We start from the raw sequence: 72089 nt of genomic DNA on the forward strand, positions 1-72089 counted from the left end.
GACCCAACAATTATGGACTATGCTCTTGTTGCCTATGGAGTTTTTGAGCATACACCTGCTTGGCAGGAGATGTTTGGAAGTGGGTGTTTCCAGATTCATTTCCCATTTTTCTATCAGTTTGAATGTGGGAATGGCTGGATCTTTTGGGGGTTGGCAGAACATGGCTTCGCTGATGAAGCTCTTACCGTTGTTCATACACACTCGGGCGAGAACAGTCCTTCCCTTCATTTAACTGAACAGGGATGAACAACTGCTCTCCAATTTGCTGAATATCAGCCAGGCTCCGAGCTGATTTCTCATCTTTCTGGACTATAGGAGTGGGAATGTCTGATTGTGGATTGGTAAAGAATTTCAGAGTGTTTTCTTCCAGTGTGGAATGCCACCTTACACTGGAAGGAAGGTTGATTTTCAGAAATAGAGAGGACCCCCCATCAACAGTTTGTTGTCCTACTGCTATTACTGTCACGTCTGGTATCTGGTTGTTCTGGAAGTGAAATTCTACTTGGTCAGATTTTTGTTCAACCATGTGGCAGGTGCCGTTTAAACTAACATGGTTGACACTCTGTTTTAGCTTGATTGGTCTGCTAGTCTGGGTCCAGGGGACCTTGTTTACACAGTCTATTAGGGGTGACAACCTTCGCAGGAGGTCATTCCCCAGTAAAGAAGGGGTGCCCTCTGGAGTATCAACTATGACCGGGTGTTTCACCTTGTGTCACCCAATTTTAATGTCCAAATCCGCAGTCCCCTCAATGGGAATTTCCTTCCCGTCAAAGTTCTGAAGTTGTCCAGGAAGAGGGGTGAGAGGAATGTGATAATTCTCCCCCCTTCCTGAATTCAGTTTATAAAAGGCTCAAAGGCATTTTTGGACAGAAGGGTAGCTTATACCCTGCCCCTGTACTTGAACCGGGGCATGGTATCTTCCCTCCTTCTCCGCAAGGGGGCACAGATAATGCACATGTTTGGACAACTGGTGGGTTCGTTTTCTAGTTTTGGACACTGATAGGGAGGTGATTTGGGCAGAATTCTGTTTGGAGTCTAGGGAATCTGCAAAGAAAAGCTGGCAATTAGATATGGGAGAAGTTTTGGGTTCCCCTGGTTCCGGTTCTGGTCTGCCCCCCCCTTTATTGAGGCAATCACCAGGATGGGTTTGAACCAGGGGATTTTCATGCTGTTGGTTCTGGGGTAGGATGATGGGCGGCGCTAGCTCAGTCCCTACATCTGCCCAGTCTAGATTAGAATCCTTTGGGACCCATTTGTCTTTGGGAGGAGTTTCCCCATCTCTGAAGGAGAAGACATTTTTCCCAGAATCCTCTGAGCACCTCTCTCCTTCTAATTGGAAGATTTGTACCTCCTCCCCAAAATGGGTCTGTTTGGGTTCTTTGTTTCTCCTACCCCCCTCTGCTCCTTGGGTGGCAGAATTTCAGGGGCAGGAGATTTTGGTTCCTGGGTTTCTAGGGGCTTTTTAGAAGTGGGGAAGGAAGCTTCCTCCAAGGCTTTACACCCCCCTTCCCCTTGTGCCTCCTCCCTGGGAACCAGTGGTTTGACGGGGTGCTGCCCCCGTCAGTGTTCTGGAGCACCAGGTCCAGAGTTTGAGGCATTCTGTGCCGGAATGCTCACCTGAGGGTTCTGTTGAGCCCTCAGCATGCAACCCAGATCATGTGCCATGTTTTGGACCTGGCGCTCTAGCTGTGATACCCGCTCAGGCTGATACGGGGTTCTCATTCCTTCCCTGGGCTGATCCTGGGAAGGGTAGCTATCCCTTCTCTGATAATACCCCGGGTTTGGAAGATTTGGGTAACCCTCCACCCTTGGCTTCCCCTCTCCTGGACTAGGTTGTTTGGGCTCAGGAAATTGGGGAAAGAAGGATGGATTGTTTTGGGATTGAAAGTTTTGTGGGTACCTGGGGAAAAAGTTCTGTCCAGGATTGGGGGAATTTCTGCCCTCCTGGGGGAAATGAGGAGAGAAGTTCCCTGGTTTCGGTGCTGTTTGGTTGGATCCCTCCTTGGGCTGGAGGAGTCCACACATAACCCAGGATGGGTCTATTCCCCTTGTAGCGGGGACTTACGTAGTCAGGGGAGTGAGGGATCCCATTTGTGGGACTACCTCCTTGATTCCCTGTCTGTGACTGGCCCAAGGGCCTTCTGGGCTTGGGATTGCTCTGATTTTGTGCAGGTGGGTTTTTAGGGACCCCCATCTCCAAATCTAAAATGGGGGCAACCTTCACCTCTGCCACCTTAGCAGCAGCAGGGGTGTTGGTTGATTTGGGGTTTTTAGGATTATTCTTGTTTTATATGGGCTTTTGTACCTCATAGATTCTGGTGGCCTGTCCAATGACGCAGTCTAGTGATCTTTTCTCATGAAAATATCTCACTATCTGGGTCATGATGTACTTTGGTAGAGCGTGGAAAAAAGTATTGACAAATTATTTGCTGTCCGTGCGCACCCTTCTGGTAGTCTGCGCAAAGGCACCCTTTAATTCATGAACAAATTCTTGAGGGGCCTCATCCTCCCCACACTGCAAGTTGTAGGCTGCTTTGTGAGCCTCTTGGGGATTTCTGTGTACAGAAAAATGCTTCAAGATGACCGCCCTATATGTGGACCATCTTGAATGATTTTGGTCCTGCAGCCCCGCAAAAGAAGCTGGAGTATTCTGGTGAGAAGGTCCATTTCACATACTGAATGCAGCTACTGCTGTCTTTCAAATGGAAATTTTCCATCATCTGCTCAAAGAGCTCTAAGCGCTCCCAAACGGAATACCTAGCGTTCTTATGATAAGGCGTGATGACGCTCCGTATCGCCTTGATTTGTTTTAAGGGGTCCTTATGCAAGGCCCGTTTTGTCTTATTGGCCTTCTTGGTTAAAGTAACCCTGGTCCAATCCTCCTCTGACTCAGAGGCACTGCTCTCAGAGGTGCCCCGTTGGTTCTTCTAGGTTCTCCCGGATTCTGCGAGCCTGGTAATGGCTGGCAGAATGTGGGGACCTAGTCTCCTGTGTCCTGGGGTGTTCTGATTCCTCCTTGCTCCCAGGATTTGCTGAGTACCCCCGCCCCCAAAGTGTCCTAGCTGGGCACAGGTTTTCAGTATGCCCTTAGTGGGCCTACTCTCCTGGAGTTTCCCACTAAATTTCACAGTGCTTGGGTACCCATACCCAGATGCCCGCCCATCCATTCCTGGGAGGTGCTGGGCTATGAGCCCCATACTTCTGATTGGATTGAAATTTGCCATCCCCGTGGCCCTGGGCTCATGTGCGCCAGTGGACATGGGGGTGGCAGAGTCCAAGGACTGAAAGAGATGAAGGCCTCTGGTACTAAGGTTCCTGAGGTTCCTCAATCAAGGCTTTATTAGCCTCTACCAGTCTCTCTTGCATGGCTACCTGCCTCTGGAGCCTGTCATTGTTCTCACAGAGATCCTCATTTTCTCTCTGTGCATCCTGGGTTGTTTTTGAGTACTGGGCCAGTCTTTGCTGCAGGAGGGTTACCTGCTGAGTCCTGTCCATACTGGCCTGGTCCTTTCTTGCCAGAGCATATTCCACCCTCCTGGTGTACAATCTTTCATGTTCTTTTTGGAGGTCACCCAGTCCCTGAAGGGCCAGGTGATTTTCTTCTACTTTCTCTTTTAAGTGAGAGACTTCCTGGCCTAAGGTGTCCCTTTCCTGAGCAAGAGCCTTCCTCTGTGCCGCCAGTTCGAACCTCTATCTTTGAAGCGCACCAGCTTTCTGGCGCTCTTCATCAAACTCTGCCTGGTTGTCCAGGTCTTTCAGAATTAATTTGTTGCTCTATGCCTTCTCTCTTTCTAGGTGGCTTTGCAGGGTGACTACCTGCTCTGCGCATGCCCTGTTAAAGTTTATTTGTTGCTCCAGCTTTTTCTGGCTCTGCAGTAGAGAGTCCAACATTTCTTTGTACTCCTTCTGCAAGGCCAGAATTCTGGTATCCTGTTCTTCCCATTCCTGCTGCAGGATACCCAGATCCTCTTTTATTTTGACTATATACTGCCTGCTTTCATTTTCTGACTCCTGGCTCCTCTGCAGCCTCTGCTCAGAAGAGTCCAGATCAGTTTGGGCCCTTTCTAATGCCTGCAAATGCTTACTTGCCAGATATTGGCCTTCAGCATATTTCTCCTGTATGGCTCCAATAGATAAATATAGATATACTGCTATGTTGGCAATCTTGTTTTGTTCTTCCTTGGCCTTAGGGACAATGTATAGTTCGCTCAGGGCCACATGTAAGGGATCCTGGTCTTTCCATTTATCTAACCCTGTTGCAGTGATCTGTTGTGTGATTGCCTGCAACCACACATTTTGATCCTGCTCTGTCCATTCACCTCTCACAAATAACTTATGCAAAAGGTGTTCTCTAGCCATATTGATGTCTACCAATGTCACCATTCTGGAAATATTGATTTCCTGCCTGACTTACAGAAGTTTATCTATTTTTGCAAAACAGACCGTTTCCTTAGATCGTTCCCTTTTGAGGGCTGCTTTTACAGTGTAACACAGCGTGGTAGCCCAACAGGATTTATGTATCCTATTAGTTAGCACACTGGGTTAAGCTGTCACAAGTGGTATTTCTAATCCAGAAATCCTGGACGAGCCCCCAATCTGTAAGTGGTTTCAACCCAGCACTCCACCTAAGTCAATGCCTAGCATGAGATGCCCAGCTGGAACCCTTATTTATATATTTTTATGTCAAAAGTTATTTTATTTCTGAACGATGTACCCTTATATAACACCCATCTCTTTGAATCCCCCCCGGTCTCACTGAACCAAGAAGTAGGTTGTTTTGCAAAGTTAAAAGATTTAGTTGATGAATTAAACAATATATATATATATGTATATATATATATATATCACACTTTTATGAATATGAACAATATCTAGATATCACACTTACTAATATGTATACACTGATCAGCAATGGGTGATATCACAACAATCAACAATCTCTTAAATCAATAGGAGTATGGGTAAGAAGAATAATGTAGCAGAGAATAACGTTGTGTGGGTTCAATGAAATGCAATGATATGAAATTAATGCAGCACAGAAATGAAACTTGATATGAATTCAATCAAAGACAATGTAATCACTCTTTCCCCCTGTTACTACTCGATCTCCCCCTATTATTCAAGATGAAGGGATAGAATGAGGGCACACAGGTTTCAGGAATAATCAATCAACAATGCAGTTCAATCCCAATTCCCCAGCAAGTTTAGAGAGAACAGGAATGATTTTAAAACTGGTCAAATGCTTTGGAATGTGATTTGAAATTAATGGGAAAAATGCTGAAATGACTTTAATTCCCTAAAAGGGATTCAAAACTAGTGTGAGCTGCTTTGGATAGGTTCAGGTAGACACTAGCAATGATGTTTGAAGGACTAATAGATAGGAAGCTGAATTCAGAGATTGCATGCAAGAAATAGCAATTTTATATGGAATGAAATTGAGCCAAATGCAGAATAGTGGCAAACTTTTCAATGCGCAAGAAATGTGATTACAGAAAAAGTATAGGGAGGTTGAGTGTTTTTGTTTGAAAGCTGAGGATGTTAGCTTCAATTTGGCATTTACATTTCGTTCCTAGCACGTACGGTTCAAAAGTTACAGGGGTTTAAGTAAAGGTTGATTTTTCAGAAAAGAGTCAAGATTTCAAATGAGAGATGCGCTGTTGAAGATTACAAACAAGGATTTCTTAACACTAACGGGCTATGAAGATGCAAGATACCCAATGGTCAGCCACCAGAACAGTGGCGCCACCGCTCTGACTTTTGTCCGCCCAGACACTTGTCCTTCTTCAGCAAATATATTTAGCACAAAGATGATTTATCACCACAATTATCACAGGATTATATGGAGGACAGAAGGAGTCAGGATACACAAAAGAGATTCTACAATGCAGTTCTGGATATGTTGGAATGGGTTGGATAGGATTACTTAAACTAGGAGATGGCTATGGGCACTTCTATGCTAAATACTCCCACTATAGATCTGGAATGGAATAGGCCCGTCAGGATCTGGTCAAGGGTTTGGACTGGAATTTGCTTACCACCGGACATGTCTCAGACGCTTGGTTCTGCTCTTAGCAAGGCACTCTGGTCTGCACGGCCTCTGGTTCTGGATCTGACGGGTTGGTTCTGGGTTACAGCTCTGCTCTACTGGTTTGGATCTCTGGGTTCTAGCAAGGGTTCTTGGTCAGAAGCAGCCTAAACAGCACAGCCAGGCTGTTGGATTTGTGGTGCCCCTCGGAAGTTTGGGGTTAAATCAAGTTGCAAGATTTTAAAGGCCAGCTGGGAAGGGTTCAGCTTTTTGGGTTGGGCCTTCTGCTTCAGGGTTCTGGAGTCTGGATATTTCTGGAGTCTGGATAGTTCTGGATCTGGATTCTCCTTCAGTGCTTTGCCAGTAGATCAGTGATGGGTGAATGTGTGTGTGTCTGTGCCCTCAACAGTCCCTTTTTATGTATTTCTCAAGGGGGTGGGTAGGCTGATTATACTATGCCCAACTCTCTAAGAAGGCGATAGGTCAGAGAATTTCCTCTCCCCTGATTTGAGAAGCAACAGTGTGTCATGATGTGTCATGATGTGTCATGTTTATGGTCCAGGGAGAAAACCATCCCCTTTCTTTCTGTACAGTATTTCTTATTTTTCACCAAAAGCATATTTATAATACCACTAATTTACTAATACTACATATTTACATCCCCAATTAAATAAGGCACACATCCATCAAAGTCCCATCTTCTGGAGAGCTTCGGTTCACAAATGATAGTTTTTCGTGCTTTTGGTCGGTTACTCATTGTTAGTTCTGTCACATACATGCACATACCATCTGGGCATATTCCTGTAAAGTTTAATATTTTTAACATTATCACAACTGCTACAATGTCCACATTTTGATAATTCTGTCTCTGAATATCGCACAAGTTCCAGAGTAGTTTATACTTGTGAGCAACATTTTCATTTTAATAACCTCTAATTTCCATATTTGTACCAGTTCGGCACAATTTTCTATAAGTCTTTTTCTCAAACATATATTTTCTGTGCTTTCTGAATACACACATTTTTTGTCTCCGCCTCCAAGGTCTTGGCTGGGCTAGAGAGCAGTCCCAGGCCTCGCTGACTTTGCCATCTCTTTTCAGCCTACACCCGAATTAGCATTTCCTTTGAGTCAAAGGGATTCTTTTCTCTCCTAGCAGAGCAATATGCCAAAGTGCTCGTCCCTTTTCCTTTCGCACCTCCCTGCCAGTCCTTAGCAGAAAGCAGGGTAAAAGATTCCTTTGTTTGTGAGAAGGTGTGGAATGTCTTTGAAGCTCAGTGTAGCTGGCTTTAACTTTTAACACAATCTTTAAAATAGTCTTGTCCTAAAATACAAATCACATTTTTAAAAAATATATCCACCAATCTCTTAATTCCAGCCTTTTTAAAATATAGTTTTGAATTGTATCCACCTCTACTGCTTCTGCTAGCAAGTCTTTCCTTTTCATACTTTGATCTCAATGTATCAGTTTGAATGACAGGTTAAGTAATTGCCAGCTTCTGACACAGGCGAGTAGCGGTATTGCGCCCATTTTTGACATATTCTTCCAAGCAAGCATCTTTAAATGTGGATTTTCTTCTGATCAAATATGTTTCTGCTGACTTTGTGCTTAGGTGAATTCTTTATATACAGTGATGTTTAGCACCCAACACGGAGGTTGGATCTATTGTGATGTTTGGGAACCATGATTTTTGCACTTTCCACAGTCAAGGAAAAACAGATTTTTAAACAGCTCTGTGTTTCTCTTGTAATGCAGGACTGCTTTTTCAAATAGTTTCATTTTCCTCTGTGGGCAGCCAAATGATGGGTTGTGGCAGTGGTCTCCTGTGTTACCACGGATATAGGCAAACGTGATTGGTGGCCTATTTTTCGGGTTTTCCTGTGCACTTCTGGGTGATTTTAGCACGCGTAATGCTTTCTAGCGGCCATTCTGATGTTTCTGATGCAAGCAGTGCACATTAATGTTGCAGGGCATGGACTAGTGGGTTAAAACATCCCACAGAGTGTAGTCCAGAAAGAAAAACACTTTGGAGGCCTCTGGCACTACAAGCATCTGTCACCTTGCCTTTTGGCGAAGAGCATCTCTGTCTCTGAAACTGTCTATGGTGTGGCACATAGACCCCTTTGAGTTAGCCACACAGGGACTCTATGTGCCCTTTCAACTGTTAAAACATAAGTAGAAATACCCCTCTTGCTTAGCTGCTCAATCAACCATGTCTCCAAATATCATCCCATTGAAATCTTCTCAATTTGCTTAGCGAGCACAGCAATCTTGCTATTCTCATGTACGGAGAGCCTTTTTGCATCCTTTGTCTGATTCTCTACACAGTGAGATGATTTTTGGATCACTACCTCCAACTCCTCCAAAACTTCTACCTCATCTTCCAGAGGAGAGATTCTGCCACCATGCTCTGAGATCCTACGCTTTGTAGATGAGCTTAGAGCAGGGAGAGATAAACTTCAACTGTTCGATTTGTTAGGGAGCAGGGGTGAAAGCCCCAGGCCCCTCAGTGATTTAGGAGACAGCGACTGTAGAAATTGATTTTGTAGGGGCTCTTGGAGATTGGAGGGGGAAGCTGGATCATGAATAGATGCTGGATTATAGTGGAAATATAGTGAATTTGGTATTAGTATCACATGTGTAGTGAAGCTCCATTTTAGAAGTTAGACGTCATCTTGAAATTGAGGTGCCATAGCTATGCCAGTGCGCTCACATCCCATCCTGAGGGTTAAAAGGGTGTGCGTGCGTTTCATGCTCACAGCCCTGACAGCCCTACAGATGGATCATTCCTGACGACAAGCTTCATTGTGCTTCATCATTAGAGCATGCAACCCAGAAGGACTGTGCTCTTCAAGGCTAAGAGACGGTCTGAATAGACCTTTGAAAGGCTATACCACCGGGAGGGGGGTGAGGGCTTTAAGCCTTTGCCAATGCTGATCTTTAAATTATAGTGGCAAAGGACCTCCTGAGCCCAAGACACAAACATTTGAGTGCACTCACCACTTGAAGACCCCCATCCATAAAACTGTAAAGTAGCCAATCAATCAGGAAGATCAGAGAGTAGAGACAGCATGCCTCCACCATCGGTTCATGTGATTTTTGCTGCGATGTGCCAGGAGAGAAGGTAACACATTTAAACGGCAGACGGGAAAGTTGTGGAGGTGCCGGTGTGTCTGGGATTGGAGTGGGGGTTCAGATAGTTCTGAGAAGTTATCACAACCTCGAAAGTAGCCACCTCGCTCATGTCCTTGGTACCAGGTGCACCCTATAGCTATGAAATAATGAATTGTGTTACAAAATTGCCAATTAGAACCTTCGTACTTGATGGTAGAAGAAGAAGATCCCCACGTGGAAGGAGATGGACAGAAGATGTTGGGACCAATCACCTGGCACCCCGTATGGAGCAGGCTATATGTGTATAGGTCGCACCAACCAGCTACCTGGATTTGTAACCTATGTGATGCATTTGCGGCACCGTACTTAGCACCAAGGTCCCTTTGCGGGTTGGTTTTTTAACGCCTGAAAGTGCCACCCGCAAAGGGACCTCGTAATCAGGCGTTAAGGGTTTAACGGCGCCGCCACCTTTAACGGCACCATTAACCCCTTAACGCCTGGGTTGTAATGAGGGCCATAATGTGTAGTGAGGAGGGGGCCAAGGGAGGGCCTGTGGAAATAGTGGTGCAGGTGGGGCATGTAGAGAGAGTGTGTTTGTTTGTGTGTGTGTGTGTGTGTGTGTGTGTGTGTGGAGGGAGTGAAAGAGAAGGGGGTGTTGGTAGGGGGCAACAGGGAAGTGGGATCGGAGGACTGAAAGAGACGCTTTAGCCAACCTATATTTTGTATATGGTGTGACATTTTTGTTTATAAAGTTCTTAACATGGGGGGAGTACATGTGTAGTGCATTGGCATTGTATAAGGATAACATTGAGAAGTACCATAAGCACTGGGTGGCGGAGACACAAGGGGAATGTTCCGCTCATGGCCACAGCAGGGTACAATCAATAGAGGAATACTAGAACACATATACACATTTTTGGCTGCCAAATATAAAGGTAAAAAGCTCCAAAGTAGGAAGTGGTTTTGGAATTATGGAAAATGGTGGAGCACATGTAGGACATTGATGAGTGTAAATCCTAGTGTGACAGCAGCCCAAACACAATTGCAGTTAAAGCAGCAGTATCTGAGGGAAAACAGTCACTTCCACCCCCAGCTGGATGTTTCCCAACACTTCCCACCACAGCATATACAATCGAATGTATGTGTCCCGTCAGCCACAGCACCACTCTATCTGTGTTACCACCCCATACCAAACGAATGCTAACACTGCTGTACCGATCGGCAGGAAACCACAGAAGGAGTCAGAAGAGGCTTTAAAGGCAGCACGAATGGAATAGGTGTGGTTGAGGGCCCTCTGGGAAGAAGGGATCAAATCATGGTGTATACTAGAAGAATTGAGGTCTGGAGATAACTTGTTTAGATTAGATAGTACTGCAATCAAGGATGTCCATTTTGAGAAGGAGAAGGAGAAGTCACAGTACAAGCGGTACCAAGGAGGTCAGCAGCATGGAAGAGGGTGTTTCAAGAAGGATAGGGGGCAAAAGTGGATTTGGAGGAATGGGCCGAGAGGTGGAGCGGGACCAGTCCATTGTTGGGGATGCAGACAAATTGGTCATTTGCGAGGGAGTGCAGAAGCATAATAGGAGCGGGATACAATCCATATACTCCCGCAGCCCCCATACCACAGCAGTAACACTTTCCAGCACCCCAATGCCTACGTCAATACCATATGAGATACACCAAGCGTATACACAGTTGTCAACACAGCCCCATCAGACACAGTTGCCTGCCTCACCCACATCCCAACACACATCCCAACACAAGGTGCCTTGCTAGGCAATCATAAGCGCCCAAATGCCCGGAAACAATGCTGTTCCTAATGGGCCAGTGACACATTATCAATGAGTGTCACGGGAGGCAACCCTTTCGCATTCCCAAGTACAAATCCATATCCTCATTAGGGCAGCCCACAGAAAGCTCTTGCTTGTCCAGTCCTGTACATGACTATCCACCCAGACGAGGAACCCTTGGTGGGCATTGAGATAGGAAACAAGCAATTGATTTTTATGGTAAAATGGAGACCACTAAATCATGCATTAGTGAAGGAAACTTACTGTTATCAGGTGAAACTCTCGACACGCAAGGCTTCTCTTGGGCTGTGGCAATGGTTCCTTTCACAGAAGATGTATCCATCAAAATAGGAGGCAAAGTGTTGCATGCACCATTAATATATTCAGAAACCTCACCAGTAAATCTGTTAGGGCGTGATATCTTGTGCAAACTTAATATGACCATCTCCTTTATAGATTGAGGCATAGTATGTGCTACCCCACAAATGTGTGCTCTGAGAACAATGATGATAATGCATGCCAGAGGAGGGGAGGTGGTGGTTTGTGGCATTCCTGTGCACCCTGATATGTGTGTGTATGGGATAAGAGTTCTATTCAATGCAGTGCCCCAGGTCAGAAAGGTGTGTTGGCGGGTACCATCAGATTTTGTTTTTAGATCTGTTGTGACCCTGTAGCTCGTGTCAGGGACAATACTTTCAATGGCCCTTGAGGGTTTGGTTGTAACAGAAAAGAGAATTGTGGTAGCTGGGACTGATCCAGACAGGTGTGAATGGTGCACAGTATTGCGTATTGAGCCAACAGTACCCTTGAAAGAAGTAACAGATGCAGAATTGTTTGAGGATAGGGTTGATGATGGAGGGATAGTGCTGGCTATTTGCATATCATGGGAGATAATGGTGCACTACCACAAAGTACAGTGTTCTATGATGGCCCTTGTAACAGCACTCCATTTCACTGAAAATGACCTAGCACAGGTTGTTCCTGAGAGGTTATGGAAACCATTGCCCACAATGTAGGCCTCTTAAAGGGAGTGTCACCGATTCAAATCACACTCAAACAAGGTTCAGGTTTACCCCGAGTGAGACAATATCCACTGTCCAAAAAATCAGAGGCGGGGATAGAAGATACCATGTCTGCACTCCTAAATCAAGGGATTATTGTGCCCTCCAGCTCCCGATGCAACATAGCTATATAACCAATAAAAAAAGCAAAAGGGTGAAGTTGGAGAATGATACAAGATTGTCGTCCCTTGAATTAAATTGTACAGGCAGAATTCCCAGCAGTTCCTAATCCTGTGACCATTCTGTGCACCATCATAAAACAGGCAACAGATGTTACTGTTGTAGATCCAAAAAAGCTGCCTTTTCAATACCCCTTCATCCAGAATCTCACCTCATCATGTTTACGCATTGGGAAAGCGGTACAAGCACATATGACTACCACAAGGGTATTGTGAGTCTCCCAGCATCTTCAACAAAATACTGCATGTAGATTTGGAAAATATACAGGTACCCAGCACTATCCTTCAATATGTGGACGACTTGCTAGTAGGCAGTGATAATGAACAGCACTGTTGGCTTGGTCACGCTCTTGCAGCTGTTAGCATATAAAGGGTACTAGGTAGATACCGCCAAGTTATAATACTGCCACTAGGATGTCATGTATTTGGGACAATTGCTATCCATTGATGGAAAGAAAATAATACCAGAGCGTGCTGCATCAGTGTGCAGTGCTCACCAGCTAGAAAACTGTCAAAGAAATGCAGATGTTCCTCAGGTTGTGTAATTACTGCAGAGTGCTGATCCCAGATTACGCTGCATACACGAGGCCCTTGTTGCAAGGCCTTAAAGAAGTACAAAATACAGGCAATAAGATAACATGGAATGAGGACATGCTTCTGAGGTCATTTCCACTGCCCCAGTGTTAGCAACCCGGGACTACACCCAAGAGTTTAACTTTTTCTCAAATTCTGATTGCCAGTACTCACTCAGAAGAGCACTATGGGACACAAGCCATTGGCATATTACAATGGAGTGCTAGACTTAGTAATGCAGGGGCAATTCCTGTGCGAGCAGGTGCTTGCAGCTGCCACATTTGCAATAGTGAAAAGCTCCACAATCACCATGAGGTCTTCCGTAGCATTGTAAGTGGAGCATGCAGTATTTGCCATTATGAAGCAATCTAAATCAACATTAACACACAGCAGGCATTTGTGTATGAGGTAATTTTAATGAGCCCAAACATGCATAAAGTGCGGTGCAAGACAGTAAACCCTGCTACTTTCCTGACAGAACTGTGCACTGAGAAAGATATTGCTAGTCATGACTGTGTGACATTTGAGGGGGCAGAGGAGGACTTACCAAAAGCAAAAGACAGGCCCCCTTCAGGGGGGAGAAACACTTATTTCTGGCAGTTCAGCCACTATTGACCAGGGAACAGGCCTGAGACATAAGGGGTGTAGCAGTTGTCCACCTAGTGGATGGTGATTACAAGGTATTGGTACAAAAATGGCCATGCTCCGCTCAGCCCAGGCAACTGATCTTATAGCACTTATTGAAGCAATTTTAGCCTCCCAGGGCTGCGAGGTGACCATTTTCTCTGATTCAGCATATGTAACAATAACTGCATTCAGGGCTTGTAAGGGGAAAGGAGGGGGTATAGGATGGCTGACGGGCTCCGGTTCAACATGCATCATGACTGGATAAACTGATTGATGCCCTTTCCAAGCCCTCCATGATGGTGGTGGTTAAATGCACCACCCATAGCAATGACACAGAGAAAGTTTCACTTGGCAACACTGCTGAGGATGTGGCAGCCAACCACGTTCCTTGTCTCCAAGTACCTAACATCCCATCTATTAATAGCACGGTGATGAAAGCAGTTGCCAGCACCATACCCTTCACTGCCAATAGCACACATTATTGAATAACAAGGACAAACCCCACAGGAAGAAAGGGAGTTGTGGCAGAAAAGAGGGTGTACACAATCCCCCACAGATTTGTTGTGGTGACAAGAAAGCACAGGTAAAGTGGTCAAACCACACAAACAGTTGCTGGTCGCCTTCAACCAGTTTCATCATCCGTCCAATGTGTCAAAACAACATATTGCTGAGGATATACAGGAGGCCTTGTTTGGCCTCAGTCTACAGGAAGTTCTCATTAAAAAAGTGATAGACTGAAATACACATGCCACACCTATAGTCCTGGCCACACCCTGAGAATGATACAGGGTGCATTGTCTCACTCTACTGGGCCATTTTGCAGCTCCATATAGACTACACTGATATGGGAGAATGCTGCAATTAGTGTAGGTATATGATTGTCGTGGCATGTCCCTTCTCCCAGTGGGTTGAGGCAGGTCCTTGAGCACATCCAAATGCAAAATGCGCTGCCAAATTTCTAGTAAGAAAAGTGTTTCCTCGCTGGGTTGTTTGCCATGTGCTGCAGTTTTACAATGATTATTAACAAACTTTTTTAAAGAGGTTACTGCATTACTGGGCATCGAGCATCAGATGTGCACAATTTAGTGACCCCAGGCCAAAGGGTTGTAGAGAGGATCAATAGATTGCTGAAGGTTCAATTATCTAAGTTGTGTGCCACCCTTAAGCGAAACTGGGTGCATTGTCTCCCTCTTACTTTATTCAGTTTATGCACGCAGTTTATGTAAGGATCATCACTTATCCCCACATGAGATTGTAAAAGGCCAGCAAATGCATACCGCTTTATGTCCTGTGAGGAAGGCCTCTGACGCTCACAGGGCAGCGTCCATTCTGTGTCAGGAAATTAAGGATTATGTGACTGTTTTGACTAGATCAATGACATTTATTTCTCAACAGATAGCACCATGGCTGTCTGAAGAAAAAACTAGCCCTGTGTCTACTGTAACACATCACAACCTCTTCAATTGGTTCAGGATTATCACCTTATTCATTAGGCACTTCGTACGCAGGTGGAGTGAACCAAGATACAACAGACCTTTTACCGTTGTGTATGCCAATCTGTTTGTGGTGAAGGTCTATGAGTTGCCGTATTGGGTACACCTTTGTGTTGTCTGCACCCCCGACAAACGAGCCTGACAGTAATACATGAGTACTGTCTGCTAAGAGTGCGCATACATTTGCAGAACAATTCACTGGATTTACATATGTATATGAATCACATAAATACTTTCCCATATTGTCTATTGATACTGAATGACATTTTGATTTGCATTGTATTTTATGCATTAGTTTTCCCACTGTTTCAGGGGCATTATCTCTTTTCATCCCATTTTTTCTAATAAAGTACTTATCGATGTGCCAATTCCTAATGTAGGATATGAAGCTAAGAAGAGATCTGATAATACTGTGTTTTTTTCTGTGCATATGTGCGTGATGCTGTTCACGCTGAAAATATTTTGCATATTTATGTTTGATTTAGGATTATATTTAGTATGTGATTTTATATGGTTGGAACATATACAAGGGGGCGATATCCAAGGGAGGTGTACCGATCAGAATGGGGGGGAAAAACAATGCTTGGAATTGACATTAAGATACCAATTAATGGGTAGGTGATGACACAAAAACATAATATCGATGTTGTAGGATATTTTGTGTAAATTTGGGGTTTGACTGCATTTTCTTACTGCCAAAAGATGAGCGGTAGTTTGGCAATAACTGATCCTTGCCTTTAGATTGGGTTTGGCCTCATATCATTTTAGTGACCATACCTTGTTATATTATATAGGAGAACCTAGTAATATGTATTACCTACAGTATTTTGTGGTAGTATATGGTTTGCAGTATTTAGTGGTGAGCATAGTTTCCTTTCTTACATAATAACCCCATCATAAACTAAACCTTATTTTCTAATAGAATACCTCCTAGTGATCTATAGAGGGCCTTGGACCTGTACACGCAAGAAAACCCAACACTTTTATATCGAGTGCCACCTGCAGCCTGTGGCCTGTATTTATCACTGGCTTATCTACACCAGTGATCTATGCCCGTAAGCATTACTGGCTCATAGACCTCCAGTGATCAATATGTTATATTAGATTCCCTCCAAACAACATGCAAGGAGGACACACATACACACACACACACACACACACACACACACACACACACACACACACACACACCTATTTTAGCACTGCTTATCCTGTTTGCTATTCTATATGCATGGGCAAATTGACAAATGTATTACTAAAGAGAATGAATCTCCTCTGTGTCCACATATAAAATCCGAAATGCAATAAAAGACTGTAAACAATTTCTTTTTATATACTGGTTATATTGCAGACAAATACAATTCACAATTCACATCTTACCATGTATATTTCACCATTATCTGTAACAAAAGAAGAAGAGAAAAAAAACAAACAGAGCAAACAAGCCTTTTTAAAAATACGACTTACTTTTGAACATTATAAACATGACGAATTAAAATGCATGGGATTCCCTTTGCTAATCTGCCTACATGACATTTTTAGATCGGTCATTCATCCAACAGCACACAGTGACCTCACTTAAAATGTGGCTGCTTACCAGAGGTATTTGTTTGAATCTCTCCCACATGACCTTGTCCTTGCTCCCCTCAGAAAAGCAGTCTCAGCCAACAAACTTGCTCATGTAATCTTGGATGCTTGGAATGCACGGCGAGAACGAGGGGTTCTACAGCCAGCGCTGACTGACCAGGCACTTCTTTCTTCAAAGCCCAGTCAGCACAAACTAAACTTCCCTCTGTAATTTTTCCATTACAAAAACTCAGAGCCAGCCCACATGTGACGTGACATATCTGCAGACACTTTCTTCCAATCATATTAGCAGAAAACGTATTCTGTCACCACCCTCATGTCGCAAACAATCAGAGCTTCAGATTATAATAACTGTATCTTTTTCCGTTTCCTGCTATGCATACTTTCTGCTTTCTGCAAACTGAAAACAGAAGAGAGAGAAAAGAAATGCCAGTGCATGTTTAAAAAACAAAATTCAAAATATGTATTTTCACCTCATTTTGTACATGGGACTACATTTTATAGTTAAAGAGTTGGCATTAGTGATTGTTAATTAAGTCAGTCAGTTATGTAAATAATGTAGTCTTTTATGCATGAGGTGTTCAAAAGAAGAAAGAAAATGGTGCACTTTTACTCTCTGCAGTTTCACATTGAGCTTTTGCTGCATTATGAATCCTGTACCTTGCATGCCACCAGCCACATATTCACATGTTATACTGGCAACATAAAAATGACTATATGTTTGTGACATATTATTCCTGGCAACAAAATGCCATCACATTTAGTGAAGCGCTATATATTCTAAAGAGCTATAAATATTATAAAGCGCTATATATATTACTACAATGTATTACCTGATGCAAAGCTATCTGTGTCATATGCAAGTATATTAAAACATTTTAGAAGACAAACTAAGAAAAATTGATATGCAGACATGAGCTCGGTGGTGAAACAGAGGGTAAATGGGAGTTGCTATCTTTGCTCCTTAATACCACATGTGTCGGGAGCCCCCAATGTGCTAATACCGCAAGAGGTTCTACTTTTGGATGCTTGTCCATCTAGCACTATGTAGGTTGTGAAGCATGTTCCAAGTGAACAGCATACACCTTGTGATGATGGATCCAGATCCATTTATTTTTATTTATTTTTTTAAACTTTTATTTTTGTTGGCAGAGGCAGATGACATACACACACATCGGAGCAGCTATACAAAGACAATCTGGATATTTAACAGAATACAGTGGCACATATGAATAGTGAGAGGTATTAACATGGAGATCGCAGCACTACAAAGCATCAAGTGACAAGGCACGCAGTAGCAATAATTACGGTGAATTATCCATCGAGGCGCCAGCGTCCAGGCCATTCACATAACTATTAAAGGCAGTCTAAATATTTTTAGGCCGGGACCGTGCTGGGAAGGTACTAATGTATTCCTCCTCGCAGTTCCGAGACCAGGTCAATAAGTTCAGCCATTTCCGGCAGGTAGGAGGGGCAGAGCGCTTCCAGTCCTGTAAAATATATTTTTTGGCAATTACACAGCACACATTCAAGAATTTAGCAGCCCCTCTGGCTCCCTCATCCCCCCAAGCCCCAAACAGTACACCCAGTGAGTCAGGCTCGATGACAGTATCACAAATTTCTGATAAAGTTTTCAGGATTTCCTCCCAGAATGGATCAGCCGTGGGCAGTCCCAGAACATGTGAAAGTGGCCCGCGTCCTCCGTGCCACAGCGAGGACATAGCCGTGGGTCGGAGCGGGCGAACTTGGAGAGCCTGCGCGAGGTGTAGTGGAGCCTGTTCAACAGTTTATACTGTATGGTACGGTATCGGAAATTCAGGGAGACCCTATTAGTGTGAGAGCACATTTTCCCCCACGACGGGTCCATGAGTTCTACCTAAAGTTCAGAGGCCCAGTCATCCCGCATCCTAGAGAGTTGCGGTGTAGCAGTTGTGAGAAGGAGTTTGTATAGTGATGATACCACCCCGCGGGCCCCACCCAAGTTGGCGATGTATAAAATCCCAGGGGAATCGTGGGGAAACTCAGGCCACGTGTGGCGGAATGCAGCGCGGAGTCTGTAATATTGCAGCAGTTCCATTGGTGAACCTGTGTGACCCGGTTTCCAAGTCTGTGGTGTAATGAATAGCCCATCCGGGTAAAAGTCGGTTAGGGCCAGGTACCCCAGGGACCGCCAATGTTGTGCCAAGGCCATGTCGTTTGTGGGCTCTAATCCGGGGAACTGCCAGGTGGGGAGCCACTTGTAGTATGGGCGTTCTTCAACACCTGCAGCAAATATCCGCCTCCAAGCCGATATGGTGGTTTGGACTGGGTCTAGGGGCGAGTCTGGCTCATATTGTTGATGTAGGATCAAGGTCATTACATTGGTGCCAGAAGCTGCAAGGGCTTCTAGCTTGACATGCGGGCGAGGGGGAGGCCCAGGGTACCAGTAGGTGGCAAACTGCGCCTGCGCGGCGATCCAGTACCGCATCAGGTCAGGAGCAGTAAACCTGCCTTTCTCGTAGGGAAGAGTTATGGCAGCCCATTTTTTCCGCACCACACCAGAATGCCACAGGAACTGAGCGCACAGCTTGTGTAGATCAGCAAAGTACTTCTTGCCGGGCCATATGGGGACATTCGTGAATGTGTACAGCAGTTTAGGGAGTAAAATCATTTTAACCAGTGATAATCTACCCGCCAATGACAGCGGGAGAGAGCGCCAGCGCTCTATCTTGGACTCCGCCAGTTCTGCCACGGCCAGGTAATTGTTAGTTAAGAGCGCTCCTTTGGTCAAGGAGACCTGGATTCCCAGATATTTAATCCCGTCGGGAGACCAACGTAGCGGGTACTCCGTGGCAGGTTGAATCGTGGAGCCCATGAGGGGGAAGAGTTCGGATTTGGCATAATTGATGGTGAATCCAGAGTATGTACCGATACGGGTGATGTCACGCAGAATAGGGTCGAGGTGGAGGTCTGGATCTCTGACGAACAGTAGTACGTCGTCTGCATAAAGGGAAATAATTTTGGGGGGTACCCTGTAGCCGTATCCCTTTGCGGGAGTGGCGCTCCCTGACAAAGTCTGGCATAGGCTCAATGGCCAGTGCGAACAGGATCGGGGAGAACGGGCATCCCTCGCGGGTGCCTCTGAAGAGAGGGAACAAGGTGGGCGTTTGAGAGTTGACACGGACCCTGGCAATCGGAGAGGTGTATAGCAGTTTGATATATGCAATCATCCTAAGCCCAATGCCCATGGTCTCCAGGACCAACCACATGTACTTCCAAGACACAATATCAAAGGCCTTCTGGGCATCTAGGGTGACCGCAACTGCACTCACATCCTGATTGATTCGTACCAGGACGTTAAGAAGCCTCCTGATATTATGTGATGTGGATCTCCCGCGCACAAAACCCGACTGGTCGTCGTGCACCATATATGGCAGAACAGGTAGGAAGCGATTGGCGATCACCTTGGCAAAGATTTTTTTATCCAGGTTCATAAGTGAAAGGGGCCGATATGATCCACAGTCATCAGCAGGTTTACCAGTCTTAAGCAGGTCCGTAATAACGGCCTCACGTAATGTCGGGGGAAGGGATCCCAGCCGGAGAGACTTGTTCCACACCCCGAGCAACTCGGGGACTAGTATAGCCACATGTTCCTGATAGAACTCCGCCGTCAGCCCATCGGGGCCCGGCGCCTTTCCTTTTGAGAGACTAGAGATAGCCTCCACTATCTCATCCAGTGTAACGGGGGAGTCTAACTGGTCTCTTGTAGCGGGGGAGACGATGGTGGTGGGAATCTGTTCCAGAAGCTCCCGCATCTGGGAGTCACCGTGTACGGGGGGCTGAGAGTATAAATCAGAGTAGAAGCCTGTGAAGACCTCAAGGATATGCTGATCAGACCACTGTATTGCCCCCTGACTGTCCTTAACACAAGAAATTTGGGATTGACCCCACTCCCCCCTCGCAAGAGCGGCCAGTGTTTTGCCTGGTCTGTCACCCTCGCCGTATTTCCGTGCGGCCTGTGGGCGGCTGAAGTACTGGACTTCCCTATTGGCCTGCTCATTGAAGATCTTGAGCTCACTGATCTGGGAGAGGACTCCAGGATCAGAGGAGGCCGGGTGGGCTCGCTCCAGGTCCCTTAATTTAGTTTCAGTGCAGGATAGGGTAGCTCTTATGGTTTTAAGGACTCCCGACTCCCTAGAGATGGACGCCCCCCTGATGAAGGCCTTGAAGGCGACCCAGCGGACCCCCAGGGTGGTGGACTGTGGCAGATTGTGCTCAAAGTACGACTGAATGTCAGCAAGGATGTCCGCCCTAAACACAATGTCTTGTAGAGTGGACAATTTGAAGTGCCATGTGTTGATGGTGGGAGCCGGAATTCCTAGTTCTAGGGATATCGCAATCGGCGAGTGGTCAGACAGTGTGCGTGCAAATATGCATGTTTCCGCCACCCTGCCCAGCATAGGGCGGGACAGTAGGAACAGATTGATCCTGGAAGAACTGTCGTGCACTGATGAGTAGTAGGTGAACTCCCGCGCTTGCTGATGTAATGCCCTCCATGCATCATAAATGTCGAGTGTCGCGCAATGAGTCAGGAGTCTACACGCTGCGCCTGGCATGGGCCTGGGGGCTGTGCTAGTCCTGTCCATCATGGTATCAAGGATGAAGTTCATATCCCCACCTCAGATGATCTGCACCCCCACGTACCCTAGTAATATGAATACCACCTGATCAACAAACTCGGGAGAGTCAACATTGGGGCCATAGGGTTCACCAGCAAATAATCACTGTTGGCAATGGCGCAGTACAACACTATGTATCTCCCCTCCGGGTCTATGTAGCTCTTGTGGAAATCAAACTTGAGAGACTTATGGATCAATGTCAACACTCCTCTGGCACGAGTGGAGTATGAAGTGAAATATCTGTGAGGCCCCCAGGTTGGCCAATGCTCCTAGCCAGTGGGCCCGTGGAGTGTGTCTCCTGTAGGAGCAGAATTTTGCATCCATGCCTGCTGGCATTTGCCACAATCTTGCGACCCTTGGTATAATTACTTAGGCCCCGAACATTCCAGGATATTATAGTTACAGGCATTCTAATGATCTAAATAAGATACACTTAACTGAAGAGCCCATAGGGTTCGTTTCTTGCATAGGTAGCATTTGCGCCCACACCTATCGACGTGTGTCACAACCTCCGGAACCCCAACAAGGTTACTCAGTCCCTGTGGGTTGCTAGACATCGCAGTCATAGGCATCCCAGAAGTCTAATGTACATCCCACCACTGTTGTCGTAAACCAGATACGAGACAAAGTCCCCTCCAATGCGGATTCCCCAATGCGACGCGGTCTGCCAACCAGCCTCCACCTTTTACCGTAACACTTTTCCAATCCCCAACAAATCCCCCCCCACCCTCACTGCCCACCCCCAACTTGCAGTGTAGTTCCCCCTCCCCCCAAAGCTGGTGAAACAGAAGATGACAAAGGACAACATCCAACGGGGATGTGCCCCTACCATGGCCCAACTGGGGCCAGCCATCGAAAACACCCAATCAAACATTAAAATTGCCATTGCAGTGGGGTGTGCTGTTGCCGTGAGGACGGCCGCTTAAGCATCATGTAGGACAGCAACAGCCGTCCGGTGCTGGTTCTGCAGTAAGCAGATCTTGTGTCAGGTCCCAGGATCAGATGGCCATTGAACGTAGGATGGAAAATGAGGAGTACTAAGTAGTCATGTACAGTTCCAAGCACTGAAGGCGCATAGAGATCAGTGTCCAAAGTACCAGCAGTGAGCCAGGGGCCAAATGGCCATAGATGGGGCGAAGCGTGGTGAGCTTGCAGTAGATTATTGCTAGTTACACATGTACACTGACGAGGAAAAGGGGGTTTTGCTAGATAGGTTAATTAGGTCCCATTAGGACGCGGCGCGTTGGATCAGACTCCCTCGGCGTGTCCACCATCTGGATAATGGAGAGAGATGTGTGCTTCAATAAATTTCACTGCCTCGTCAGGCACAGTAAAACAATATAATTTCCCACTGTATGTGATTTTAAGACGTGCGGGCAACAAAATGGCATATGGGACATTGCGCTCCCTGAGCAGCTTCTTGAGCCCGAGGAATTGGCGCCTCTCCTGCTGTACAGCTATTGAAAAGTCAGGGAAAATCCTAATGGTATTGGCCTCAAATCGTAGCTCACCCTTCTCACGTGCCAGGTGGAGGATAAGGTCTCTGTCGCGGTAGTTTAGAATTCTGGCGATGATGGGCATTGGAATGTCCCCTGGTTTGGGGCGCGGTGAGAGGGCCTGATGGGCGCGCTCCACGGTAAAGTAGGGTGAGAGGGCCGGATTGCTGAGGAGATCTTTGAGCAATGCTTCAATGGCGTCTTCCATGCACCCTTTCAGGGCGTTTTCGGGAACACCGATGATTCGCAGGTTGTTTCTACGGGAGCGCGATTCCAAGTCGTCGCACTTAGCTTTCACACTTTTCATGTCACGTGATAGGGAGGTGATCGTGTTCTGCAAGGCTAAAATGTCATCTTCATTTGTCGAGATTCTGCTCTCCGCGTCGGAGATTCTGGTGGCAACTCGTGTTTTCAGGGAGGCCACATTGGCATTAATGTCATCCAGTTTCTCGTGAAACGAGGCGAAGTTTTTAGCCATGGTTACCATGAGTGTAGTTAGATCGGGGGCAGTTGCAAGGGGATGAGGGACCGGATCTGGTTCCTCCTGTAAGGATGATGTGTGGGCGGATTCCGACCGCGGGACAGATTTGGTAAATTTGTCCATGGCTCCCCCTTTCGAATTCCCTCTGGATTTGTTGGGCATAGCCGGTAGAATTTCCAACGAGGCAAGGTGCACAGTTGGAGCTGAGAAAGCAGGGCAGAGGTGCGGGGCTCAGATCGAAGGCAGGTGGGAGACGCTGCGCTTGTGGCAGTGGAATGTTAATGGAGGCCAAACACTCAGCTGGTCAAATGGCCCCCCAGTTCTAAGTGCCTCGTGCAAAGGGGGAAACCTAGGTACAGTCAGGAGCTCCAACCAAGGAGGCGCTGGCGTGTCCAGCAGCCAGGGTCTACAGAGGCCCCCTCAGGCGCAGGTGATCCGGGTGTAGCACCCCCTTCCAGAACGTAGGCCCGGGCTCCGGGACTCTCAGGCGGCAAGACTAGGTGATGGAGGCCACAAGTGACTTGGCTCGGGTCACCCCCCCGCTCCTCACCTGGGCGTTGGTGTCCGGATCGGGAGCTGCAGATATTGGGTGGGCAACCAGGCTCCTGCCCAGTCACCCCGCAGCCCAGTGAGGACAGGGCCCCAGCACCGCCATGAGGGAGAGCAGCGGAGTTATCCCCAGGGGTGTATGGAGCGAGCGCTGCGGCACTGTTGTGAAGGAGATGGGTGGGGGCGCTCCAGCACAGGCCCCCCACGGTGATCACCGGTGCGGTGGTGCACCCAGGGAGGGGCGGCCAGAGCCGATGGCAGAATCCCCCTCAAAGGGGGGGCACAAGGCGGGTGCCGCGGAACTGGTGTGTCGATGAGGAGTGGGGGCGCGCTCCAGCGCAGGCCCCCACAGAAGCCGCCCGCACTACAGTGTACTCCAGGAGGGAGGCCGCAGGCGATGTTGGATTCACCCCCCAGGGGGGACTTGTGTAGGCTGCGAGCAAGAGAGCACCGGGCAGTGATCAGGGGCCGCGAGTCCCACGCCCAGCATTCACCGCCGGCCTCCGCGAGATCCGGCAGGGAGGAGGAGGTGGGAGCCAGGCGCGTGCGAAGGCCCCGACAGGAGGCCACCAGCCAGCAGAGATGCCCGATTCGTCTGGTTCCTGGGACCGTTTCAGGCCGGGATTGCTGTGGCACATGCAGAAAGGTCGCCCAAGTGAATCCAAGAAGTATTGGGCTGCGAGGATATTTAATACCGCAGTTGATGGCGGATTTTGGCCTGAGCCCCACGGAGCTCAAGGACTAGGCAGCCATCTTGGGCTGCTCAACAGCGCCACCCTCGATCCAGATCCATTATAGTGTGCTCGTAATGCCAGAAGCCCATAGTGCTTACAAAGACCATACATGCAGTCAGAAGGAGAGACGTTTGTGGCCACTCGGTGGGAAGAAACTGTGATGATCTGTATGGCAGGATGTCTTATAGGACATAGACAAGAAGTGATACAGAGAGTGAACAAAGCATGTAACGAGTATTGGAAGACATATGTGGCAAAGCTGAAATGGATTGAAGGAAAGGAGAAGCCGCTGAAGATGCAGAAACAAGGGTGAATATCAACTGTGCTTCTGTAATGCAGGAGATGTCTCTGTGTACCAATGACATATGCAATGTGACAATGAACATTCAAGACCTCAAGAAAGGAACAGCAGCAGTGATGGATATGTATTGGGTCTGTGGCCAGCAGGAGTTCCTGCACCTCGCACCATCATGGAGGGGCATATGCTCTTTGACCATGCTGCACTCGGCTCTAGTCATAGTCCCTGAAGCACACCTAACCATGAGACCAGGGAGCTTGGTTACCCACACTCCACCACCAGGGCTGAAAACCTCTGCATCACCACTACAGCCCCCTGCCTTTCACATCTTGCCACAAAAAAGGAGAAAATACTTCTGAAAAGGAAAAAGAGGTCTAACTATCTGTCAAAAAACTCAGCTCAAATGCTTCAGGAAATACCTGATCAATATAGACTGTACAATAAAGAAGAGACATATGTTGCTACTAATACCAGGGATACAAGCAATGGCCAATGTCAAATGGCTGCAAATAGTTAGATGGGAACTGATGCATCTGGCAAATGACACTGAACTAGGATTCAACACGATCATGGTCGATCTGAAAGCCATCCAGTTAATGAAGTTGCTGAACCGTTATGTGCAAGATCTGCTCCCAGCCATGGAAGGGGGTGTTTGTAAAAAAATGGGACAATTCTGCTATACTTACGTACCCCTAAATGATGATGCAAATGGGTATCTCACACAAATGATTGAGGCTGTGCATACCCTCGGAGAACATATACAGATGAAAGCAGGGATTTATAAGAGTGATTGGTTTGATGATCTCTTCTCGTGGGCACCGTCGTGGATGGGAGCAGTTGTGAAGATACTACTGCCAGTGGTAGTGTTCGTGCTTATAATATTCTGCAGTTGCCAGTTGGGACATAAATGCTGTGCTGAAGCGACCCACAATAGTGCAATGATGATGTTTTCAATTGAGGTAAGCAGTGCACCTCACGGTACAAATGCTGGGCATGTATAAACAGATGACCCAAACATGCCCTGCATTGTGAGAATAGAGCAAAGAAGTGACCCACCTGGAACAGTTACTACGGCCCCACCAGATCCTGAGAACTATGATGAACACTGTGTTGACTTAGAAGGAGATGGGGCTGTGCTGTATATATAGTACTTGCACCCTGGAGCAGTACACTCAAGGAGTTGAAATGTTGTGTTCACTATGTAGAGTGGGAGTTCCCAAGAAATGAACATGAGGGTATGAGGAGGCTGAGAGGAAGGCACAGGAGTTTGTTGCTATAGAATTAATGAAAGGGAGGAATGTTGGGGAGCAAGGGCGGTAGACCTAGGACCCCTAGGCAAATTAGAACGAGGTGATTGAAAAAGGAGATGTTGTAAGGGAACTAGGGGAATGGAGGGGTAATGGGGGGTGACCATAGACACTGGAATGTAGTGGAAATATAGTGAATTCTGGTATTAGTATCACATGTGTAGTGAAGCCCCATTTTAGAATTTAAGCACCATCTTGAAATTGAGGCCTAGTGCCATAGCTATGCCAATGAGCTCACATCCTATCCAGGATTCTAGGGTTAGAAGGGTGTGCATGTGTTTTCTGCTTGCAGCCCTGACAGCCCTACAGAAGGCTAATTTCCTGAAGACGCACAGTACTTCACTGTGCCTTATCATTAGTGCATGTAACCCAGAAGGAATGTGCCCTGCAAGGCCAAGAGAGGGTCCGAATGGGCCTTTGAGGAGCTTTCCCAAGAGAAAGGGGTGAGGGTTTTAGGCCCTTGCCAGTACAGATCAAGTTATATTGGCCTGGGACCACCCCCCCAGCCCAAGACACAAATATTTGACAGCACTGACCAGTCCAAGAACCCTAGCCATAAAACTGTAAAGTGGCCAATCGATCAGGAATATCAGAGAGCAGGGATGAGCTGTCCTCACCATCATTTCATGTGATTTGTGCTGCAAGGTGCCAGGAGAGAAGGTAACGCATTTAAACTATGAGTGGGAAAGTTGTGGAGGTGCCGGCATGTCTGGGATTGGAGAAGGGGTTCACGTAGTTCTGAGAAGCTATTACAACCTCAAAAGTAGCCGCCTCTCGCATGTCCTTGGTACCAGGTGCACCGTAGAGCTATGAACTAATGAATTGTGACACCAAATTGCCAATTAGAGTCTTCATACTTGTGAGGGAAGAAGAAGATCCCCACGTGGAAGGGATAGATAGAAGATGCTGGGACCAATCGCCTCGCTACCCATATGGAGCAGGCTATATGTGTATAGGGTCACACCAACCAGCTACCTGGATTTGTTACCTATGTGAGGTACGTCACTTGTGATGCAGTGTACATTTAAAACCTACTGTTCTTGTTTTTGACTGAATGTTTTGTGGCAGCAGAGTTCTTTGCTGGCAGGTACTTGATTTTTTATGAGAATAGACCTTGTTCTCCTTTCAAGAGTTGTGCTGGGCCTTTTTCCCTGTGTGCGTTGAGGGGATACTCTACACATTCTAGCCCTCCAGGGACTGCCCTGTGCTCTTGATTTCAGCTATCACTTGTGCCATTATTGGGTACAAAATACCAGCTGACTTTGGGACTGAACCCTTCTCCTGGACCTTGTCCAACTTATCATTTCCACCATCTACCATTGCAGGATTTTCACCACTGAAAAGTAATTGTCATCTTGTTAGTTTGAGGCTATCATCTGGTTGTACCACCATGGAATGGTATTAAAGTGATTATGTTGCTTTGTAAATGGCCACCAGGTAACAACATTTGCCTAAACATGCACAGTACATAGAATCAAACACCTTCCCCAAAAATTCTAGGATTGGAGGTAATAATATATAATTATACCCCTCCGAGAATATTTGAGGGAAGAATTTGAGGGGGCATGAAAGCAAAGTCACCTACCTAGCGACTTTTACACAGCGACATTATCACATGGAACCCATGCAATGATTCTGTAGTACCCGCACAGTTATCTCCAGGAGGCTATATATTGTGTCACAATATGTTCTTTATCACACAAGCTACTAAAGCAGCCTGTGTTCTGTTCAGTATACATGTTGCAACACTGATATTTTCAGATCCATGTTGACCCATCATCAGTTTAACAAAATGAGTACCACAGATCAATACTTTTGTTAGCATTAACCGTGCACGCACAGACATAACAGCCAGCACCATCAGGGGCAAAGGGGGTGAGTCTCAAACATCTCCTGCTCTTCCCGATCACCAGAAATGTAGACACTGTAGAGTTATTTTGTGCAAAGCCCTCTTAACATCCTCAATCAAAGAGGATGAATGGGGTGGAAGTGAACACACATTATTTCTGGCTACCTCTGCAGCTCCTGGACCACATTGTATTTCTCAGTCTCTTCAAACCAGGTGAATGAGTTTCAGACCCCCAGCACGATCTCACTGTGGCTGCTCACCTTCAAAGCCTGTTTCACAGGCCCATATTTCCAGGACACCACTGCTCGTGCTTGCTGATCACCTGTCCCACTGTTCCAGGGCAGCGGAGGGGAGGAACCCCAGCATGGCACAAACTCTGATAGTTGCTGATACCTTAGGGTCGGGATCAGCTTCACATGATCTGGCACCATCAGGTCTTCTTCTGTCCCACAATGTGTCAGTGTCACTTGTCGAATCTCTACAGCAGCCCACTGAAACCAATGTTCAACTGTCACCTGGGACTCTAGCCATCACCAACTCCAAAGCCTTGGGATCCAAATGACAGTTGTTTGATCACTTGAAAGTCATGGGAGCCTCACACAACGTACCTTTATCAGGGACACTTCTTCACTCAGATCCTCCTTGGGTACACTGTGCTATAGTAGCCACTGGCATTCTCATATACAGCCACAGCGTCTGCTGGCATCCTTTCTGCTCAGGGGGATCCCTTTACTGCCAAATTTCAAGCATCGGCCATGGTTCTCTCGGCTGATTCCCAGCTTTGATGAGTGAAAGGGAGATCCTCCACCGGTTTGGTATATTTTACCAGCATGTATATCAGTATTATTTTGTTGGAGTATCACTGTCTGGCACAAAGCTCTCACAGTTCACATCTGTTCCACTCCGCTACTGGCTACCATTATCCTTGATCATCACTTCTCCTGTTACTCCTCCCTTTCTCTTTGGGGCTGTTGTCTTCTCCTCCTTGATGTTCCTCGTAACCGCTTTTAACTTTGCTCCACCCTCTTTCCTTGCTGTGCTGTGCAGCTCCTCCTCACTACTTCTCCCACCCTTCTTCTCCTTCTCCTCTCAGTCTTCACCACCTCCTCCCAGCTCCTCTTAACCACCCATTCTTTTCTGTCACTATCTTCCTTGTCACACTGCCACACACTATCCTGCTCCTCATGCCTCCATCTCCTGACTCCCACACATCTCCATGATGTTGGGTCTCGCTAGCGGGTTCACCCACAGAACTGATAAGTGTGTAATGTACATGAAATGGTTGTACTCTGTAAACAGGTGCTGTGGTTAGAGCACTGAATGGGGAACTAAATACACCCCAGATGGTCTGGTTTGCCTTTACCTGGTTCACGACCCAAGCCTTCCATTAGGCAAGACACCCTCCTAATTCCACGTTAGTGGTAGATACAGCCACAGTCGCTGTGTGGCCTTCCAAGTTGTCCTGACATGCTTGAAGTGAGGTAACGTTCTTTTGCACTGGTTCCCATGGGCCCCAGCAGTTCGGCTTCATGGCTACCTGCACAAGCAAGCACTGTCACTGAATGTGTACACTTGATTGAAACATTCCATTAAGCTTACCTCATTTGGTCCCGCAAGAAACCACAATACAGTGCACTCACCCAGGAAGAGACAAAGTGGTCACTTTACCTTTCACATAGGTCTTCTCCCACAGTTTGAATAGCAAGCCTCTTACAAGACATCTTTAAAAGGTACTAAGATCGTTCTGCTTGGTATCATGACTTTACCCCCCTTAAGTGCAATGATTCTACCCCGACACGAGGCTTATGTCTTTTTATTAACTGACATAGGGCTCCCCTAAGCTGTGGGGTTGTGCAAGCCGCGTAGGCTAAGGAGTCACTGGGGGAGCGGGGAAGGGGGGGTAGAGCATATAATTCCGTCTGGACCTAGTGCACAGATCAGGTGATGGCCCTAGTCCCCTTGGGTTCACCAGGCCCATCCTCTAGCCTGAGACCTTTGGCACTGTCACACTGTACACATGACATTTCCTTGTCCCATGCATTCCGCTTTACCCTTACTGTCGCTCTATAGCCTCTTAATGCTAACAGCGATTTACTTTGTGAGTTGAAATATGCAAGAAAATAAACATAATGAGCATGGGATGCTTTTAATGAAATACACATCCGTATTTGTCATGTAACCTATGTATGGACATATCATGGAATGCCTGGCACACAAGGCTAGACCTGAACTTTGGCTGTCTGCAAATGTGATGTAAAGTAATGTGGTGTAATATATAACGTGCCATGGGCAGACCTTACTGCTTCAAGGTGCATACATACATGAATGGATGAAGTACGATTAATAGATACGAGGGCTTTTGAAGAAAACTGTCATAGTTATGTATTTTTGGAATCCTCACAGTCGAGGACCAGCTACCTCAAATCTGTGATCTCTGCAAGATTTGGTCAGATTTGGGGAGGGTAAACAGCATCTTATGAGCTCAGTGTAGTGCTCACATGCGTTCGTACCAATGAGTCGTTTGAGATAGCTATCTCAGAGCTAGCTCCTAGAGACCGTTAAACACCAAACACAACACCTTCAAAACAATTCCACTATCTACTGGGAGTAAGTGGAGCGAATGATGAAAAGGAGAGATATGATTAGATATTGCTCGACTGGAAAGAGATGAATAGAACTCTCGGCAGACATAATAGTTGCAATTCAGAGATAACCGAATAGAGGGAATTGCAATAGTCGAGTTTACAATTGACAAATGCCCCGGCTAACATTGAATTCTAATTCTTATCCATGTACAGGGGTATTTTCTTCAGCATAGGAAGTTTAAACAATGTGACTCTCAGCGTCTCACTTATCTGGATAGAGTCGGGAGTGGATTGCCAATGGAAGCCTATGTTCTTTATTTTGCGGTATGACAAGATGGTAAACAGAACAGTAGTGTTGGGTGTAGATGGAAATTGCCTCTGCCTGCTTATCCATGGAGATTAGCAGGAAGGCCTTTGTCCCTCTGAGATTCAGCTGCTGGAGGCCATTTTTAAGCTTCCAGAGTTCAACCTCAGCTAAGCAGCCGAGTAGATGGCTGAGATGCTGATTAGAACCATCTATGGTGAGATAAACTTGTGTGTCATCTGTATAAGAATCAGTGGACATTCAGAACGTATTAAAAGTATCAAATAGTGGTCTAATATAGATGTTTAACACTAACGTGTATAGGGGTGACCCCTGCATACACCACAATTGATTTCACACTTTGAAGAGCAAAACGAACCAAATGTCACCAATTACATACTAGAGGTTAAATATTTACTAAACGATCTCATGGCCTGCTCTGTGACCCCAAACCTGCTACTAAGCATGGACAATAGGATTTTCAATCCACTATATCAAGTCAAGTGCTGCTCGAAGATCCATCATGAAATGCAAACTGCAGTAGCCAGGACTGGTAGCAGTCAAGATATCATTGCATACCTTCAATAGGGGTGCCTCGTTACAATGCTCGGCGCGGGAAGCCAGATTAGTAATCATGAGGTATTGCATTAGCTTTTACAAAAGACTGTGGAGTTGAGGCATAACTATTTGTTGTAAGACTTTGGATAGCCTGAAGGTACCCGCCACCAGGGGATGATTACTTAGTACTTAGCAAATCCAACAAAGCTGTATTTATTTATGTATGTATTTATTTGTTTGCGGTGCTTATATAGTGCTTTTATCTAAAGAGATTTTTTGACAAAAGGAATACAGTACAATAAAATGAAAGATCAGTTCACAATAGATGGTGGGGATCAAAGACCAAATGAATTTACAGAATTCAAGAGGAGGCGAGATGATGTAGGTGAGACTTGATCTGTTTTTTAAAGAGAGTTACATCTTTTAAGGGCAAGAAGCTGAAATGAACGAAAGTGAGAAGCGGTGCAAGGCAGATGGGAAACAGAGAGGAGGAATTGAGAAGAAGACCAGAGATTCTGAGTAGATTGAAAAAGGGAAATCAAGGATTAGAGTTAAGTGGGGATGAGAGCCTGCATACATTTAAAGACAAGGCAGAGAAATCTAAATTCACAACAACGGTGGGCAGGATGCCATTTAAGGTGGGCGAGGTAAGATGAAATGTGAACAGAGGGATGAAGACCAAAAAGAGTCCTAACCACAATGTGCAGAATAGAACGTAGGGGAAAAAATAAGTAGGTAGGGAGGCCAACATTTGAGGAGCAATAGTAGAGTAGACAAAGAACTAGAGACTGAAGCATAGTTTTGGTGGAGGAGAAAGTGAGGATTCCAGGGTGAAACTATAAACAAGTGAGGCAGTTCCATGAGCAATGGTGTTCTCCCTGAAAGCAGACTCGTTAGCGCTCTCAGGGACTTCTGAACTTTCCCTAATCTCACAGAAGGTTAGTTTTCTAATGGGAAAGTAGGAATGTCGGCCTTGCAGATACTCAGTAATTTCACCTGGTTTCACTGACATACTCCTTCATCACTCCCTTCTACTCTAACTGCAACTCCCTTGTCACCTCTCAATCAACTTCTTGCTCTTCCAAAGTTTCACTCCTACTCACTCATGCCTCCACCCTTCAGTGTTAACCTTCTTACTCCTACAACCTCTACTACTTCCTCCTCCCTTTCTTGTTCTACTCCGCCTCCCACCCTATTACTCCTTCGTCCTCAATACTACTACTCCTCCTCCCACGCTACTGCTCACATACTACTACTTGTCTCACACTACTACTCCTCCTCTCACACTACAACTCCTCCCACTCTTAAAACACTCCTACACTACTACTTAGTAACCCTCCTTTCACCCAGTACCAGTCATTTCATATTCATACCTTACATTGTCCTTTCTACACACACGTATCACAACCATGCACACTCACACTGCGTAACCACTATCACTCCTAATCCAATGCCTCACCTGCTCCAAAACTCTTCTCCGCAACATGATGCTCCCTCCTTTTTCCTGCTGGTGTCTTGGTCACTGTCCACCTCCTCTTCTGACCTCACACTGGAACACTCACACATCCTGTTTCCTGCCCCTTGCTTATATAGGACTCCCATGATGAGGGATGGTCAGCTGTCCCTAACCAATCTCCTTGTTTCCTTTCCTTCTCCAGGCATGTATGCGTGATGCTTAAAGGCAGGTCTTAGCCCTACACACTTTCTATACATGGGCATGCTGCCCGAGAGATCTGGCGGTGAAGAAAAAGCAATGAAAAGTTTGTTTGGTGTCATATTTATGGGCACCTAAGGTAGGTTTGGGCATCCTTCCCCTCAAAAGTGGTATTCAAGTGGATGGTATTTCATTACAGGACTACTGGTGGGCTTTGCCAGTCCCGCTAATAGCATGGCTGCTCCGTGATGTGACGCGGCTACTCTGTGCTGAGGTGTGGCTGGGGTCGGTGTCCATCTCTCAGCAGGTGCTCCACCATGGTGATTGGGTCCCTGCAGCACGGGAGATATGTTTGGCAGGTAATTGCTTTTGTTTCTCCTGGCTTATCCCCTCACTCAGATTCAATGCTGAAGACATGGTTTTGTTTAGAAACAGACTGGTACCGGGCATGGGGGGCAAACATGGGGCCATTCTTTGCTGCTGCAGTCTCACACACATTTGAGCAAACTGATTTGTAAAATGAACTAGAAATCTGCGCATCGTACATGACAGAGAATTTTGATCGGTTCAGCTCCCACGTGGTTGGAAATAAATTTCTCTCTCGATGATCGGGCGGGGGCTCTATTTACATGACTTTGCCATGCGTTTGGGGTGGATAAGGTTGAAGAAGTGGGGCGAAGTGGTCAGACAATGAAAGGTGAAGCGTATCTAGCTTGCCCATAGAGAAGTCTCTAGTCAAAGCTTGATCAAAGCGGTGAACTTGAACATGGGTCTGACAGGCAAATGAATCCATGTTGTTTAGTGATTCAATTCAAACATCAGTTGAAATCTCTGAATGCAAAGAAATTGTTAAGGCTTAACAGAGCACTCTCCAGAAAAGAATCAAGACTGCTGTGCCTGGTGAGCGGCAACAAAGTCATCGTTTTAAGAATGTCTGTTTGTCAAGACCCACCTTCACATACAGAAAGTCTGCCCAATTGTCGAAAGATGGACATGTAACTAGTAAGGAATCTCTAAATATCATGAATGAATTTGGCTGCACTAGGACAACATATTCTCTACCCATAATATGATGGAAATGCTTCTCTTACATGAAGCTGCACTTAGCATCTGATGTCCACTATTGTGCATGTGATCGTGTTCCTGCGCTTATGATGGCTGTAGCTGGCACATGAGACAGCAAAGTAGCATTAAATAAAGCCAGACCTATTGGCAATGCATGCCTCCTAGGTCTCTCGGCAAATTGCACTTCTAGGACATCCAAACGCCACTGTCTCTGATACAGTCAATTACTTTAGTTCAAAAAGCAGTGCTTAGGAGGTCGCCCCCGCAGCTTCAATGGTGCATGGTGCACCGACCGTGCGTTGTCCCTTGGGGCGGTGGATGGGGCAGGGGTGACCCACCTCAGTCAGGGTGAGGTCTGGATTTAAGCCAACTACAGCTGTCTGGGGGAGTGGAAAATGGCTGCTCTGCCTCCAGCTTCCCTGTGCCCAAGGGAGTCGGGGGTACAGCAGCCCCATGTCCAGGCCTCTGGCTCCCACCGTCGAGATCACTGGAGCACAAAACTATCCAGAGCCGGAAGACTTGAGACAAAGCATTGTGGCAGATCCAACATGGGAATCAGGTAAGTGGGGTTTTTTTGTGTGTATGTAATGTGTGCATCTTTTGTTTGAGTGTATGACACGTGGCTGCATTTTGGATATGTATGTGTTTATTTATTCATGGGTGCCAGTGAATATATTGTATGTATTGTAAGAGTATTGAAGACGGAGAATGACACAAAGGTGACATGAGTTTGGTTATAGACTTTAATTTTAGAACATGGAAAATAGATCCTTTCTATCCATAACTTCTAAAAGGGGGTTCCCTGCATCAAAGCTAATACTAAAAGGCTCTGTCAGGATGTCCGTCAAAGAATACACAACTGTCCTGTGTCAAAACCTATTTCTATCCCTCACACCATAAAACTAAACAGTAAACTAACACAGAGTTCGTTATGTAATGACAGATGCTACTTACTCCTGTTTCTGGATTGTTGGTTAACCAAAATATTCCTTCAAACCTAAGCATTAGGGGGAATGACATCGTTCCCCTGATTTGCAGGTTCCAAAACAGTCTTTTTACAATGTTCTCACCCGGAGAATGGCTCCCTTCTGGTGTGATTCTGCACCAGTTCCAATAGATCCAGGGGGAATTCCTACCTTCCTCCGGTATGCCTTGATACAATGTGCAACAAGACACAGGGGAATGACTCTTTTCCCCTGGCATTACCTACCTGACTTCTTTTTCAGGACCAATAGGATGCCTCCTTTCTCTTGGTCTGCCCTTGACACACAAAGTCAGGGGGAATGACTCCCTTCTCCTGCTGTCTCTCTACTGCTACTTTGTTGCCAGGAAAATGACTCCCTTCTCCTGGTACCACTTGATATTCAGAGCTTTCAGACTGATACACAATTTGCTTTTGTAACTTACATTCAACAATTTCCCAAATTTTCTTAAGATCCCAGATCCTTTTCTTGTGACTGGTGGACATATTTCCACCACTATGCTGTGGAAGGTTTCATCTCTGCTTTAATGTCCTTTTGTTGGTTTCATGTCATTTCATCGCGGGATGTTTTTTCACAGGTTTTTTACCACGATTTTTTATCTCAAAAAACCCATCACATTTTATTTTTATATTTTGGGGGGGTTCACCCCCAAATCCCCCATTTTCTAAAAAATGTGATGGGTTTTTTAGAAAACAAATTTGCGGTGAAAAACCCAGTGAAAAAACATCCCGCGTCGAAAGGACGTCGTACCCTTTCATTGGGGTCCCAGACCCTTCCTATATATCACCAGTGATGTCCTCTTCCCCACTTTTTGCGATGGACAAGTTCCCAGACTCTTCCCTGGTGGTCAGTGGGCTCTTCTTCCCCACTGTGAGTGCGGACAGGGTCCCATACCCTTCCCCAGTGGCCAGTGGGCACTACTCCTGCACTGTGAGTCTGGAGAGGGTCCCAGACCCTTACCTGGTGGCCAGTGAACTTATCTCTGCTCCTGTCTTGAGGGTTACTCCCTCTGATACTTGCTTGGTTTTACTTTGGGTCCCAGACTCTTATCTTGCCTGAGTTCCAAACCCTGTCTTTGCTCACCATTTTGTTAGGCTCACTAGGTTCACTCTTCTACCAAGAACTGCCGTGAGGAGGATTACTCATATCATCAAGTTCAGTTAGCTTGCACTCAGTATTTCCAATTAACTTGTATTTACTCTCAAGCTTTATGCCCTACAGATTTCCATATTACATCCATTACCTTTGCTGGATTCGGGACGCTCTGCTAGTTCTTCCTGGGACCTTTCTTTGTTCCGGAGAATTGCGGGGGCCTTCCTTGTCTCTCCAGCTCCTGCTCCAAGTTCTTTGTTCACTCTTGTTGGTCCAGCGGTGCACGTGCTGTTGCAGGACTGCATGACCTATCATATCAAGGTCGCACAACTGCTTCTCAGTCCCCAGCCACATTCCTGACCAGATCCACAACAACGGGCAAAGGATTCTCGATGCCTGCTTCTCTTCTCCAATGGGTGACTGCTTTCAGCTTCCCCAGAGTGTTCTCTGTTCCACTCCACCTTTGATTCTCCCGGGCTGGACTGTCTCCCGTGCGGCTTTCCTTCTCGGATGGCCCGCATCCAGGACAGTTCTCTCCGGCACTGAGTCCTTCATCTGTTTTTACATTGATTTGGTGACCACTCCCCCGAGGAGCACTATAATGTTTTCTCCCATTCCACGAGTCACTCTTCATAGCTCCTTGGGGCCACCTCTTCTCAGTACTTGTACTGGGGTTGACCTGTGCTTTTCGGACATTCTGCTTTGTCTCAGTGAATGAAACTGACATGATGCTACATTTTACAAATTGGATGATATTCTGCATCTCAGTTCCTGAAACTGATCTGATACTACAAGAGCACATGGTTATGTCTGTCAGAAGGGGCGGGGGTGAAAGGGTGCTAGAGGTTTTGGGTACATTTGGGTTTGGATGTTGTGCGCCTATCACCCAGGTTGTCTTTCCTTATCCCCGTAGGAGACTCCCTCTACATGTGGTCCTCCCGCATTAAACTACCCCAGTGAATCGTCCGAGTATGTATGTGTGTATATATGTAAGTATGGGTGTGAGAGCATATGTTGTGGAATGAGAAACAGTGTGTGTGCATGTTCTTAGTGGGTGCACATTTGGCGAATGCAGTGTGAATGAATGTCAGAAAATGTGTATGGGTGATTGACTGGCGGGTGAATGGGTATGAATGTGATTATGTATGAGTGCAAGGGAATGGGGGCCCACAGAGCACTGGAGCATTGTTGAAATTGCAAGTGACATTGCGTGCGTTACTCGCATTTTTGAACTGAGACAACTTGATAAGTATTGTTATGTAGCCAGATTGGCATTTTGGTGTGGTCAGTCTAGACATTTCTTAGTGTGGCATGACATTTATTTACCTGGCATTTATGATAAAGCAAGCATGGTAAGTGTTATCAGGTGGCAAGACTGGCATTTTGTTACAGCTAGTCTAGCAATTTCTTACCGTGTAAAGACATTTTGTACTTGGCTTCTACGATGAATCAAACAAGCATGATAACAGTTATTACATGACTGGACTGGCATGTGTGTGTGGCCAGTCTAGCCATTTCTTACTGTGGCATGACATTTATTACTGGGTATCAATGAAAAAGCAAGCATTATAAGTGCTACTATGTGATCAGACTGGCATTTTGGTGCAGCCAGTTTAGTCATTCTTTTTGCCCTCCATACACTGCAGAAAGGATGTTTCACAATGGATTCTGTGCAATATCCTTAATTCACAATGCATGGCAGGGGCCTACATGAAGCCATTAATATTGTGGCTGGATTTGTCAGGTGGACATGAATCCTAGTATTGATGTATTGTGATGTTTCTATTTGTCAAGGAGCATTTACAGTCAGTTGTACCTTGGGGTGACACTGGGATTCCAGTCAATGCCAGTACTAATGAAGCAGTTTGTGGAGGTAAATGAAGACTCTGTTTTAGTGAGTTTACAATTCTCATTCAGAAGTTTAGACTTAATTGCATGATTGACTGGTTCCCTAAAAACAGGCTTTGATTGATATTTAGAAACAATACCAGATTCAAGCTCAACAGGGATAGATTGATCGCCAGGCAGAGATGTTAGATTGGTTTGGATAGCTGCTACTCCATTGGGCATAGTGACTAAAATGGTCTGGGTGCATGACTTCATTTTAGTTAAAAACAACAGAAGCACATTATAATTTTCCTGGAATATAGTTAAATGGTTTCCCAATAGATCCCATTTTCTTTTACAAGGACCTAAACATTAGGACAACTAAATACAGAGGTTTCAAAATTGACTGATCTCAACAGAGACCATCCTTCATTATTTGCTTCAACAAATATTACAAATATGGCAAATAAATAGAATAATGACCAGTATTTTATTATGCACCTGTTCAGTTGGAGAGCCTGTGGCTTTTCTCTTCTTTCATGATTAAATTAGTCAAAGTTAGGCGCTTAATGCTGAGTGAGCCGAACAACATACCTCTAAGAGATAGCAAGTATTGCTATACCTCTCCAAAGTCTTGACCATGCAAATAAATATTATTAACTAGACTGGATTTAATTCATTTATCAAACCGAATGAAGTCAAGGTACACCAAAATTAAGATCAAACCAAGGGAGGTGGTTTAAAAATGACTCTCGCCATCAATCTCGTCAAAGCAAAATGCTGTGCCAAGAGACGCAAGAACCAGCACTCTAAAATCCACCAACATTTACGAAACGTTAATGGCCACTAACATGAAATTATATTGTCCACTTTAAGCGACTTTCAACGACCTTGTGGTCTACTAGAGACTAAGGATTTCTTGCAAATTTCTTCTGTCAAATGTGTTTACAGCCTGCAATATGGCCGGCAACTTTTCTGCTGTCCAAGTGAGATTCCAAAGTTTCTTTTTACAACTCTCACTCTACCTTGTAAATATAAACATTTGGGAGTACTTCAGACCTCAGGTCAGACTCAAAGGTGTCCAGTACCAAAAGGCACCCCTTAGTTACTTAAATAGAATATTAACAGTGGTTTTTGAACTTCCACAACGGTTGGTCCTCATCACTGACACATCAGACCAGGTTTTAACGGTTATTGCAAGGTCAAATCATTTTCAAACAATCGTTCACCTTAGTGAACATGTTGCTTTAATTATTGGGGATCACATGTTCTGAGAGGAGAGCAAAATATAAAAATGCACCAAAGTTGGTTGACTGCATGGTCAAGCTCGTATGTTTTACATAAGTTGCTCCTGAGGGACAACGTTCTTCTTGTTTCTTTCCACCACTTACCAAAACAGTTGTAAGTGCTCTGGGTTCCAGACACGGTATTGGCATGAGGATGGCACGATTAAGTGTAACTCCAAGTGCACTTAAATCCTGACTCCTTCCATCAAGGCTTTATTAGTGCAAGTGTGCTGGGCTTCGACAGGCACTGACGTAGTGCTGACATGCTGAAATATTTCCACACCTCCTTCTTCACATTCACACATGTCCTAGTGCACGTCAGTCCTGATATCTTCCCCTGAGCTTCCATTTCTGCCATTGCTATGGGGATCCAATGTGCTCGGATGTCTAGGTATTAAGACCGTTTATTCAGAGAATAATGCTTCTAGTGTCGTTGAAAAACTTCAAAACACTCATTACAAGGTTGATGAGTGGTTGGATTAAGCCATGATATAGTTGTGAAAGTGACTCTCAGAAAGGAAAGGGTAGACTGATAGTAGATAGTAGAAAGAGCTCTGCACTAGTACCAGATTTACTCGGGGTTCAAGAAAAGGGAGACTCCAGGATAGTTGGCATTGGTGCATTTACATGAAGTAGATGGAGACCTAGGAAATAGCTATTTCAGTGCAGTATAATTAGCAGAAACGCAATTTGGGGGGTTTGTAGTGATTGTGAATAGTTATCTAAATTGAATTGCCTCATTCAGGAATATATTGAACATGTGGAATTGAAGCAAGAAGGTTTCAAATATTGGTGGAACAAAACGGTACATTTGGAAATATGTTGGCTTACAGATAGGGCCTGCTGTAGAAAAAACTAAGGGAGGTGGGAACAAGGCTGTGTATAGATGCAGAGTCTTAGAATAGAGGATTAAGGGAAAGGATGAAATACAAGAAGCAAGGACTGCATAGGGATTCCAGATGTTATTGATTTATAGGAGGATGATACTGTCAGGAGCAAAGAGAGTGCACAATATAAGTGCCATGCAGGAAGGGGAAAGAAGAGATTGTGAACAATTGCTAAAGTTGGGCATTCGAGAAGAGATAATTGCTAGGAAGTACAAAGTGCCGAGGAGAGGGTATATGAATTTGGCTGAAGTTCATGAGGTGGTGAAGGATGCAATGGCGCAGACGGGCTAAAAAACGGTGGTGTGGAAGGTTGCCCAGAACAATTGCCAGTGGTTCAGATTCATTTGAAAACCTTCCACCTATCACTTTTGTGGTCACAGTTTGTCTCTCCATGTGAGAGAGGGTATGCCCAGACGTGGGTCCCTTGCTCGCTGCATCATAGGGAACCAGGCTGCACCTCACTGAGGAGGTCCAACAAGGCCGAAACATGTCAGGGGTTGCTTGGTTTTCTGTGCAGAGGGGACCTGGCCTAGCAGTTCGGACTGGGCTGCTACCATTGGTGGCGGCAGCTGACTGATTTGCACATGGCTGGACCCCTTTTTCAATGGCATAGACGGGCTAAAAAACGGTGGTGTGGAAGGTTGCCCAGAGCAATTGCCAGTGGTTCAGATTCATTCGAAACCTTCCACCCATCACTTTTGTCGTCACAGTTTGTCTCTCCATGTGAGAGAGGGTATGCCCTGACGTGGGTCCCTTGCTCGCTGTGCCATAGGGAACCAGGCTGCACCTCACTGAGGAGGTCCAACAAGGCCGAAACATGTCAGGGGTTGCTTGGTTTTCTGTGCAGAGGGGACCTGGCCTAGCAGTTTGGGCTGGGCTGCTACCATTGGTGGCAGTACCAGACTGATTTGCACATGGCTGGACCCCTTTTGCAATGGCGCAGACGGGCTAAAAAATGGTGGTGTGGAAGGTTGCCCAGAGCAATTGCCAGTGGTTCAGATTCATTCGAAACCTTCCACCCATCACTTTTGTGGTCACGGCTTAAAGACAGGGCCTGCTGTAGAAAAAACTAAGGGAGGTGGGAACAAGGCTGTGTATAGATGCGGAGTCTTAGAATAGAGGATTAAGGGAAAGGATGAAATACAAGAAGCAAGGACTGCATAGGGATTCCAGATGTTATTGAATTATATGAGGATGATACTGTCAGGAGCAAAGAGAGTGCACAATAGAAGTGCCATGCAGGAAGGGGAAAGAAGAGATTGTGAACAATTGCTAAAGTTGGGCATTCGTGAAGAGATAATTGCTAGGAAGTACAAAGTGCCGAGGTGAGGGTATATGAATTTGGCTGAAGTTCATGAGGTGGTGAAGGATACACAATGTTATCCACCTGAGAAGATATATGGGCATCTGAGTGCTGTTTGATAGTGAGCACAACTGGTATTATTGTCTGACAAGGAGAAAACCAATAAGGCTATAGCCAATAAGGTTTATTCACTATTAAAAATACATTCTTATCAACTATGTCAATAGCCTAGAAAAAGCCACCCTTGTGGGGAAACATCTGTATGTGCACCAGTGATTTTGGTAAAAGCATTAGTGCACAGGCATACAGATGCTATTGACATTGTTGATAAGAATTTATTTTCAATAGTAAATAAACCTTAATGACTATAGCCTTATTGGTTTTCTCCTTGTCTGACAGCAATACCAATTGTGCGGACTAGGTTGGGGGATTGCCCCATTATGTTTTTCTATACTGTTTTGGATGTTACAGTTTTCCCCACAACAGTTGCAGACAGTTGATGATTTACAGAAAATGGTTGTGGTTGCCATTTGAAGGGAACATAGTACAAATTATTCTGGTTGGCGCTTCAAACCCTAAACACTGCACACTATGCTCCATTACACTAAATGTATCGGCTTCTGCCTTCCCGCTATCCGACTAGCACACCCTGCCCTCCTTTCTTACAAAGCCATGCGCAGTGAGGCCAACATTATTGATATGATATGGCATTTATAATATTGATATGATATTGGCACAAGAGCGTTATATAAGACCCCTTTACAATACATGACATATTTGCTACTTCTCAAACTTTAACATGCAGTGGGCCTGGGTCAGTTTCACAAGCAGGTCCCTTATACTAAAGTATTGAACAATGAGCCATGAGCATGGAGCTCATGCGGAGGTGTTGATGGGGGGTTTGGGAGAACATGAAGTAAGGATAGTAACATGACAGGTACACAGACAAATCGAGAGGTTAGTATTGCAATGGAGATGTTAATTTCTAGGAAATGCTGCATGCGGTTTCAAAGGGGCAAGGTAATATTTTGTGGTGTCGGAAAGTGCTCCCTCCATGCGTTGGAGATTGAAGTTTGGGTGCATTTTAATGTGTCAAAATTGGTTCGGTTTTTGATGATGGGGGTTGGGAGTTCTAGGGGCAGAAGCAAGCATGGAGGAGGAGTAGAAGTGAAAGGATGCACAGGGTGTGCCAAGGAAGGACAGATTGAGGAGGGTGTCAGAATGGAGGGTGCAAGAGGGAGTTCAGAAGGAGATAGAATCAGCCAGATAGGGATCATAAATCCATTTGTGGATTTAAAGATTATTAGTAGAAATGTATAGAGAGACAGCTGAAATAAAGATGACAAGTGGAGATGCGAGGGGAATGGTGTAAGGAGTTAGGGCTGTGAATTTGAGAATTTTGTCAAGAAGAGTAAAGAAGTACAGAAGAAGGCATGAAAATGATCTTGACCAATAGCCAAGATGTCTCAATATCAGAGTGAGATGGAGGATTTGATGGAAAAACTAGGTGTGGATTGGCAGATCTTCTTGATATTAATCAATGCGGCTGCTACATTTCCTATTGCTGGTTTGTGGATAATTGGCCATGTCCTGTGGCCATGACCAATGACCAATTAGTCAGGGACATTAAATTTTGCCATGTTCCAGACACCACCAATCCCCCAAATATGGTCATGCTGCCCATTGCAAGTACCAGGACCACTGGAAATGGCCATGCTGTGTCCATGGACCACCATCCCTGTATTGGAGTGTCTGAGTTCTGTTCATATGTACAGGCAGGATCTGGGATCCAGTCTTGGTGCAGAGACACACAGGTTGACCTGTGGACCTGAACATGTGTTTCTGCAGAGTCACATCCTTTTCAGATATGCACCCTTTTTCCTAGAATCTTAAAACCTTATAATTATGTGTCTACCTACTGATGGCAGAATAATCTTTAAACACAAGCCATACCTGAGTCAGGGTATGTTGGATTGTATTCTCATAGTTATTACCACCATATCCAATTTGATTTTGCACATGTGTCAGCCCTGTGGTCCCAGTTCAGCTGTGGAAGTATTATGCATATTCCTCCCAGACAAGGCTTCCCCCACCCCACGTCCACAGAGAACTAGGCCTCACACCAGGGGGCTGTATATCTAAAGGCCTTTGATCCTTGTGAGAATGAAAGAGGCAGAGAGGGATCTGTAGAGTTTTGGGAGGGTTCTGCCACCCGCTCCACTGTCCCCTCCACTCCGTCTGGAGCAAATTTCTTTAGATGTGATATCATATCGGCAGGGTCGACACATTTCAAGAGTAGGGATCGGACACCTAAAGCAGGCTAGTTTTAGTCCGATCACCTGTTGACATTTGCCTATATAAAAGGTTTCTCCCACCACCTCTTTGAACCATCTTGGGAATCATCTTAAAGCATCTTTGGATCATCACTTAAGAAGATGTCTCTGGACCCTGCTGAGAGAGCAGTCCTAAATAAAGTCCTCCAGTAGTGAGATGGAGGCAGGTGTTGCAAGGCAGAGATCATCTGTGTCCCCAATAATCCCCAGGGACCATAGGGGTTTAACTCTGCTCCTGCACTATAATCTTGCCTCTCTACCAGCCATCTTGTTGCCTAAGGCTTTACCGTCGTGCAAGTTTCCTGAAAGTGTGGGCCAGCCTCCCCTGTGCTTGGAAGCCTAGGAAAAAGTACTGACATTGGCCCTTGAGACCCTGGAGTAGGACACACAGCACCTGGAAGCTAGAACAGCCAACATCCCTGTTGTTGACAACAATCCACACCAAACCATGACTCAAGTGTGCTTGACGCTATAGAATCTAGCAGGACCTTTCAATACTGCCCTGTAGAGTTCATTGTTCTCTGAGCCATTGTCTGCTCTTTGCCTCTGTTCGACCACCAGCAAAAGCAGGCTGTTACCTTGGTTCGAACCACGAAGTACCGCTGCCTTGCCTTGCTCAATCCACCATCCAAAACACCAGTCTCTTCATCACCACTCCTCTATGTCAATCGACCCAACCCTAGTGTTCTCTGAACAGTGACCTCTGAGCCTCTGCATAGAAGCTGCTCACTTACACATCCTAGTACCAGCTCACCGCCGTGAAACTGCGACCGCCGACTAAACCGCACAGTGCGAGTAGATGATTTGAGACCACAGCCACCTTCCGATCGACCCCCAACTTGACGCCAGTTTGCCACTTGACCTTCGATACTGATGCATCCTCAACCCAAGCCGACACCATGATCAACACCAAGAAGTTTGGTTCAGCACTGCTAAACCACCAAGAACTGCAAAGAAGGTACTATTGACTGCTAACTGCCCCTTGATCCATTTTTGGGCCCTAGAGACTGGTTAGTTCACTTTGAACCCGTTTTGCTGAAAAGTACATATCCTTTTTCAAGAGCATTGTTGCTTTTGCTTGCTTTTCACCCTCTGATTCATTACTCGGATTGCTGTATCAACTCTCTTTGCGTATTCTGCGTTCTTTCCTCAGGGTGGGTTTTGTGTAGTGTGTTTCCAGTTTGTTATTATTGTACATGGTGTTTTAGATTATTAAAGTGTATATATATTTATAGCACCTTGATTGGACATTCCTTTATTTTGGACCGTTATACTTTGCTTTTTGGGTTGCTACTGAGCCACATTCACACCCTTCTTAAGAGTATAACCTTCCCTCGGCCCACGTTACCACGATAGGAGAAGGAGGTATATCTGTAAACTGTGCCTGCTTTACCTCTATGAACTTGTTGGCTCTTGGTTTGTTGGGGTGTGAGAGTTGAGTGTGCGTTTTAGCCTCTACTCATCCTTTTACTCCTGCAGGGCAGAAGTCAATTCGCCACACAATGCCCATAGCAGATAGACAAGGTAATCACTGTTACCAGGGCCACATTACATTACAGCTGCTGCTGAAAGTCTTCTTTAAAGTTGTAATCAACATCCAATTAAACCACAGTTAACAATGTCTTGTACTCCAAGGGAAATTGATTGGTAATGTCCTCAAATCCGAAAGTTAAACTACAAACCTGCATGCCACAGCAGAACATCGTACTTGAAAAAATCTAACATTAAACACATCCAAAATGTCATGCATTCACATATCTGTTAATAACACACCCATTAAGTAACACGAATTATGGTTACACATGTACAAACATATATCTCTTATTGCTATTCACAGATCATTAGGGCATTTGTGTACTTGCCGCTTAACCGCACCTGCCCATAAAAAAACATGTCAAAATAAATAAGGACAAGCTAATACATGAAGCAGTAAACAGAACATACAATAAACCACTATCCCTCAAAGCTACCTTCCGTTTCTAATCCTGGCAAAAACAATAACTCTAGACTAAATACATACACTAAATAAGAAATAAAATAAAGAAACATTCAAACTATTTATCTTCAAACTGTCAATTCATGCTCCACTGGTAAAAAATAAATACTCACACCAAGAATCCCGCTGCTGCAATCAATTCAAAATGTGACTTGAAAAACGAAAAAAATAGAGGAGCAAAAAGGCACGTTTCAAAATGCACTTGCTAAAAAAACAAGAGATTGACAATGTTGAAACCACGTTTAGCCTCCAAAGTAAATACCAGAGAATACCACGTTCTACAAATAAACAGCATAACCAGTCACGATAGCCATATACATCCACAATGTGAAAAACCAAATGTACGCCATGTAGACTGATGATAGTCTGGGTGATACACCTTTGGAATATTGCTGACCTCTTAAGTAAAAGAACTAGCACCATACACAGGTAAACATGCACGCACCTGAAACATCAGGTCGCTCCCACTCAAACTCTCTGGGCAGGAAAGAAATAATGTGCAACTCAGGAATGTAAATGCTCAATTCACAACTAGCAGGTATACACACACAGACCACACACACAACATACACCCAACACTCACAACATGTACAGATGAATGCGGTTTGCAGCTAACAGTTTGCAAATGCCACTCAGCATCACTGTGTGGGCATAGCCAGATGTTAATGTCACTGCAGCGGGTGGGCCCAACTACATTAGCTTCAGGCCTCACTTGTTAGTGAATCCTGGCTACGCCTCTTACTGTACCTAAACAATCCTGCAGAGCATATACATTTAAAATACATTAAAAACAGGTTGTACTGTCATATGTACAGAACTGGATTGGGCACGGCAGTTAAGCACGCATGCAACACAGACAATGGCCCAAAAGGAAAGTTGCATGTTCACTAATTACAATAACATGCTGAATGGAGTCACTGCACTTCAGGCAAACTGCACACCCACACTCTCAACAGTATGAAGCCCCTCATATCGACAGGAAAGCAGGTAATACTTTACATATCTGATTACTTGACAGGCTAGCTACAGATAACACTCTGAAGCAGTGTTAGACCATTAATCTATCTACAGTGGGTGTTGGTGGTCACCACTCCCAATAGAACAACATTCACACGCCTCCCAGTACATGGATTCTGAGGCTCTTTGGTCCCAGAAACAGGCAGTGAGTCCATCGAACGGCCGTGAAGAGGGTTTAAAGGCATGTTTAAAGGCGTGAATACCACTACTGTTACGATGCAAATTAACCAATGAATAACCAAAGATCCAGTGCTATGATCCAAGACAAAGTGACCCCTGTGCAGAGTTGGGCACCCAAGCATTGCATCCTAGCCTCTGAGCCATGAATAAAATAAACATCAGGGGATGCCATTTTGAGCACCAGGAGTGTCATCAGGGACATATAAAGGGGCACAGGTGGTGCAAGAGACACTGCAGAAAATAGTAATGCTTAATTCCACTTCTTTAGTTCCACAAGCTGAGGGGGACCCTCAAACTGCTGCACCACACACAGACACAGACACACTAAGGGACACCATTTTGTCTCCACTTTGGAAATTCTATCACACCATCACAAGCAACTTAGATGCGGTGGGGCATGGACTTCCTGAGAGTCCGTGCGTGGCAGCCGCTCTTGCAGCATTATCATTGTAAGACCCCTCTGCACAGGTACATGAAGCTAAGAGCGCTTCTAGTTGAGATTGCAGATGTATACGATTTGGCCGTGGAAAAGATGAGTTTGGGTACTACCGAAATTGGAGGATCCAACACCAGCAAAGATGTACCCAAGGCTAGTAAAGCAAGTTCATCAAGGACAAGGCCACTAACTGAACGTGGCGTTTCAACCACGTTGATCTCCACTGCAGATTAAACATGTCCACATTCCATGTGAAGGATTTTTTAAGCCACTTTCAAAGGCCAGCTCGTCACCATTGTTGAAATGGTCAAAGTGACCATGGAGGCACTGATAATGCAGGCTCAGACATTTAGAAAAGACATATCTTTATTGCACACATAGTTCCACGTTGCATTTACTTGCAATATAGAAAGCACACCCACCCTTCTTTCCTCAGTCATGGCAGCGCAGGACCATCTGATATTCAGAGAACATGCACGCGCCAATACTCATCCAGCATTCCCTTTGCTGTTATTCACTCACGGGCAAGAACAATCTAAGAGCATGCATGGAGGACCTGCAGGACAAAGACACCAGGCGACTCATGCATGCATTTCAAACACCCGCAAGACCGAAAAGGACACATGTGAAATCAGAACATTATCAGTGAGGTCGGCGGGCCCGGTAGCACCCAACAGAACATTCATGTTTGACATCACACGAAGAGTTGGAGCATCACACGGTAGAACTTGCACAACAGGACAGAGGTCAGGACAAAGGCCGGGACACGGTGCAAACTGGCCAGGTGAACATGGGGTTCGGTTTATCAAATTCCACAGCTCAGTCTGGTCTAGACGAAGGCCAACTCTGTTATCTTATCTACCAACATCAAAACTGGTGTGAAGATACAGCGCAACCACCAGAAAAATAATATGGCTTATAATGTTATCAATGTTTGAGTGAAAGTCGTCGGGAGAAACAGTACACACATTTTTGGCAAGCCAAAATATTAGCACTAATCTCAGAGGATATTTAAAGGATATTTAAAGCTTATTAAAGACTGACACATTCTTCTTGACAACATTGCGAGAAATATGATTTATTAGTTAAAATGCAGCTGTTCCAATCTGGGACATACACCTTGTTTCTTTCTCCTTGAAGGAGATTAAGCGCCATACGTCACTTTCAATGGAATCGTGAACCTAAACAAAGCCATGTTTAAAATGACAATGTATGCCTCAAAATACCAGGCAATTCCCCACCTAAAAATATTACTCCATCGCTACCATTCAACTTCTAACCTTTACAACCACATAGCCATCCCTCCTTCAAGATCTCTTTGGTCTTTTTATTTGGTTATGATGCTGTCATCAGTGGCTGCACTGTCTCTAGCAAATGGCGAGTAAGCAACCGAGACGGTGTGCAGGGGGTCTTTATAAACCACCCCCACACACAGAGGAAACCGGTACGAAATACCACTTTGTAATATTGCTTGTAGTTTCTCTCAGCCTGCACATCTCTCCGAGCAACAAGGTGACAGCATCAGGCACTCACACCTTTTAAATTCAATGCAATAATGTTTTAATGGCATGAGCTTCAGTCTAGCAAATATTTTCTCAAATTCAGGCAATCTCGATTAGCATTCCAATGTATGTGATTGCTTGCTAAAGGTATGACTTTACAAACTAATGAACATTCTATGCCCCCTCTCTGCTACTGAAGTACAGTCATGTTCATGTTGTCAACTACTGTCAAATTATAGTCGTCATTGTTATGCTGTTTGCCTGTCCCCATGTTGTCTTTTGAAAATCTTGTCACCTTTAATATACAGCCCTGGCATCCACTCTCAACCCTCCCTTTTCATAAGAGAGGCTCCTTGTCTCACAAGCCCTACCACAAATGATTACTAAAAACACAGCGAAGAACCCCACACCGCTACAGCCTCGCTCCTCTGCATCGCATGACTTGGGCTCCTAATCAAGGCTATAAGAATTCCAAGGAACAGGCAGAGGAAGAGGTAAGGAGAAAGCGAGAGAAAAGGGGGAGAGATAGAGAGAGAGAGAGAGAGAGACAGAGAGAGATAGAAAGAGAGAGAGAGAGAGAGAGGGAGAGAGAGCAAGAGAGCGAGAGAAGGAGAGAGAGAGAGGGGCAGTTTATCCACCTATGATACCCCGGCTACAGCTAATATAAGATATAGACCACACGTATTTTTTTCTTCCAGAGTCCCTGAACCTTGCATTGGTCTCGAATATTAGAAGGTGGATCTTTTACTGAGGTTCTGCATTTAAGGGTGAGCCTTTTTCTGTCATGTTATGCAATTCAGGTGCTCTTAAAGCAGTACAAAGCCATGGGTGCGGCCTTGTAGGAGTGAGTGTCATTCGGTAGTGCATGAGTGCACCTGACAAATCTCTGGTAGACTGTAGTCTAAATATAGCATACAATGCATACATTAGCTCAGAGAAGCCATTGAGATACAGTCATAAGGCTGTCGATTAAATTTAACAATATTCTACAGTCCAAAACAAATGGGTGGAGTTGCAGTGTACTGAGTGAGCCTAAATCAGGGCCTGGCATTGGATGTGTGTTGTTCCGAAGTGGTTCATAATGTCCATGAGAAGTTAGGTACTACACAGGGCGTCTTGGGAGAAGCTACTTGGTCCCCATGCCAATGGACAAGTCTGTCTGTTGAGGTCTTCTCTGCCAGTGTTTATCCCAGAAGGAATGGCTTCCTGCTACCTTGATAAAGAGCACTTATCCACTTTTTCGCAAAACATTGTGTGAACAAATAATTGCTGGAATTCTAGATGCAACTGTTACCATCCAAAAGAGCAGTTTACAAAGCTAATGTTCAAGCATTTTTACAATAGTGCCTAGGAGCCAGAATACTTCCGACCTAGCAGCTAATTCTGATTGTAGGATCTTTCTTTGGAAGTGCCGGTTCCACCTTCACATACCTCTTTCATCTCCAGGTATATCTTGGCTGATCGACCCTCACAGGCCATATGTGTCTTCTTCCTTGTGCTTGGACTTCACAAATCGTTTACTGCAACTATGGCCTACAGGACACCGCCTGACGATCCTGCATTGCTAAACCTGAGAAGAAAAGTATTGTAGCGATAACATTGTTCCTTTGGGTTCCAGGGTGGTTTATTATTCAAAATGTAGGTGTTTTCTGAATTAAATTCTTCTTTGTGTTTGCAACTAAAGTCTGGATTTTGAGGCAATATAACCCTCAGGGGTGGGCCGACACTGCCAGCAACGGCCAGCCACCCAAGTTATGGGGCTGAGCGAAGCAAGGGTCCCTTAATGAGGGTGGCAGGCCGATATGGGTGGCGGTCTCCCCGTCCCTAGGGCTTTATTGCTATTAGCATCTGTTTAGTTGATACATGAGTGCTAATGTTGTTTTAAAATAGTACAAATAAAAAATAAATCTTACCTTGCATCTGCGGAGCCGGGCTGTACTTCCCTAGTATGTTTTTCATGTTGATGACTGTAATATCATCAACATGGAAATCGGACTGGGGAAGAAAAGTGTGGCATCGGACCGCAATGTAAGATTTATTTATTTTTTTAACGCACCCTTAGCACCCGCATGAGATCTATGTCAGTGCTAAGGGTTGAGGCAGGAGCGGGGAGATGCGGGGAAGAGGAACGGCACACATGCCAGCAGCATTCAGGTTGCTCGGAACGCAGAAATATAAAAGAGAATATAGTCTGTGTTCTGGGAACCCCCACCTTTTCCAGGATGCTAATGCTCTTTCTTGCTTTACTGTGGTCGCAGAATACCTCCAAGCTCGGCCATTGTTGGAGACTGTCCGGGGAGAATGTCAATCACTTTTGAAATTATCTTTAACCGCCAAACAACAAAAACAATCAGAGAACTTAGATGGAATCGTTCCCTAAATTGGTTCACCTCCATGCCTTCAATGTCATCCTTTATCAAACACTTGACTTCAACCTCCATTGAGAGTAAGCCGAGAGGTGAAGATCGAAGGGAAAGGCCTCCGGTGCTCTTTGCAGCTCTGCTGCGAACACATCATCCACACCATCAGCTGGAAGGGAAATCAGCTGTGTCCGTCAATTTTGGAACAACCAAGTGTCACCCACCTCTTACCTTCCCTGCCGCGTGCTGCGCGGCATCTACGAACACTAAAATGGCTGCTTTGGTTGCCCAGACAACCATCAACATGTATGCAGTAGAGGATTTCAGTGCCGCAGGCCCACTTTATGATTCACTGCCCCAACCTGCCACCTCCTCCCCTCATGCCTTAAAGGGAGAAGGAGAGGGAGTGGGCTGACAGGCGAAGCAGAGAGTTGAAGGACGAAGGGAAAGGCCACTGGTGCTTTTTGCAGCTCCGCTGCGAGCATACCATCCACACCATCAGCTGGAAGGGAAATCAGCTGTGTCGGTCAATTTCAGAACAACCGAGTATTACCCTCTTCTTACCTTGCCCACTGCGTGCCATCTCCTCAAACCCTGTTATCGCTTGTTTCAGGTCCATTTCCCCATGGTGTGTCAATTCCACATCTGTCAATAATCTGCACTGTGTCTATGAGCTCCTCTGAGTAGTAATTGTAACCCCCCAAGTTTGTTTTTCTGCCTGTTTCATCCTCTTGGAAGCAGAAGACATGATCCAGCATGAGTCGTTTCATTTAAAGGTAGGCAATCTCTCAGGCTATGATCTGTGAGAATGGAGAACTCCTGATTGTATTTCGCCCGTCCCACCCCATCTGATTGTATCCCTGAATGCATCCTTCCAAATCTTAAGCTGGGTGATGTTGCAATCCACAATACCCCCTTACCTGATCTCTGCTTCTGAATGTCTAACACTGTGCCCCTGCTTGTGTATTACAGTAGATGAAGGCAAGCACTTTCTGTTCCATTATTCAAGATCATCAGCAGAGGGCGCTGTGTTTATTCCTGTGATTGGACTGCCCTGGTGTCAGCTCCCCGACTACTCAGTCGGATTAGTCTTCCATGGAACGGTGGCATGGGTTGATGTGCTTGGCTGCTTGGCTGCTAACCTACCCAGGATTACTTAAAACAGTTCTACAAAACGCAGTCAGTTGCACTGGACGAACTCTGACCCCTTCTTCTTCACCCAACACCATCCTACTTTTAAATGTGTTTGTCCTCTCTGACCCCTGTGGAGCTGCACAACCAGAGGTGATGGCTGGAAGGTTTAGAAATAATATTAACCTCTGGCATTGCTCTGGGCAACTCCCCAGACCATCGTTCTTCACCTGCCAAGCCATTACAAAAGGGGAAAGACCATATGCAAATCAGGCGTGGTCCCACCCCAAAAGGGGTCGTCCAGCCTGGATTGCATGATCAAATCCCTTCTGTGCGAGACCACAAGAAACCCCAAGAGGAGCTCCAGCATGTGTATGTGAAATTGAGGGTGAGCCGTTAGATTTTTCCCCTTGTGCTGTAAAAAAGATTCATCTGCCGTTGTGACAGAACTAAAATGCCCATCATAGTGTGTCTAAGCTCAGGCTAGCCCTGTTATGCTTCACGAATATCATGGTGGGCCCTGGCATCAGGGAGGCCTGGTGGAAATACATATAGAGTCTGCAAATATGGCAATCAGGTTTTGGATTTGACGCCCTTGACATGGTGTCCAGTTCGGTGTCATAGCACTCACCTTCATGGTCTGCGTTGGCATGAACTTGGGAGGCTTAGGCCTAGTCTATTGAGGTGGTATGATGCTGGGAAGGGTATCTGCATTTGGACACTCTGTGATATGTGTCTTCTGTTATATACAACATTTCTTTCTTAGCAGGAACTATAGTTTGGACTATTTAAATCCTGCACGCCAGGTGCCTGCTCCCTTCCTGTTGGCAGTGTAAAAGGTGCAGACAGGGAGAAAGACACATAATAACTGGCCATTTCCTTGCATCTAGTTTTGATTCCCAGTTTCTTGATGACAGTCTAAATCCTTTTACTATCTTTGGGTTTAAAAAACCTTGAAATCTTTAGCCCTTGAGATGATCTGTCAGTTTTAAACACCAAATCAAGTGCCAAAACTGACGGTTCAAGCCGAAAAACAGAACTGCAAAGTCCCAGGGTTCAACAGGCTCGTATAGCCTGTGCATGTGCAATTAGCACTAGAGCAAAACATTGGCTTAGTGTTTAAAACCAGGGTCTCCAACCAGTAGATCATGGGCTACTGGTAGCTCTCCTGGGGCTTCCCAGTAGCTCTTTACATCAGACACCAAAATGAGCACAGTGAGTTTATTTTGGTGTCTGAAGTCCCTGTGCCTCTTCCTCTGCTGCCTCAATCGCCTCTCCTTGAAAAGCAAACAGTTAAAAGCTCAGTGCACGGTGAGAGGAAGGGCTGCATCAGGACTTGAAGGGCTCGGGCAGTGTCACAAAAAGGAGTCAACTATCAAAAGAACATGTAAATGGGAAATGAGTGTTGTGGCCATTGTCACCAAGAAGTGCAAATGATGGGTGATTAAAAAGGGAAGGGGTGCATAAATCTGCATGCCAGTGAAACAAAGCTGAGGCTGTGATTGTTGCAGTCCCACTGTTTTGCTTTAGATTTATTTTGGTTAGCATTACTTTGCATTGTAGGCTTTCAATCAGAATGGGGAAAATAAAGCTACAGGTGTAATAGTTTTTTGGTGGATGTGTGTACACCTGTGTGTAGACAAAAGACTATCCGTGCCCCAGCTTGCATGCAAAAAGTACATCTAGCATTAAGTGTTGATGTTTTTGGTGAAACTCTGCATTTGGTTTTATTGAAGATACTGAAAGTCAGTAGTACCCTAACTGTATAAAAGATTAAGATGGAATTTGCTGTGATAAGGAGGAGCCCACCTCTATGCATGTCCCAATATAGGAATTACTTATGTAAATGTGGAAAGCTACTTGAGGACTGCATGGTGGTGCTTGCCACTACATTTATAAAAGTACTAAAAGGGATTCTTACTGCGAGTGGCTTGAAAAACAGGAGTTTGGATCCCTGCACAGCGTTGGGCAGTCCCTCACCGTCTGCTGCAAGCTAAGTGTGTGATTACCATGTTTACTGCAGTTTTTTGTGGTGGCAGCCATATTAGATTGCCAAAGTGGCATCGCTGATCGCCCCATTGTGCTGTGTGCACAGGCAGCTTATACAGTGCCGAGAAGCACATTAAAAATAATTGTCAGGCCTGGGTGGGATGGATCAAGAATTTAGGTGCCTTAATCTATAGATGTTGTGAGCCGTTGTCATGGCAACCGTGGCATGACTGAAGATTAAGCTAAAACCTGATAAGTAACGTGGAGGGGTACCAGTATAGTCCAGTATCTGGGTCATGCCACCATGGCATCTGGGTCCCCACAGAATGCATGGTGATCAGGTCCTGCGTTCTGGGGAGATGTATCATACGTCAAAAAGCATGGTATAATACAGAATTATCCAGCTAAGTGATGTTTACAAAAGCCTAGGTAATGTCTTATTACATCGTTGTACAATGTATTGCATATTATTCAAAACAGGCACTTCACATAATTTAACACTTAGGAAGCTGGTGGTGTCTGATCACATATTGGTACAACATATTGCATTATGTAGCATTGTGTGACATACTGTGTACACAAGCGCATTACAAACACTTTGCACTTTAGATGATGCTGGGAGTGCCAAGGTAGTGTCTAATTCCATATTGATACAATATATTACATTGTGTTCAATGGGCAGATAGGTAAATATCTATACAAAGGTGCCCTGGTACTGAATCCCCCAGAGTATCAACTGCAAGAGTGGGGATGTACAGGGTTATATGAAATGTTTCCACTCTACGGTCACATTGAGTCCTTCTCTTATAGTGTTCATTTGTGTACCTATTTTTGTTCAAGTTGGGTCAATGCTTTGTCAATGTCGCCTCCCTTTCTTCTCGTGGACAATTTTTGAAGTAAAACCACTTGAGGTCTATGCTGGTATGTTTTTTGCCGTTATAATGTTCAACCAAAGGTTTGTGTGGTACATTGTTTTTGATGCATGACCGGTGCTCTGATATTCTTGTCTTGATAGCTCTCATAGTTTTTCCAATGTATAGGAGTCCACACAGACATTTAATGATTTATATAACTTGTTTGTTATTGCAATTGGTGTGGTCTTTCAGAGGCCAAGAGCCATTTTTGTATTCAAAGATCTTTTTTTGTCTCTGTGAATTGACAGGCTAAACACTGGCCACATTTGAAATGTCCTTGCACTGGTGGGAGGTTCCATAGAGTATTAGGTGGAGTGACCAGTTAAATGAATGTGTCAACAAGAGATTCTTTCAAGTTTTGGCTTTTCTTAAATGCACAAAGGGGTATCTTGTTGAGGGTTCCAGTGTTCTTCATCAGATACCAATGTTTTTGACAGTGTTTTTATGAGGTTGCTCAAAGTACTATATGTGGTCACACATACCAGCCTATCCAAGTCCTTTTTTGTTTTTTTAGTTAGGCATATTGCTCTGTCTGTGTTTGCCGCTCTTTTCTTGGCGTTCTTGATGGCTTTCCTAGGGTATCCTCTATATGAGAGTCTCTTCTGTAGGTCCAGAGCATGTGTGTGGTATTTCTCAACTTCAGAGCAGTTTCTTCTAACTCACAGAAACTGCGCATAGTGCAAGTTGTATTTGAGGCCGTTAGGGTGATAACTCTCAAAATGTAAAAGGCTATTCCGATCAGTCGTTTTTCGATATTGCTCAGTCTTCAAATCATATTCAGATCTGTAGATATGAAGATCTAGTAAATCAATGCAATGATAATCCCATTTTATCGTAAGTTGTATATGTTCATTGCATTGATTCAGCCATTGATGGAATAATGACAATTCCTGTCGTGTACCTCTCCATACCAAGAAGACGTTGTCTATGTAGTGTTTCCAGACAACGACGTTCTCTCTGGATGGATTCTGTATGGCCGTGATGTAATCAGTTTCATACTTAGCCATGTACAGATTGGCAATGTCGGGGGTAAAAGTGGACCCATGCTGACTCCTTTGGTTTGTTTATATAGTTCATTGCGAAACAAAAAGAAGTTTTCGGACATCGCAAGTCTGACACACTTGAGGATGAAGTTGGTGGGAGTGGAGATGGTGTCTTCTCTCTTGTCTAAGAACGTTATCAGGGCTTCTAAAACTTCTTGCAGAGGTATAGAGGTGTATAAAGCCTCAACGTCCATAGTAGCTAAAATGTAGTCATCTTGCATGGTTATTTCATTGAGCATATGGATAGTACCTGTGCAGTCTTTCAAAAAGGAGGCCATCTGGTCAACAAAAAGTTTGAGGAAAAAGTTGGTATACAGAGATAAAGGTTGCAGTAGTGAGTCATAGGCCGACACAGTGGGTTGACCCGGAGGTTGTTCCATGTTCTTATGCACATTCGGTAAGATATAGAAAGCTTTGGTACATGGGTGTGACTTTTTGAGAATAGTATATCCATCATCACAGATCCAGGCTTGTTCTAATGCATGTCGGGTGAAACTCTTGATTTCATCTTGTAAAATTTTCATGGGATCTCGGTCCAATGGCTGTATGAATCTCTATCACCTAGAAGCTATAGGAATTCTCTATCATAATCCTCTGTTTCCAAAATGACTTTTTTCGGCCGGCTTAGTGGTGATGGATTTATTGTTCTTTAAAGAGGTCAAAGCAGTCCCATCTTCTCGTTGTAGGTTGTCCGGGTAGTAATTCTTGTTGTTTAAACCCAAGGTCACTGTTTTGGTGACCAATTTCTTGAAAGTTTCAAATTCACATGCAATAGTTTGAGGCAGCGCGTGAAGATTGGACTTCACTTTGAGGCCTGTGGTGTTTTCATCGTGTTTATTAGTTCTTAGATCGACAGTTTTGGATGAATTAGAGTGCTCCGGGAGGTAGATTTTGAAAAAGTATTTTAATCTTCTTTATTCTAGTTCAGACTCAAAGGGTTTAGACTTTGCTGCCGGGACGAAGGACAGGCCTTTTTCTAAAAGTCTGTGTTCAGCAGGAGTCATAAATTGTTTTGATACGTTGAAGACTGGTATCCTGTCCTCTGCCGCTGTTTGAAGTAACACTGTCTGATCCACATTTGTAGTCCCGGGGGCATGGGTCTTCTCCTCGGGCATCCTCGTTCCCCTCCCCTGTGAAAAAAAAGGGGGCTGTTGATGTTGTTGTCCGGTGGTGCCTGGATTGCTTCCACTACTCGACGACGTACCAGAGAATGTCACTACCCAATTTCTTCTATTGTAATTCCCTTGTTGCAAATCGGTATAATAGGTATCGCGGAGGTATGGATATGTCTTCTCTTCAGCATAGTTCTGTAGATCTTTCTTGAACTTTTGTACTTTCTTCTCTTTTGTAATGGTCTTGCACTTCTCGATTTCAATTTCCAGTTTTTACAAATGGTGCAATTGTGTAAGACAAAGCGACTCCAGTAACAGCCTGTTCTTAAAGGTTGTAAAAACTGTCCTGAATTTATGTCTGCCATGTCAGGTGTGCAGTTATGTGCAAACGCTATGGCAAGTAGGATAACTGCACTATGATTATCTGGCTCTGCAAATATGTCCTTTTCAGATGAACTTCCTGAAATCAAAACTTTGATCCCATCTGACAGCATCTGAGTGCTGTTTCAAGGTGTGCACCAAATTACTGAACACTAGCCTTCACATTGAATATCCCAATTGGTTTCCTACATTCTGGTATTTTTTGAAAATTTTAGGAGAAAGCTACTAATAAAAAAGTATGTAATAAAGATGTTTTTGAAGTTGTTATTATGATAAATGCAGGTTATTCCTTGTTTTATATAAAGAGAAAATAAATGGATCAAAATAATCTTGGTACATGTTTTTTACTCATGGACATCACCACCCCAGTAGTTCTTGCCAATAGCTCCCACTTATTGGCCGTTAACTACAAGTAGCTCTAGCCAACGTAAAGGTTGGAGACCCCTGGTTTAAAACATATTCTTTCGATGCATTCTTACACTGGGCAATGTTATGCCTTGTCGTAGACAGTTGGCCTAGTGTTATATGTGCTACTATAATCAAAAAATGGTGACTTATATACAAATCAAGCCCTATCTAAATAATTGTATAAAATAATTTGAAGACAAACAAATGGAAACGTACAGAGGCTAATGGCAATACATAAACTATACCCCAAAGATTATAGATAAAAAGGAATAGTAGAAACCAATTAAGTAGGTTAGAATTAGGCACATACCAAATAGTGATCTCAGCAGTGCCTACATAAAATGCAACCAAGGCTGTTAAGTAGCACACTTGGCAGGCACAACAAAACACTTTACTTGACTTATATCTTTATGCCAATAACATATCCCTACTTGTTTGCGGTCTCCCCGCTCATCTTGGATTGAGAGATCGCCCCAGGTGTGCCGCACTGAAAAAAGGGAAGGTCAGGAAAGGAAAATAGTACCTACTTGGTTAAATACCCACACCTCTATAGAAAGAAACACTAGGCTGAAATATATACAAGGTGACACATGGATGAAAAGACAACTGTCATCCTGGTATACATTCTCTTAGTGCAAGCTGATGTTAAAAATGCAGTCTTCGATACACCACCAGTTTAATATTATATATATATTCTTTTTCTTTTTTTCTTTTTAATACTTTTATTTGTCTCAAAACCATCAAAAGCCTTGTTCACTGCATATATTAATACATTAAGGAACCACTAGCCATGGAGTTTGGCTATGCCCAGTACCCAAGGTTTCCAGCAGTGTCACAATATATTTTACAACACTAACTGGAGGGTAGCCATGGCCATTGGCCATGCCCGCTGTATGTTTTAACACATTAAGGGCCCACTAGCTATGGACATCATCCATGGCCAGTGGCCACAGCTTTTGGCCATGTCCAATGTATATTTCACAACACTAACCATGGCCTTTAGCCATATTCCCTGTATATTTTAATACAGTAACGGGCAGTAGTCATTGCCTTTAGCCATGATCAGTGGCCATGGCCTTCGGCCATGCATAATGTATATTCTCAAACACTAAAAGACCCTTAGGCCTGCCCTTTGGCCATGGTTGGTGGCCACGGCCTTCGTCTGTGCACACTGTATATTTTAACACATTTAAGGTCCACTACCTATTGCCTTTAGCCATGGCCAGTGACACAGCCTTCAGCCATGGACACTGTATATTTTACAACACTAACTATCCACTAGCCATAGTCAAAGCAAAGGCCACGGCTAAGGGCACAATGTAAATTGTTATTTAGTTAATCAAAGCTTTCCTTAGCTAAGTTATAAATGATGTTATGCCTAATGCCATCACAGATGTAATCAGTGGTGTCATATAAGATGTCATTTGTGATGTCATGAGTGATGTCATAAATGATGTAATTAGTGATGTCACCAGTGATGTCATCATTGTGGTCCTAGGCTGCTAACAGAGGGAGTGAGGTTATGGTGGCTTAAGCTGAATTTCAGGTTTCATTTGCTTTAAGTTCTCACCTTAACATTCCTGCAACTAAAATTTTTGGGTTTGAATTTCAAAGTTTGTTTTTTACAATGTATAGCTCACCCTAACATCCTTGCAAATAAAGTTTTTTTCATTGAATATCAAGCGTTTTGTTTTGTTTATCCGCAACACTGGCCATGGCCTTCAGCAATGGTATATTTTAGACACCAGACCACTAACCGTGGCTTTCAACCATGGCCAGTGCGTTTATTCTTTGGGCAAGCCCACTGATCATTCTAGAACACTACCAGACCCCTAGCCAATGTATTGCTCACCTTAATGTCCTTGCAACTAAAGTTCTTTTAATTGAATTTCAAGTGTTTTGTTTTGTTTTTCTGCTCCACTGGTCATGTCGTTCAGCCATGGCCAGTGGCCATGGCCTCTGGCTGTGCCCACTGTATTTTTTAAATCACTCCCAGACCACCAGCCATGGTTTTTGGTCATGGCCAGTTGGCATGACCTGTGGCCGTGCCCACTGCATTTTTTAAATCACTACCAGACCATGAGCCATGACCTCTGTTCGTGCCCACTGTATTCTTTAAATCACATGCTGCCAATGGGCCCAGGCTCTGGCCGTGCCCACTTAATTTTTAAAATCACAACCCAACCACTTGCCATGGCCTTCAGCTGTGTTCGCTGTATTTTTTAAATCACTACCTAATCAATAGCCATGACCACCTCAACAATAGGGCGGGACTGCTACCCTATAATATCAAAAGGGTAAATACAAACACCAATATTAAAACCTGTACCTAACTAACTCTTTAGTGAAATCTACTCCTGTTAAATCAACTGCAGTAAATGTATTAAGATAAACATTGCTTATACAGTAAATGTCACTTATACATTATGTATTTACAAGGTGGCCTACTTTACAGGCAGACTGGTCAAGGCTGCCTGGATGTTCCACTCTGCTGTAAATGGGCTCTGCAGTCCTCCTGCGCTTGGGCCTCAAGTCCTGTGAGAAATGTGCTGGATGGCCCAGAGCAGCATCAGTGGACAGGTGCCCCAGAGGCCTCACTCGAGCTGTATATGTCAGTAGCAGCCCAGGTCTGTCCTTATGGAATGAGGGCCCTTTGAGTCCTCCTAAACAGTGCCACATATGTCAGCATGGCCGGCACTTGGTGTCTTGTCCCACGTGGGCAGATTAGGCCAGGAGCAGCCCCACCCAGAGAGTGTGTCCTGAATGGCCCTGGACAAACAGAATGTCTGCCTAAAGAAGGGGCGAGCCCTGCAGCGAGCACACACTGCTCTGCCCCTTTTGGGAGTGCCGTAAAGGATCTAGAGAAGCCCAGTTGGTGGTGCCACGTTGCGTGGTGCCCCTCTTGACAACAGGGTGCCTCGTTGCAGAAAATGATGTGCCGCAGCAGTGTTGATGGTGCTTGGTGGCCCTCCTCATGCTGGGATGCCGTATTAGAGAAATGTGGTCTGTAGTAATGAGTGCAGCAGTGCAGCACCCCTCCTGACAATCATACATTGCAAATGATCCAGGCAAGAACGACCAGGAATAATGCTCTGTGTCTAGTGGGTGCTGAGCAGTGTGTATGGCATTCTAATGGCATGCTCCTCAAGGAGTATATAATTATTTATTTGTTTATTTGTTTACTTATTTATTTACATGTATAAAGTGCACAAAGCAGGCCTAGGTTACAATTTAGTGCTTGCTTAGTTACAAGAGGAAACACAATCTGGACAGATCAAGCAGACTGGTTAAAATTGCACAGAAAATGACGTGGTGTTTGGCCTACTGGTTTCATGGTTACAGGGGAACCAGGTCAACAATACAAAGGAAGTTGCAAGATGTTAGCTTGTCATCAACGGTACTAGGGTTGTAGGGGAAACCCAGTCGAACGCATGGTGATGAGTTTCAGGTGCAAGTATTTTAGTTGAAGAGTTTGGTGTTAATTGATTTGCGAAAGACACCGCATGATGTTTCACTTCTGAGTGATGTGGGCAGTGCATTCCAGTTTTTAGGTGCAAGATATTGGAAGCTGGCACCTCCAGCTTTAGCTCTTTTGAAGGTGGGGACTTGTATCTGGTTGGAGTGGTGGGTTCGTTTAGTTCTGGAGGAGGTGACGCATATTATTTTGTTCCGATAGGTACGGAGGGCTGTGAGAGAGAAGCACTTATGTGTAATGGCCAAGGCTTTAAATAGAATGCATTCTTTAACTGGGAGCCAGTGAGCATCCCTTCTTGCCAGGGTGAGATGCTCCCTTTTGGGAATGCTTAGTGCAGCTCTAAGGGCATTATTATTAGTGATTTGTAATCTGTTGATGTTTTTGGCAGAAGTGCCCATGAGCCGAACGTTACAGTAGTCCAATTTGGCCCCAATAGTAGCCCTGGCTATTGTGAGGCAGTATTTGGTCGACAAGTAGGGTTTGCCCGCATTGATGATTTTGGTAGTGAGTGCTGCGGAGGAAGCAATGGCCCTAACCTGGCGCGTCATGGAGAACGAGAAGTCAATGTAGACCCCTAGTGTTTTCACTGTTGGTGATAATGTGATGCTGGTGTTATCTATGTTTAATGTCCTGTATTGGGAGTCAGGTTTGTTGAGAGTCTCTTTGTTGCCTACCAGGGGGATCTCTGTTTAGCTCCATTGAGACACAGTCCATTAACTGGAATCCAGGCCTGGATGGCTGCGTATTTATTAGACAGTGTGGCAGCGCCTTGATCATAAGAGCCAGTGAGAGGTAGTAGGACTTGAGTGTCGTCAGCATCATTTGTGTAAGCTATGCCATGTTCATCCAAGTTATTGAAAAGAGGTAAGGTAAAGATATTGTAAATTGTGGGTCGGTGCATGAGCCCTGAGGGACACCACAGTGGATAGTGGTAGGTGCGGCACAGGCACGGTCCGAGAACACTCTTCTAAGTCTCGTTTTCAGGAAGAGGAGATCCATGCTGTGGCTTCAGGGGAGAAGTAGGCTGCATTCTTGAGTTGTTTACGTAGCGTATCGTGATCAACAAGATCAAGCGCTTGTGACAAATCGTTGAGAAGGAGAAGTGCCGGCTTGCCTTTGTCCATAATATCACTGAGTTGAATCTTTAATTCAAGTAAGGCAGGCTCTGTTTCATGTCCTGGGCGGAAGCCCCATTGCCTCTTTCCCAAGATACTATTATCCTCCAAGCACTGCTGGATTTGGACATTGGCAAGTTTGTCTAGAATTTTTAACAGGAATGGAACCGTGGTGATGGGTCTATTGTTGTTGTGGTTTTCTGGGTCTAAGGATGGTTCTTTTATTCAGGGGTGGACCCAAGTCTCTTTTAGGCATGATGGGATGTAGTTGAGATTGAATGAAGCATTGCTGAATGCTGCAAAACAGGGGCTAGAGTATCCGTGCAGTCCTTAATAAGATTGGCCGGGCAGACATCGCCCTTGCAATTGGAAGGTTTGATTTGCTGAATGATGGCTAGTACGCTGTCTTTGTTACTTCACTGAAGGAGAATAGTTTTTCTTTTTGGTAACTGTACTGGTAATAGGTGATGAGGGCAGGTTGGCTTTGAGCAAAGCCTCGTAGTGGGTGTTGATCTTTTCCTGCAAGAGCTCAAATGTATTAATCATGGCTGTTTGGGAACTAGTGCACCATGAATCATCTTTCACAAAATCATGGGTGCTTCTAACTGGTGTAGCAAATTCTTTAAAAATGGCAAACAGTTCTTTTGATTCCGATTTAGCTTTGGAAATCCTGTCGTTATAAACCGTCGATTTAGCTATAACGATGGCTTTTTTTAAATTGTGCAGCCTCTGTTTTGAAGGCAATTAGCGTGGAATCCTGTGGGATCGTTTGCCATTTGGTGAGCGCCTTGCGCTTGAGGGAGCGTAGATCTTTAAGCTTTGTGGTGAACCAGGAGTTTGAATGTGATCCACACTTGCTTTTTTAAGGATGGCTCATGGGGCACATGCGCTGTGGGACCTTTCATTAACAATGCAGCCTGGCAGGATTCCGGCTATATCACTTTCTTTTTTTAATAAATATTTTACTCACTAAGCCCACAAAATAGGGTGGAGGGTTACATGTGTTTGTTTACTAGATAAAGTAAAGCTCTGTTCTTTTAAAGAAAAAAATAACTCATATTATTTGTATTACATTGGATTACTTGCGTTATGCTGTCTATCACTCTACTCCTCCCACCTGCAGCATATCTAGACATTGTGGTTCGACCACAGCTACCAAAGGTGAATTGCCGTAGCTGTGAGTCCTGTTTTGCCTTTGCAGCATATTTAGGGAGCTCACCTGATGGCACCTTTTGCACTTCTAAGATTGCACTTGTTGATGCGGCACCACAGGATTGACAGCAAAGAGTATTCTACCGTCATTCCCATTTTTGGAAGAGCGCAATATCACGTGACTATCCAGTTGTAGATCAGAATAACACAGATGGTGTTAAAGATGCATTTTATGCTGTGAGTTTTGCAACTCAAAAGTTGTCTACTTTCCTAAGTATATTTTGAATCAAGAAATTGTTTCCGGCGACCTGGTATTAGCAGCATGCAGATTGCTCTAAATCCGGGCTAAGATTGCTAGTTTCAGCCTAGTTGTGGTGTAACCTGATTGGCTGCTGAACCCAACATTTTGTGGCTAACATTAATCGGCCAATAATGCATCTGATGAAGACCATGGGTTGATATTCGTAGTTTGTGAATTAAAAATACAGACCACAAGTGATAACCAGTGCATTTTCAATGTTTTCATTCCTGGTATTTGGGATAGAAAACAATATCTCAATAATTTCCAATTAACAGCCAAGAGCCTGTGTTTTCCAACTTCAACGTCCTGTTTCATGCAACCTGGAAGAATTTTCATTGTCGTTTTAGTGTTAATGCCTTCCTATATTTGGACATGAAGCCTGTAATTGCCCTTAGGGCTGCTAGAGAATATGTTTTTTTTCTGGCTAGGCACACTGTATGTGTACAGAACACAAGGGGAGTCTGTCTCACTTGGATAAATGGAACGTCCCTGTAACTTGCCCTGTAACACTATTCAGTTTATCAAGATGCAAATGTAACAGAATCAACACAAACATGGAACTTTCTTCAAGCCTTTGCAATTCTGCAAATAATGGCATGATGTTGTCACAATGCATGTTGCTTGATGGACATGTCCTTTGAGCTCATGCCATCGACACATTAACTCATTATCGATCTTCCTCTTGGCTTGCTTAACATCTCTGTATCTTGTCTCCATAGTGTATCAGGTATGCTCCTTTCACTAGCCATCCATCCCCATTACTCTATCTTCAGGGCGGACTGCTCTATCTCCCTAGGATGTGGGATCGCCCTCACCGCCAAATCTTTCATCCTCATTAGAAGTACCCATACACCTGTATTGTCAGGTATTCATTTATTCTCCTTAAATTGTCCATTAACTCCTAGACCACTTATTACATCCTCCTCCTCTATCGTCAACCCAATTCTATCAGCCGACCTGTGTCTGATATCCCTCTACTGGTCACAGTGTCCATTAAGCCCGCCATAAAATGTATCATCCTTGGTGACTTCAATCTCGGCTTTAATGAAACTTGGGACAATAAAGCCTCAATACTCCACCAAGCCTTAAACAAGAGGAACTTTACACAATTAGTTACATCCCCCATCCATGTGAAAGAATGCATACTAGATTGGATTCTCACCACTGACACCAATATGGAAATCTCTACTTTCTCCCTGCTAGCCTGGTCAGACCACTTCCTTATAGAATTTGACCTCTCACATTCCAATCCCTCGCCTACACAACCCTCTCTCCTGAACCAATCTGGTTTGAAATGCTCGCAAACATACGCATGGGATGCTCATGCCCACTTGCTTCTCTCTTCTCACCCCCATGCTACTGTTGTATTGTATTGTACTGTATTTGGTTATTTATAACGCTCTTTCCCTACTTGTGTGGCCCCAATGCACTTTTTTGGTAGGAATGCCCTTGGTGACTGTAGTCAATGTGCTGGAGAATTCTAAAGGGTTTAGCTTAGGAGATGCGTGTTGAACAAAAGCCCAAACGATTTAGCTAACCTCTACCATCATAGCGTCCTTTTCATCATGGACCATCAAACACCCCTCAAATATAAAATACTAAAACCCCACAAACCTGGCAACCACTGGTTTTCGGATGTGCTTGTTCTACTTCAAACAAATTAGAGAGCCCTAGAGTACCTTCACAAAAGACACCTCTCCCAAATGAATTGCCTAAACACAGTTAAGGCTGCTAAGACTTACCAGAAAGCCATCATCTCCCAGAAAGCTAACTCATATGACACCAGACTCACCAAATCTAGTTCAAATTCTACAGAACTGTTTTCTATCCTAAGAGATTTGGAAAACCTTATTAGCTCCATTTCCCAGACTGGGCCTGACAAACAATTGTGTACCACTATTCAAGATGCCCTGAACAAGAAAATGGACTAACTACGAAACAAAATAATCACCAAAAAGACCCAACTTGCTACTAAATCTAATCCTCCGACCACCTTGCTTCCTTTAGAGGTCCCCAAACACATAATGCCTACTCCTTTCGCTTCTATCTCTCATATGACTGTCCTTGAGGCCATCCAATCGCTCAAACCCTCTAACTGCAAGGGGGACACCTGCAAGGCTCCCATTTTCAAGCTATGCACTCCCACAGTGACACCCATTATCACAGAGTTTGTTAATGCCTCCTTTAAGACTAGTAGTGTGCCCTATATTCTCAAATATGCATGGTCTCCCAATTGCTTCATAAATCTTCTCCTGATTCTGCATTACTCATCAACTACTGACCCATTACCTCTGTCCATTTCTTACTCTAAATGCTTGATTGCATTGCTTACTCTCAAGTTGAACACTTTCTCAAATCCCACCACTTCCTAGGTTCCAGGCAATCAGGGTTCAGACCCAAGCACAGTACGGAAACCACCTTGCTTTACCTTACACTGCAGCTTGACAACATCAGGGATTCGGCACTCTTGCCATCACCTTCCTCCTTGATTTGTCAGCAGTGTTTGATCTAGTCGACCACAACAGCGTCTGTCAACACCTTGGCTCACACTTTCTATTCTCTGCTGAGGCCATCTCCTGGATCAAATCATTCCTTGGGGAATGTATCTCTCGAATCCTCATCCGGAATTCTCCTGCCAAACCAATTTCTGTCCTCCTGGGTGTCCCTCAAGGCTCCTGTCTGTCATCTGCATTCTACAATACCTTCACTATACCACTCTTTGACATACTTGACTTGTTTGATATCCCTTACACTAACTTTGCAGATGATACTCAAATCCTCTTCCCTCTCATTGACTGCCACACTGGGGATTCCATCACCATTAACAAGACCTACCACACTATCCAAAACTGAATGGCTACAGTGGTCTTCATTGACCCACTGAACAGAATTTCTCCAAAACCAAGTTGCGCTATAACAGAAACAGAAAAATGGTTGCGCTGGTTCCAGTGAGCACCATGGCCTCAAAACTGCATTCTGCAGCAACCCAAAGAAACCTGTACCATCTTGCTAAGCACATAGTGGGCAGGATGGAACAAGGCGACACACTAAGGGAGCTTGCCAGCTTGTTCTTACATGTACATTAGAAAAAAGATTGAAAAAGCAGTGCCGTTTTGCTGCCAGACCAAAGTCCCCATTAAAAAGGAAACTTTTTCACCTTTAATAAAATGTGGTTCTGATGCTATTTCCATCTGTTCTTCATTAAACCACAGTGATTAATAAGGCCCGACCATGCCCATTCATATCCCCATTGTGCTTCAGCAAAATCAAGCATGACCCCTGAATGACAGGCTCTGTTAAGTCAAATCTGAAAAAAGGGCCCAAGAAACTTCACTTTCTGCTGTGCACAGGAAACTCCAGCTATCTGTGTTATGCCAATTTCAATGCTTCTGTGCTTCAAACAAACTCCTGCCTACAAGAGAAAATAACTATGGCTGCAGAACAGTGTTGGAATCTGAAGCAGATGGTAAAACTGAATTGTAAAAAAAAAATGCCAGCTTGCACCACATGTGTAAAATGGGCTTGACAAACCAAAGAAAAATAAATGCCTGTTTTAAAAGAAAAGTAATATGTTGAATGAAAGCTTGTCTTTGCCTAGCAATGAGAAGGGCTTGGCTTCTGGGAAACACATATGGGTTGTCTATTCAACAGGCTTTTTTTTAAATTCAGGACGACATAAAAGAAAATAAATGTTTTAAACTGACTTGGCTAGATTTGCAAGCTTCCAAAAACAGGTAATTCTAGTTGGCAGAGCTAAAGCTTCCCTCAAGGAAGGGAACCACCATAAACTCTCGGTAGATACTAACACCTCGGTGATAATTACTAGGTTGGACAGAATCTAGTCTAGGCTGAACCCACTGACAATGGATTTTCAGGACAAGAATATGTGAAAAGAAAGTCGCACGTCTTTGTGATTTCTACAGGAGGCTTCAGAGGAGATCTCCATGACGGCCCTCTGCTTCAAGGGGGTAGCTTGGAAGCTATTCCCAAATAAGGGGGACAAAGGACTGCCATTTGTTTCCAAAGATTATTTATGAATAAAATTATAAAGACTTTTATCTCTGCAGCAAGACTTTGCAAAAATGTAAAAATGTTGCAGTTTAAAAGTAATTTTATGGCCTTTCATTTAAGACATGGTAGAATTCACTGACCCTTTGGGAATAGGAATGGCAAATAATCAGGGATTACAAGGAAAGTATCCATGATGCCAATGCGAATTTTCAAATTTACATCCCTTATGTTGATCCACACATATGTATAAAGTTATGGAATTTTAGGCTGAACATTTCACACTGAAAAGTGCAAAAAAATGGTAGAAGGGCAAAATAATGGGCCTCATTACAAGTCAGCCGGTCTGGAAACAACGGTGGCGGTAAATCCGCTGCCACCGTAGTTTCCGGACTGGCTGATTCCCTGTCCTGCAGGCAGGAGGTGTCACTCCCGCCCGGTCTGACGTGGCGGAAGTAACACCACCTGCCTGCAGGCGGACATGGAAACACCGGCCCTGTCATAGATGGAAACAGTGTTTCCATGGTCCCCAACTCCATGGGAATGGGGCTTTACAGAATTCCGCCTCCAGAATTACCGGGTCACTGGGGTTGTAATGCCCTGGTGTTTCTGGCAATCATGGAGGCGGAATGGTATTACTGCTGGACTCGTAATTAGGCCCATTGTCTCACAAACTGGAGGATTGGACTGCTATGTGCTGCGTAAAATATGTAACCTGTTTATGTAATTTGTTTAGATGTTTCCACTGTATAAAGGTGCCATTGAGGGCAAAACTGGATTTTAGTTAAAGTAATTGTGGGAGGTTTTGGACATTGTAAAACCTACATTATAAATCTGTCATCATTCCCTTGAAACCCAACTGGCTTAGAGCAGGCAGCACCCCTGACCAATCCAATAGTTTAGAGGGGTGCTTAGCTAAACCTGCCCAGCCATATACTTTGATGATGTCACTGTGCATTATAAATATGAGTCCCTGACAACATACACTCTTCCTGAAGTTCCTGTGCTGCGTTCCTGATCTGCACCATCCAGATTCCAGACCCCACTACAAGGCCAAAGCATTGCTGACCCTACTCCAGAGCCCACTGCAAAACCCAAGCATAGCTGATTAATAATCCAGCAAGATTATTGATCCAGAAAAATCCACTAAAATCCCAACTAACCAAAGGGGAAAGCTGTGGTACCTTTTACACCCTGAACCGGCCTGGCTTGCTGCCCACTAACTGCATGCCCACTGCACTCCTGCCATCCAGCTGGCCTTTAGTATCCTGTGACCAGAATTGCCATTCCGCTGTCCTTGCCATCCGGTGACCAGAACGGCCCAGCAGTTTTCTTTTGCCAGGCGCACAGCTGTGTGGTGACCAGAACTTGTTGATGGTCCAACAATCCCAAAACTAAAAGTGGACTGTGAGTATAATCCCTACACCAGGGAAACCTGTAACCTATCTTGTCTTGCCTTTGTCCTTATCCCACTCTCTAAGCCATCCTATCCTTATCCTGATAACTTGTTAAAACAGTTAGAATTATCTTTGCACGCTGCCCGTGACTTCATAAAGTGCTAGCGCCATCTCTTTTCAATTTTGTCTTGTGTAATCCTAAACCATTAGTCCTATTTCGAGTGATCAGACTAGCTTCCGCCGGGGTTGGATGCTGGGGTGACAGGGTTGAATTCATGAATCAACCTTGGATCTAACTGTGTCCATCTTTGGTGGTCTAGTCTGTATACTCTAGTTTAGAGTAAAACTGTTCTTGGCACAACTGATTTCCTTTCCTATTTCACAGCTTCATTATCCTCAAAGTGCACGTTTTTCTATCTTGCATAACTCATCCAGTTTCATAGCTAGACACCTATTTTAAACTCTAGAGTGTCCCTGTGATATATATCTATCCCCCAACCCAAGAACCGCACTCCAAATCAGAGCATTTTACCCGTTTCTATTAAAAATCGGTTGGGTAATTTAAAGCGGGAATTGAAAAGAAATGCAACTTTTACACGTGTCATTTCGCTGCAATCTGTTCTAAAATTTCCAGTCATTTCCAATAGTATGCCTTTTGCTGATCCATTGCCTTGTGATTGCCAGTGATATAACCTACATGCTATTGTAATAAAACATATGTATATTATAATTTAATCACACATTCATTAATTATTTGCCATCTCTGTATGCTATTTTAGACCTTTGTTAAGAGTTTAAAGTCAGTTGTTGCCTCTTATTCTGTGAGGGAAGGTCGGATTTGTATTCAATGATTTGTGGATTGAGGGAACATTGCAGGGGGAAACCTTAACTCGGGTGCTATCTTTTCTAAATCAAAGAGTGCTCCTATTACATTGTGCTGTATATATGTTCCAGGGGAAGGTTACCCAAGTGCATTGCTCACATATTTGATTGTAATTATCACCTCATTGGTGATTGCTGTCCCATTTAAAAAATGTATGATTTCTAATGAATTTGAAAATAAATTAATAAATATTGCATTTCACCAACCAGCTTGGTTCATGGCCCATTGTGACCTGTGGTATTTGAAAAAGGGGGTGTGATACGAGTTGTGCACCATCTCAAATTGAATCTGCATAAAATAGGGAGAAAAGCATCTCAGTTGTGCGCTACATATTAGGCCGAGACCAAGGTGTGTGTCGCCTGATTGAAATCCTTAACACTACTCACAATCTCTGTTTGAATAATAATAAAACAGAGCTACTCATTGTGGTGTCCCCTTATCATGTCAATAAACTAGATGCGGCATACTCCACCTTTACCATTGATGGCTCTATCATCCCAGTTCTCAAACAAGTCAAAACCCTGGGGGTCTACTTGGATGCCAAGCTGACCGTGACCGAGCACATCAAGGCCTTGGCTTCCTCTACAGCCTATTATGCGAAACTCATCTCCCTGAGTAGACAATTCCTGCCTCTGACCAAATGCCTCTCGCTCGCAAGAGCTATTATCATCAGCAAACATGACTATTGTAACATGCTACTCACAGGCACTTCAGCAACCAATTTAGCCAACCTTCAACTACTCTAAAATAAAGCCCTGTGTGCTGCGCTGAGCTTGTGCCATTCTGATCTCATTTCTGCTGCCAGATGCGAAGTCCACTGGCTACCCATTAAAGCCTGTATTGATTTCAAAACATTGACTCTGGCACATTGATGTATCTAAAAGGCTGCGCATCTCTACCTTAACAAAAGTATTTCTCAGAAACACAATTCACGCTCTCTCCCCTCCGCCAATTTTATCTCACTCGCCACACCACACTTTGAGAAGTCCAGAGCTGGAGGTGTTAGCTTCACTGTCACTGCCCCCACATTCTGGAACACTCTACTCCCACGTATCTGAGACAGTCTATCCTACTTTACCTTCAAGAAGCTGGTCAAAACATGGCTCATCAATAAATACAAATAATGACACTCTTTATTCTCAACTACTACCACCAAGTTACCATTGACCTGTTACCTTATGGACTTCCAATTCTCACTGTGTAACCATGTTGCTTTGATACAAACAATGTGATACCCCTGGGTTTGGAAGTAACAAACATGTTATGAATAAAGATATGCTGACAAAATCCTCATATCAGATGTGGTTTCCCTTTATCATCGGATTTCTCAAATTCTCAAATTCGAATCGATACAGAGGACCTTTCCCACAATCCACGCCTATCAAAAGAAGCATAGGCTGATTGTAGCTGTGTTTTGTTTTGGGGCTTTATACCATGCACTGCTGCCATCTGCACGCTCTGCTGGTGCGCCAGTGGCTCTGAATGTACCAAGTACATTCCTCTGTACATACTAGAGGGATGGACTCAGAATGGCTCTGAATACTTATCTCAGGCACCCAATTTACCTTCTCTCCTTCACCACAGCGATCACCA

Source organism: Ambystoma mexicanum, chromosome 3p (assembly GCF_040938575.1).
Source record: "Ambystoma mexicanum isolate Mex_15411 chromosome 3p, UKY_AmexF1_1, whole genome shotgun sequence".
In the NCBI taxonomy this organism is placed as follows: Eukaryota; Metazoa; Chordata; class Amphibia; order Caudata; family Ambystomatidae; genus Ambystoma; species Ambystoma mexicanum.